Genomic DNA, 61,396 nt, shown 5'->3' on the forward strand with positions numbered 1-61,396 from the left:
ATGGCAAAATATAACAGTTTAGCTCCTGTATCTAGCCTCGATATTAAGGAGGGAGGCTCTTGATCTGGGTTTTGAGAATGAGATCTTTTGCTCAGTAGCTGGGAACCCCCACCAGTTAGATAGGTGTTCTTAAATAGGTTTATTTCAACACTGCTTTGGTTAGATGGGTAAGAAAAATGTCTTGATGTTAAAGGGGAAAGTGATGAAAGGGAAAAAGCATAATTTAAAGGCTATTTTTTAACTATAATTTTGTATGTTGGTGATACCTAGTCTGATTCCTTTTTCATAGCATATTAAACAAGCTTACTCCTGAGAAGTTTGACAAGCTATGCCTTGAGCTCCTCAATGTGGGTGTAGAGTCTAAACTCATCCTTAAAGGGGTCATACTGCTGGTAAGTTAAATGTTGGCTTAACTGAAAGGAGGAGGAAAATACTTTCAACCCAGGTTGGGTTTTGAGTGGTTTTCTGTTGTTTGCTTTTGTTTTTATACACTTCATTGTTATTTCTAAAACTGAGGTGTGAGTTAAGTGTATGTATATTTGAACACTGTTGTTGCTGTTGTTTTTAATTACTTTTGATGGTATCAAACTTAAGAGGTCAATTTGAAATGGTATATACTGTGCTTGGGTTAATTGGATTATCAGGCTCTTGGGGGCTGGGGGTTGCTTTGGTTTTCAAAATACCACATTTTGAAAAAGTTAGTTTTATGGTGATTCCATTTTTCCAAGGTAATTTCAACTCCTCAAAGGGGAGAGGGTTTTATTAGTACGAGATACATGTAATTAGACTTTTTTGGTACTCTGTAATACCTAACATTTAGTGCTTACATTTTTCCGGCCTGTGTACTGGGCACTTTACATACCTCATCTTAAGTTCACGTAAGAAGCCTTCCAAAAGAGATGTGCTTATTTCCAGGTTACCAGTGAGGCATTTGTATAGGGAATTTGTCAGAAGTTTGTTGTGCGATTCAAGATCCTTAAGACTACAAGGAAGTATTAAGTTATAAAGAAAGGTTTTTCCAAAAGTTGTCATATTTAATTTTTTTTTAAATGGCATATTTTCTGTAGATTGTGGACAAAGCCCTAGAAGAGCCAAAGTATAGCTCACTGTATGCTCAGCTATGTCTGCGATTGGCAGAAGATGCACCAAACTTTGATGGCCCAGCAGCAGAGGGTCAACCAGGACAGAAGCAAAGCACAGTAAGTGGGCGTGTGTGCTTGCTTATTTTAAGTTGATTTGGAAGGTTTTATTATCAAACCCTGACAAATGTCTCGTTTCTTATAGACATTCAGACGCCTCCTAATTTCCAAATTACAAGATGAATTTGAAAACCGAACCAGAAATGTTGATGGTAAGAATTTAATACTTAGTAGTACAGGAGAAGGCAACGGCACCCCACTCCAGTACTCTTGCCTGGAAAATCCCATGGATGGAGGAGCCTGGTAGGCTGCAGTCCATGGGGTCGCTAAGAGTCAGACACGACTGAGCGACTTCACTTTCACTTTTCACTTTCATGCAATGGAGAAGGAAATGGCAACCCACTCCAGTGTTCTTGCCTGGAGAATCCCAGGGACGGGGGAGCCTGACGGGCTGCCATCTATGGGGTCGCACAGAGTCGGACACGACTGAAGTGACTTAGCAGCAGCAGCAGTACTGTGTAGGGCTTCCCTGGTGGCTCAGATGGTAAAGAATCTGTCTGCAATGCAGAAGACCTGGGTTTGATTCCTGGATTGGGAAGATCCCCTGGAGAAGAGAATGGCAACCCACTCTAGTATTCTTGCCTGGAGAATCCCATGGACAGAGAGCCTGGTGGGCTATAGTCTGTGCAGTCACAAAGAGTAGGACATGATAGAGCAACTAATACACAGTACTGCGTATGTTCAACTTAATTCTGAATGTTGTTTTTATTCTTCTTTTTAGTCTATGATAAGCGTGAAAATCCCCTCCTCCCTGAGGAGGAGGAACAGAGAGCTATTGCCAAGATCAAGATGTTGGGGAACATCAAATTCATTGGAGAACTTGGAAAGCTTGATCTTATTCATGAATCTATCCTTCATAAGTGCATCAAAACAGTAAGTACTGATTGTGAATTTAAGCTTTCATTAATCATCACGTACATCATTTTTGGGAGATGAGTCAATTACAATTTTGCCATCTGAGACTTGGTGTGCTAGTTAAATATTTTAGATTGCTGGCAAAACTGCTATTTAAATGTTGTAAATATGGAAGTATGCAGTATATTTTGCAAGATAGGGATAGAACTGATTCCCTACTTAGGTTTAAATTGCTCAATTTGGAGAAATTTCTTGAACAGAACCAGGTAAGAATAGTATGCTAGACACTAGGAACTGTATGCGTTAGTGGAAACTTATGGAAAAGTGCTACATCTAAACCAAGAAGAATTTGTAAACAACATGGCATTTATTTCTTTTGGTAGCTTTTGGAAAAAAAGAAGAGAGTCCAACTCAAAGATATGGGAGAGGATTTGGAGTGCCTCTGTCAGATAATGAGGACAGTGGGGCCTAGATTAGACCATGAACGAGCCAAGGTATGTGCGTTGCTGACAGAAATAGTGTAAATAGCCTGTCATAATTGTATTAAAATCAAACAGCTTATTTGGTGATATAGAGGATTGCCTCTAGTCATTTACTTTGATAATATCTTGAAGTCTTAAGCAGTACACATTTTTATTTTTCTCTTTTAGTCCTTAATGGATCAGTACTTTGCCCGAATGTGCTCCTTGATGTTAAGTAAGGAATTGCCGGCGAGGATTCGTTTCCTGCTGCAGGTAAAACTGTTTTCTTTAGGTGTGTTGGCAAGCTGACTCTTGTTTACTGTATTGAAATAATATTTATTAAAAACTTTTTATATTAAAGGATACCGTAGAGTTGCGAGAACACCATTGGGTTCCTCGCAAAGCTTTTCTTGACAATGGACCAAAGACGATCAATCAAATCCGTCAAGATGCAGTAAAAGTAAGTTTTGCTTTACTTTTTAATCATTAAGTGAGTTTTATGTTTATAATGGCACAAAAACCCTATTAAAACATCTTTATTTGAGACTTGTCTTGTCTTAACCAGTAGGGCTTAATGTTTTTGCTGTCTGTATTCTCTTTTGAGAGCAAGTTGTTTATAGAGAATGCATCAGTGGGGACTTCCCTGGTGGTCCAGTGGCTAAGACTCTGGGCTCCCAATGCAAGGGGCCCAGGTTTGATTCCTGGTCAGGGAACCATATTCCACATGCCTAAACTAAGACCTGGTACACTCAAATAAATAAATAAAATTAAAAAAAAAAAAGAATGCATCAATGGCACTCTTATCCAGAGAAGTATTTCTGATTTTCCCGTTGTAAGAATTTTCACTTTATATAAAATAGTGTCTAGAAGTAAGTGTTTATTCACTTTATTTCTGAAGGATCTAGGAGTGTTTATTCCTGCTCCTATGGCTCAAGGGATGAGAAGTGACTTCTTTCTGGAGGGACCGTTTATGCCACCCAGGATGAAAATGGATAGGGACCCACTTGGAGGACTTGCTGATATGTTTGGACAAATGCCAGGTGATTTTGAACAAAAGATAGTTTGGTTGCATTAAATAATGAGTTTAACAGTTTTAATGGTAAAGAGTTCTTCGTGTCTATATTTTAAGGAAGCGGAATTGGTACTGGTCCAGGAGTTATCCAGGATAGATTTTCACCCACCATGGGGCGCCATCGTTCAAATCAGCTCTTCAATGGCCATGGGGGACACATCATGCCTCCCACACAGTCGCAGTTTGGGGAGATGGGAGGCAAGTTTATGAAAAGCCAGGTAAGAATACATTTAAGGATGTTTAGGCAACAAGTAATTAAATTTTGGAATACATATGATTAGTATTGTGTTTTTGTTTTTGTTTTTTTAGTGTAAATGTTTTAGGTTTAGAAAACCTAAAAACAATGTTTTTCTAAACCAAATTTATATCTGTGACAGTTATTTCAAACTGGGTGAAATGATTTTATTAAGATTAGTAAAGTATTAGTAAAATCACATCACTTTATTTGACAGTTAGGTTAGAATTTTATTCTTCTGTTTCATCTTTTACTTTCTCTGGGCAAATGCAGTTAAGCTTTCTTGTGGCTTGGCCTCATCACTTTGGTACTTGATTACCATAATTTGTGGACCCCTTTTTATCTAGACTTTTCTTTCTCTCTTTCTGAAATAGGGGCTAAGCCAGCTCTACCATAACCAGAGTCAGGGACTCTTATCCCAGCTGCAAGGACAGTCGAAGGATATGCCACCTCGGTTTTCTAAGAAAGGACAGCTTAATGCAGATGAGGTACATTTGCCTATGTTATTTATATACCATAGTTTGTCAATTCAGAAATCTCTTGCCCGATGATTATAAAAAAAAGACGCATTATTAAGAGGACTTAATGCTGGAATTCTTTATCTTTACCTTCTTTCTCTCTTTTCTGTACTACTTTTTCTTTCTTTGAATGTCCAGCGTCCTATGAGCGAAGATTATGAGATATGAGGGCAAGTCTTCAGTTAGAGTAAGGAAAACGGTTGTCAAGATTTTGGTTGTGACTTCCCTGCAAATAGAATGACTCAGGATAAAGTAAAACGTTTTTTAAGCTCTGATTAAATTTTCTGGTTTTTATTTTCATGTTTTATTGATGCTAATCCTTGGAAAGTTGTGGTATAAATACAAGATTTATAGCCATGTTGTATTTTTGTCTGGATCAGATCTTTAGTTTTCTTGCTATAAATTAAATATGACAGTAACATTTTTAGTCGTTTAACTTAGATTTCTGCCACAGGTTCCATCATGTGTGTATATGCTGAATTAACTTTAGAGCATTGCAATTAATGTTAGTTTGCTGCTTGTTAACTTGGATATCCATTTTGCTTTGTTTTTGATTCTAGATTAGCTTGAGGCCTGCTCAGTCTTTCCTAATGAATAAAAATCAAGTGCCAAAGCTTCAGCCCCAAATAACTATGATTCCTCCTAGTGCACAACCACCACGCACTCAAACGCCACCTCTGGGACAGGTATGGGATGTATGTAGTAGGACATTTTCAATCGTTCTGGTAGCTTTTGAAGATGTCTGAAGACTGCTTTTTAATGTTTGCTTTCAATTTCATAAGCACTTTTTTTTTTAACGATTAAAAAGTTATTAAACATTTATACTTAATCATTTTGCTGTTCTTTTAGACACCTCAGCTTGGTCTCAAAACTAATCCACCACTTATCCAGGAAAAGCCTGCCAAAACCAGTAAAAAGCCACCACCGTCAAAGGAAGAACTGCTTAAACTAACTGTGAGTTTCAGACAATCTCATCGTTTAGCTCATGGGGGTGTACTTGAGGCAGGAAAACTAAAGATACTTGGATTTCGTTCTTTTCAGGAAACTGTTGTAACTGAATACCTGAATAGTGGGAATGCAAATGAAGCTGTCAATGGTGTGAGAGAGATGAGAGCTCCTAAACACTTCCTTCCTGAGATGTTAAGCAAAGTAATCATCCTGTCACTGGATAGAAGTGATGAAGATAAAGAAAAAGCAAGTTCTTTGATCAGTTTACTCAAACAGGAAGGGATAGCCACAAGTGACAACTTCATGCAGGTAGAACACTTTCTGATTCTATAAGAACTCTTAAATTTGAATTGACTATGAACTGACTATGTACTACATTCCTTTCAGGCTTTCCTGAATGTATTGGACCAGTGCCCCAAACTGGAGGTTGACATCCCCTTGGTGAAATCATATTTAGCACAGTTTGCAGCTCGTGCTATCATTTCAGAGCTGGTGAGCATTTCGGAACTAGCTCAACCACTGGAAAGTGGCACCCATTTTCCTCTCTTCTTACTTTGTCTTCAGCAATTAGCTAAATTACAAGATCGAGAATGGTTAACAGAGCTTTTTCAACAGAGCAAGGTCAATATGCAGAAAATGCTCCCAGGTAAGAGAATGCTGGGGATTTTTGTTTTTAATACTAGATCTAAAAGTCCTTAGTACTTTGGGTGAATTTATTATATAGGTCAGTGTGATTATCTTGTCTGGATAACAATAAGCATTACCACAGATAGACTTCACCTTTATAAAAAAGTTATTATGATGTGACTATTTTCATTTGGTCCAAATACAAAGTTTCCTTTGCTCAGTTCTTTCATTATTTTACATAAATCTTGTGTGTTTGGAAAATTGTTTGTAAAGCAGTTTTAAGAGGCCAACTGAGTAAAATGAACTACCTGATGATGGGAATGGCTTTGTCTCTTCAGAAATTGATCAAAATAAGGACCGCATGCTGGAGATCTTGGAAGGAAAGGGACTGAGTTTCTTATTCCCACTTCTCAAACTGGAGAAGGAACTGTTAAAGCAAATAAAGTTGGATCCATCCCCTCAGACCATATATAAATGGATTAAAGATAACATCTCTCCCAAACTTCATGTAGATAAAGGATTTGTGAACATCTTAATGACTAGGTAAGATAACAAAGTTGTGCTTTTCTGCATCGAAAACAGTTAGCCTGTGTTTAGTTTACTAGAAAGAAAGTCTACAAGGCAAGGGATTGAGAATTATCTGTTTCTTGAATTAGAAATTTTTCATTTGGAGTTTGTAACAAGATCTTTTTCTGTACAGCTTCTTACAGTACATTTCTAGTGAAGTAAACCCACCCAGTGATGAAACAGATTCTTCCTCTGCTCCTTCCAAAGAACAGTTAGAGCAGGAAAAACAACTGCTTCTTTCCTTCAAGCCAGTAATGCAGAAATTCCTTCATGATCATGTTGATCTACAAGTTAGTGCCCTCTATGCTCTTCAGGTGCACTGCTACAACAGCAACTTCCCAAAAGGTGAGAGGACTAGCATCATAATTACGACAAATGGATGGGCAGTTGTTGCACTAAATAATGGGGTTACATTTTGTCTTCTAGGCATGTTACTCCGCTTTTTTGTTCACTTCTATGACATGGAAATTATTGAAGAAGAAGCTTTCTTGGCTTGGAAAGAAGATATAACCCAAGAGTTTCCAGGGAAAGGCAAGGCTTTGTTCCAGGTAAATCTTGGAGAAATTTGTTGTGCTTTTTCCATTTTAACTGGTATTACTTTCATGAAGTTTTTAAAGTGAGATATAAGCAAAATAGCCCTGGTAATATTGCATACCATGATTTTCTAACTTAAAATGAATTCTAGCCCTGAGGAAAATTTTTATAATGTCAGGGGATTCCACAGCATACATCAGTACATCAGTCACCTGGAAAGTAATTTTCAAAGGAAGTTTCAGGTCTGATTGTAGACATTCTGACTTAGGTCTGCGTGTGGTATACAACTCAGGAGATTCTCGTACTACTATTCCCAGGGGCCAGGCTTTGAGAAATGCTAGTCTGTAGTAGTCTTCAGGAGGATCACCGTCACAGTGTTTGTCCTTAGTCTTGTCCTTGGGGAATCTGGTCCTAAAGTTCTGGGTGGGACTAGAAATTACTCTTTTGGGATCTTCTTGTCCCCCTCCTCCCTCCCCAGCATTGCTAACATTTAAGTTTGGGATGAGCCACTGTCCCATATTAAAACAGTTCTGAAGTGTGATGGGAGTGGTGTCAAAGAATTGACACCCGCGTTAACTGCCCATAAACAGCTTGTGTCAATTGTTTATCACTCAGTTGTGTCTCTTTGTGACCCCATGGACTGTAGCCCACCAGATTCCTCCGGCCATGGAATTCTCCAGGTGGGATTACTGAAGTGGGTTGCCATTTTCTCCCCCAGGAGATCTTCTCTACCCAGGGATGAAATCTGCTTCTACATTGACGGGCAATTCTTTACCCCTGAGCCATCAGGGAAGCCCCAAAGAGCTTGTATGCTAGGTTCTGAACACTGCTTGCAATTATAAGATGTGTGGTACTGTCTAAAAACTTTTGTTCTTGGGGCAGTTGGTTGGTTGATTGGGAATACTGCTGTTCTGTATATCTTCTAAGTACTACTTATTTTGTTAAATTACAAATTACAGGTGAATCAGTGGCTAACCTGGCTAGAAACTGCTGAAGAAGAAGAATCAGAGGAAGAAGCCGACTAAAAGAACCAGCCAAAGCCTTAAATTGTGCAAAACATACTGTTGCTATGATGTAACTGCATTTGACCTAACCACTGCGAAAATTCATTCCGCTGTAATGTTTTCACAATATTTAAAAGCAGAAGCACGTCAGTTAGGATTTCCTTCTGCATAAGGTTTTTTTGTAGTGTAATGTCTTAATCATAGTCTACCATCAAATATTTTAGGAGTATCTTTAATGTTTAGATAGTATATTAGCAGCATGCAATAATTACATCATAAGTTCTCAAGCAGAGGCAGTCTATTGCAAGGACCTTCTTTGCTGCCAGTTATCATAGGCTGTTTTAAGTTAGAAAACTGAATAGCAACACTGAATACTGTAGAAATGCACTTTGCTCAGTAATACTTGAGTTGTTGCAATATTTGATTATCCATTTGGTTGTTACAGAAAAATTCTTAACTGTAATTGATGGTTGTTGCCGTAATAGTATATTGCCTGTATTTCTACCTCTAGTAATGGGCTTTATGTGCTAGATTTTAATATCCTTGAGCCTGGGCAAGTGCACAAGTCTTTTTAAAAGAAACATGGTTTACTTGCACAAAACTGATCAGTTTTGAGAGATCGTAAATGCCCTTGAAGTGGTCTTTGTGGGTGTGAAACAAATGGTGAGAATTTGAATTGGTCCCTCTTATTATAGTATTGAAATTAAGTCTACTTAATTTATCAAGTCATGTTCATGCCCTGATTTTATATACTTGTATCTATCAATAAACATTGTGATACTTGATAAAGTTGTGTGACATTTAAAGTATGTTCAGTTGCTCAGTCATGTCCAACTCTGCAACCCTGTGGACTGTAGCACGCCAGGCTTCCCTGTCCATTACCAACTTCCAGAGCTTGCTCAAACTCATGTCCATCAAGTCAGTAATGCCATCTAGCCATCTCATCCTCTGTCATCCCCTTCTCCTGCCTTCAATCTTTCCTCGCATCGTGGTCTTTTCCAAGGAGTCACTTATTTGCATCAGGTGGCCAAAGTATTGGGAGTTTCAGCTTCAGCATCAGTCCTTCCAATGAATATTCAGGACTGACCTCCTTTTTCTCCAACACCACAGTTCAAAAGCATCAATGCTTTAGCACTCAGCTTTCTTTATAGTCCAACTCTCACATCCATATGTGACTACTGGAAAAACCATAGCTTTGACTAAACTTTGAAGTAGTACATACAAATATATGAAGTGACAGCTTTTGTTTTGAGCTAGGACTTAGGAACTTTAAATATACATTAGGAAATTCAAGGTGGTCGTTGCTCCTTATTTCAGGTTACTGTAAGTAACCAATATATAGTTCCTGTAATCAAGAACAGTGCTGGGAAGTCTCCTGAATTGGGAGGGACATTACTAATGCATAGCAACAAAACTTGAACTCGGCTGACATCTTTTCATCGTCATACTGAAATGCATGGTGAATGCATTCTCACTGATTGTCCCTCCCAGGAAGTTCCTTGAAACCCCACAGTAACCATTAAAACTGTCTGCCTACTCTTAACTGAAGCTAGCTTTTTCCTGTATTCTAGCAGACTTCATTGAAGTTACAACATTTATAGTTTCTGGTAGATAATTTTTAAATATGAGATTAAAACTAGGCGTATCAAGAAGCTGACTTTACTAGGCTATAGATAAAAATGGCATTCCTGGCACCTCTATTCAACCCTCCCCAAGGGGGAAACTTAGCAAAGTATTCAGTTGGCTTCATTTACAACCAGAATTCTCCCAATTCAGCTAGAGAATTGGGCCAAAAGAAGGTCCAGAGTTAAATCTGGTGTGCATTAGTTTGTCAGAGGGTACTTTGATACCTCCCTACCCTGATGCTTACCTCTTAAAGAGTAATATTCCCATCTTGTGCGGGGGGGAAAAGAAAACAGCATTTTACAACCTGCCACACTATGGAATGACGGTATTTACATGTTTCTTGTATCAAGGACAGTGCTTTGGTATCAGTGTACAAATAGTTACATGTCCAAGATTCCACATCATACCCAACTTTGGTGTTCCTTTATGTATCAGCAAGATAGGTGGTCTTCGTTTTGTCAACTCCTTCACATTCTCTAACAGGCTGCACTTTAGTCCTACACCAGAACTTTGTTGAGATCACCAGTAACTTCAGAGCTGTTAACTAGTAGGTATTCATTATCCCATAAGCAGCATTTAACAATTTCTTGAGACTTCAGAACATCTCTTTTCCTTCTTGCTCTGATCTTTCTTAATCTCCAGTGGCAAGTGCCTGATGTCAAACCCAATGTCCAACTATCAAATCTTGTTGATTTTCCCTTCAAAACATTAGAAATTGAATAACTCCCCTCTTCCACTGTGGCTCTCATTTCTCACCTCGGTACCATGCCAGCCTTTGTTTTCACTCTCCTTTTAGTCTCTTCAGCAGTAGCCAGAGGATGAGGCATCTTCAAGAAAAATACCACTTAGCACAAAATCTACCAAAGTGACTTCCCACCTAGATTTTTAAATCAGTATTTAAAATTGTTCTACACGGCCCTAGGTCTGATTCAGTGTCCCCCACTCCTCCCTCTACCCACACTATTTCTCTGATCTAGTTTTCTGCCACTGACTCTTGCTCATTCTGTTCCCACGCCCTTGGCCTCGTTGAGGGTCCCGGGATGTGCCAAGCACCGGAGGCTTTCTGTTCCTGCTACCCTGTGGATAACTGGGTGATGGCTGTCTTCCCCTGCCAGGTCTTGGCTCAAATATCACTTTATAGGGTCCACACTGTCTATCTTAAGTATAATCTTGGGCATACTCTTCACCTCTTTCCTGCTGTAGGTATCTCCCATGTCTGCTGATGTTTTGTGATATGCTGCTTATTTGCAATTGACTATCTCCAGAATGTGAGGAGCATGACATTTTTGACTGTTCGGCTCACTGCCGTATCCCCAAAACTTGTTACTGCCTAGCACACATAGGGTTTCCTTTGTAGCTCAGTTGGTAAAGAATCTGCCTGCAGTGCAGGAGACCTGGGTTGGATCCCTGGGTCAGGAAGATCTGGAGAAGGAAATGGCAACTCACTCCAGCATTCTTGCCTGGAAAATCACACAGACAGAGGAGCCTGGTGGGGCTGCAGTCCATGGGGTCACAAAAAGTCGGGCATGCCTGAGCGACTGACCCTTAGCACACATAGGCATCTCAGTATTTGTTGAACAAAATCACCAATTATCCTACATTGGCAGGATTTGGACATAGAGGAATAGAAAGAACACAGGCTGGATGGTGTTCTAGATTGAGGGTTGGTTCCTATCACTAGCAATGTGGCTAGGCAAAATACTTGAGTCTTGACTTCTGTTGAAAATGAGACTAATGCTTAAGTATTGCCGTAAGATCTAAGTAAGGTGGTTACGTGGAAGTCGCTAGCAGAGGCCCTCACACAGCAGTCCTTCAGTGTACACGTGAATGACCTCAGCAGCTTTTCTACAACATGAGAACTGCTTCCCGCCTGAGCTTACAATCACCTGATCAGTCCAGTGGGCATTTCCAAGTCTTCCTGTTTGACATCAAAAGCATTCAATGATTGCTCGCTTTCCTATCGTTTTCCTCTCAGGCTTTTCCTTGGTCTCCTTTAAAGGTGCTCTTCTGTAGCCTGGTTCATGAGTGTTACTGTTCTGCTTTCCCCTCTGAACACTGCCAACTCACCCCAGTAGCTCCAGTTACCACCTATCTGCTGACACCTGTATCTTGAGTCCAAACGTCTTTCCAGAACATCAAACCAGCTTCTGGATATTTTATCTGAGTGTACCACAAGCACTTCAGACTCAACATGTCCATCACTAAACTTTCCCTCAAAGCAACACTTCCTCCTCTCCTGGCTCTCAATGATACCCCATCCAAGCCAAAAACCTGAGTCATTTTTAGCCCCCTCTTAGTTTCAACCAATCACCCCCCAGGTGCCCATCTTTCATTACAGCTCCTGCAGTCATTCACTTCCCATTTCTTCACTGTACCACCCTAGTCCAAGCACCAACATCTCATGGGTGAAGTGCTGCAATAGGCTTCTACATGGTCTCCCTGCCCTTCATCTTGCTCTCTCTCTAGTCCATTCTCCACATTATCCTCAGAGCAGCCTTTCTGTAAAAGTCTGATCCTTCCTCTGCCCTTCAGTAGCTCCTAGTTTTCCTCAGAATAAAACTCATATTTTCTAATAATCAAGGCTCCAAGTCCTCCTTTTGCCCGCTTTTGCATTCTCTTCATTTTCTTTCTCAGCCTTTGCACAGGCTGTTTCCTCTGCCTGGAACGTTGCTGTCACTGCTATACCCACCTCTTTGTGCCCCTTCATCTATCTTATTCATCCTTTAGGTATTAGCACAAAATCCCCACATTTGGGGAACCTGATATTTTCTGCCTAGGCTTTTAGGAGCTTGTGCCTGTCAGGGTTCTTGGTTGCAAAGAGAAACTTACTATGGACAAACTAAGAAGAAAAAGAATTGACTATAACTCAAGGGATCCACAGGAAGCACACTGCCTTATGATCCAGCAATCCCACTGCTGGGCATACACACTGAGGAAACCAGAAGGGAAAGAGACACATGTACCCCAATGTTCATCGCAGCACTGTTTATAATAGCCAGGACATGGAAGCAACCTAGATGTCCATCAGCAGATGAATGGATAAGAAAGCTGTGGTACATATACACAATGGAGCATTACTCAGCCATTAAAAAGAATACATTTGAATCAGTTCTAATGAGGTGGATGAAACTGGAGCCTATTATACAGAGTGAAGTAAGCCAGAAGGAAAAACATAAATACAGGATACTAACGCATATATATGGAATTTAGAAAGATGGTAACAATAACCCGGTGTACGAGACAGCAAAAGAGACACTGATGTATAGAACAGTCTTATGGACTCTGTGGGAGAGGGAGAGGGTGGGAAGATTTGGGAGAATGACATTGAAACATGTACAATACCATGTAAGAAACGAGTTGCCAGTCCAGGTTCGATGCACGATACTGGATGCTTGGGGCTAGTGCACTGGGACGACCCAGAGGGATGGTATGGGGAGGGAGGAGGGAGGAGAGTTCAGGATGGGGAACACATGTATACCTGTGGCGGATTCATTTCGATATTTGGCAAAACTAATACAATTATGTAAAGTTTAAAAATAAAATTAAATTAAAAAAAAAAAAAAACCGAATGGGGGACTTCCCTGGTAGTAGAGTGGATAAGAATCCACCTGTCAGTGCAGGGGACACAGGTTCGATCCCCGATTCTGGAAAATCCCACATGCTGCGGGACAACTAAGCCCGTGGGCCACAACTACCAAGTCTGCCCTCAAGAGCCTGCAAGTCGCCAACTACTGAAGCCCCTGGGCCTAGAGCCTGTGCTCCACAACAAAAGAAGTCACCACAATAAGAAGTCCTTGCACTGCAGCTAGAGAGCAGCCCCCACATGCTGCAACTACAGAAAGCCCACATGCGGCATGGAAGACCCAGGCTACCCAAAAATAAAACTTTAAAAATGAATAGACTAAGGGAAGGTAGGCAGTCCTGTATCAGAGAAATAGCCTGTCTAGGGCAGTGCTGTAAAACCAACCCTACAGACTTCAGAGCATCCCCTGCCTGTATCTGAATGAACTGCCTAGTGACACCATGTCTGGGTCAGAGGCCTGGGCAGAAGCCTGCAGTTGACTTAGGTCATATGTTCACCCCTTGCCACCTTGGTTTCCTTTAGTAGACCAAGGATCTGGCTTTTGCGTCAGGCAGACCCCAATTCCCAGCAATGCTGTGTGTGTGAGGGGGAAGGGAACTCTGGGAGAGATGTGGATGGACAGCTGGGGAAAAAAAGGTCATTGTCCATTGGGAGTCCTCTCTATCCCACTTCTCCACCTAGAACTTACTACACTGTATTGCGACCACCGCTTGCTGCCTTTCTTTCCACTCTCTACTCCAAGAGGAGGTGGGGAATGTCTCATTCGTTGCTCTATTCCCAGTGCCTAGCACAGTGCCGGGCAACATTCAGTTCAGTTCAGTCGCTCAGTCATGTCCGACTCTGCGACCCCATGAATCGCAGCACGCCAGGCCTCCCTGTCCATCAACTCCCCGAGTTCACTCAGACTTAGGTCCATCAAGTCAGTGATGCCATCCAGCCATCTCATCCTCTGTCGTCCCCTTCTCCTCTTGCCCCCAATCCCTCCCAGCATCAGAGTCTTTTCCAATGAGTCAACTCTTCACATGAGGTGGCCAAAGTATTGGAGTTTCAGCTTTAGCGTCATTCCTTCCAAAGAAATCCCAGGGCTGATCTCCTTCAGAATGGACTGGTTGGATCTCCTTGCAGTCTAAGGGACTCTCAAGAGTCTTCTCCAACACCACAGTTCAAAAGCATCAATTCTTCGGTGCTCAGCCTTCTTTACAGTCCAACTCTCACATCCATACATGACCACAGGAAAAACCATAGCCTTGACTAGACGGACCTTTGTTGGCAAAGTAATGTCTCTGCTTTTGAATATGCTATCTAGGTAACATTAGGGATCAATAAATAGGTATGGTGTGCAGCATGAATCTAGGTTTTGTGGAACCCAGATTTTATGCAGTTAAGGGTGGAGGAGAAGTTGTGGCTCTTACAGAATACAAAATTGGGTTCAGGGTCCATAGGAGTCCTATGTAAGGAATGGTCTTGAACTGTGAGCTTTGTTCTAGGCCAAACTTGGTAACTCTAAGTGAGAGACTAGAGTTTATACACTACATTATAATAATTTTCATACCTATTTGTACCCAGTAGGCAGAAACTAAAAACGGTGTTTATCAAAACTCCTTGTTGAAGGGACTTGACATTTTCTCATTGGTGACTGCCCTGGCCCTCCTGGGCTTCCCAGGTGGTGCTAGTGGTAAAGAACCCACCTGCCAATGCAGGAGACATAAGAGATGCGGGTTCAATCCCTGGGTTGGGAAGATCCCCTGGAGGAGGGCATGGCTACCACTCCAGTGTTTGCCTGGAGAATCCCAAGGACAGAGGAGCCCGGTGGGCTACAGTCCATGGGGTTGCAAAGAGTCGGACGTGACTGAAGCGACTTAGCACACATCGCACGGCCCTACCATTTCCCAGTGCTTCCAATCCAATCACAAAGCACCCAGTTCCCAACATCCCATTAACTTATTCATTTGTACATGCAAAAATAAGCGCCTCATTTGTGCCAGCCGGGCACCCGGGGCTGGAACATAGCATGAGTAAGATGCCATCTCTCCCCCCAAGGGAGCCCACAGTCCAGCAGGGGAGCTGACGGGAGCAGACCCTGTGGCCATGGGGCAGGCGCTGGACACACTGAGATGGGAGGATGGGACCTCCTGAGGGGCAAGGAGGAAACATCCAGAGAAGCTGAGACTTCAAGGAAGAATGGCTTTCCCAGCAAACATCTGAGGGAGGACTTTCAAAGGCACAAGTGGAGAATCCAACTCCACTTGTCTCCTGGCTCCACAGAGCTTCACTCTCCCTTCCACTTGACACCAGGACAGAGTCCACTTCCAAATGAGGGGATGTCTTTCATCTTCTGCTGGAGAACAGCAGCTGTTCAGCAGGGCCAGGAGGACAAGGAATCACAAAGCTCTTCACATTTATCCCAATCGATTTTGAGACTTCCAAGAAGCATCCTCCAAGGAAAACCAGAGCTCTTGCCAAGGGGACTTCTCAGCACGCAGCAGAGAGGAGCAAAAACAGGATGCTGAAGTCACATAGGCTGCCCAGACTTGCAGGCTGTCCTCCCAGCCTACATCACCTGGAGTTAGTCCAGAAGGATGGGGTAGAGCAAGGCCACCTATCAGGATGCTGTCTCTATCGCACCCTCTGCTGAGCTCCCAGGAGAAGACACTCCTTCTTGGCAGAAAGATATTGTATCCTTGTCCCCAAGGAAAGGCCAAGACCTGTTGGACATGCTCTTCAGTGGGAGAAGAGACAGTGAGAATTTTGGCCTCAACGCTAGACGGTGTAACAATGTGACTAATAAGCACTGAATCCTTGAGGGCTGTTCAGGTCTCCATGGGACATACAGAGTAATAGACCAGAGCCTGCATCCCAGCTTCCCCATTAATTAGTTCTGTGAGCTTAGGTCAATAGCTTTACCTCTCTGGGCTTCATTTTCCTTAAATGTGAAATAATCCTTGGTGTGTCCACCTCCTAGGGTGGTCGTGAGGAGACAGGCAATGAAAAACGGTGTTGTTCAGGTATGGGATTGCTCTCCAAGTCCACTCATCTCATAAATATTTATTGAGTCTCAGTTATGTGCCAGGCACTATTCCAGTGCTAGATATACCAGCAAATGAGGGAAAGTCTTCTTAGGAAGCAAACACTCTAGGTGATAGGAAAGAGAGAGAGCAAACACCTATATACTGTCAGTAGTGAAGAGTGCTTTACGTGAAGAAATAAAGACATAAGGAGGTACACACATGCTACTTGAAACAGGGAGGAAGTGACCTTTGAGCAAAGATCTAAATAAAGCGAGGCAGTGAACTATGCAGATATCTGCAGGAAGTGGGGAGGAAAGCCGCCAATGGCCCTGAGATGGGAACACTGGTGGAGTGCCTGCGGGTCAGTGAAGGGATCAGTGTGACGGAACAGACCAGGGGCCTGAGGCTGCAGAGGGGCAGGGGTGACCTGTAGAACTCGTAGGACATAATTATGGCTTTAGGTTTTTTTCTAAGTGGAGTGGACTGTCTTTGGAGGATTCCTATTATTATTTATCAATGATGTTAATAACATTAATACTATCCAGTGCTATGCTATGGCATATTATTATGATGATTCTAACTAATGGGGCTTCCCAGGTGATGCTAGTGGTAAAGAACCTGCCTGACAATTCAGGAGACATAAGAGACATGGGTTCAATCTCTGGGTGGGGAAGATCCCCTGGAGAAGGAAATGGTAAGCCACTCCAGTGTTCTTGCCTGGAGAATCCCATGGACAGAGGAGCCTGGCAGGCTATAGTCCACAGTGTTGCAAAGAGTCAGACGCGACTAAACGACTAACACACTTTCTAGCTAACATTTCTTGGGCATTTAGCCTATGCCAGGCTGGACTAGGTACCATTTCATCTTCCCGACATCCTTGGGGCAGGTACTGTGCCATTTCTATTTCACTGATGAGGAAACGGAGGCTCTGAGAAGTTAAACACCTTACTCAAGGACTTTCCTTTACTCAGCCCGTGGTTAGGAGCACCTTCTTCATGCTCTTTTGAAAGTTTGAAGTCACGGAGCTGTGATTTGGACCCTGCATCGCATCTCAAAGAGCCAACCCTCACCACCACATGCACGACTACATGTTGAGGGGACAGAGAAGGGGTAAGAAAGTAGAAGATCCATCCTGGCAGCAGTGAGCCCTTCCTCCCTGGGGGTGCGCAGAGCTGGTGTAGCACTTCTGAGGGCTGGGCCACAGGACAGAGGCGAGGAGCAGTCAGCCTCTAAATCCCCTGGTTATGGGGTTCAGTTGTGACCCCTCAAAAGATATGTTGATGTCCTCACTCTCGGTACCTGCCAGTGTGACCTCATTTGGAAATCAGGTCTTTGCAGATGTCATCAAGTTGTGTCAAAAAGCACAAAGAAATTTAACACAGATTTAACCATTATTCCTGGGGACATGATCACACAATCCAAAGAGTTAGGAAAAAAGGTAAACAAGCCATTTTAAGGATCATTTTAAAACTCCGTACTCTAAACAGAGTTGGGAAATACCCCACCTACTGGACAAAGGGGAAGGTGGAATATCCCCATGTGATGCTGACAGGCACTTGTAACTCAGGTGCCAGGAGTAATGCTGCTCCTGTAAGCCTTATGTTTCCCCCGGCAATGATGCGTGTATTACCAGAGCTGCAGGAGACAGTATCGTCCAAGGCCCTCCATGCAGCCTGAACTGGTTGCCCATCTTCCCATTGGGCCTCACCCCCTCCTCAGTTCAGCAGAAACCTGAAGCCCCCTGACATCCACCCTGGACCCCCCGCCTCTGAACTTCTCCATACATCTGCTCATCTACCCCAATTCAATGCTCGCCAAGCCCTCACTTCATACCCTCTAGGTCCTCGCCCCTGTTATCTGCAATCTCTCTCTGAACTTTCCTGCTACTTGTTCTGAGGGAAACTCAGCTGTCCCCGACGCCATCACTTCCCCTACTGTCCCCTCCTCTCAAGCCAATGGCCTCGGGGAGGCCAGTATCCACCTCGCTTCCCACGAGCTCTTTCCAACCACTTCTGCCCTTCTTTCTTCCAAACCCCAAGATCCTTTGAAGTTTGTACATAAGACATCACTAGCTCCCTGGCATGTTGACTTCACTGTTCTTCAAAATAGTAATAAAATAATCTCAAATCTTCTCCTCCTTCCCTAAGCTATATCTGAGTCTTTCCTCCCCTTCTCCATACCCCAGCCCTAGCTGGTGAAACTGCCTTGCCAGGTTTTTCAGCCCCAGTGGGAAAAAAAAAAAAACCACCGTGGGTGTTCCCCTGGTGAAGACATATTTAGACATATTTGTAATGATACACAACCTCGCTACTCCAAGTAGAGTCTTTGTTCTAGTATCACCTGGAGACTTACCCAGTCTCACTCCAGACCTACTGGATCAGAATCCCCATTGAAGTTTGATGAGCCTCGATACATAACCTAATAGAGCACCCCCCACCCCTTGCTGACCACCAACCTGTGGTGGCCTGGGACTCAGCTTCTAGTTCATTGAGAAGCAATTCTAGTCCTTCCAACTCTTCGTACCACTGAAACTATCGACTTGCCAACAATTGTCCCCATGTGACTCCCTTCCTTTTACTATGGATCAAAGGTCCCAGATCTTTCCAAAAGCCAAATCATCTCCCCATTCTTGGAATCCATTCCCTGGGGCCAAATAACTATAAGGCACTTGCAGTCCCCACCACAGGAAACAGGGCTCACTGGTCACAGCACGACTGTCCCTTGGAGTGCACTGTCAGCTCATACGACAAGTGAGAGCTTCAAAGTTGATTTGAGTAGGGGTTTTGGACAAGATCAGCCATTTGCAGTGTGCAACTCCAGCAGGAAGTGTCCCCGAATCAGTCTCCTTGGAATCAGAAGAGTGGAATACTGACTTCTGCAATTTCTGTGAACCATAAAAAAGAAAGATGCTTGCGACTCCAATGACGGGAAACTCAGACTAGACCAAAAAGAGGGTTGCAGGTGCTGCAGCAAGGTTTGAACATCCACTAAGCCAGCCCCAGCGTTGGTCCTTCCCTAAAGTGCTCATGGCCAAGGGATATGATGGTGCTGCCTTCTCCCACCTCCTTGCCTCGTTCCCATCGCTTCACTGCCACTGCGGGCTGGAAAGATAAGCAAGGAGCGTGTCTGCACCCAGCAGTGGGCTGCAGCAGGAAATGAAGTCTCCACTTCTTTCCAGCCACGGAAATTGGAGCACTAGTTCCCACTGGAGAAATCAAAGCAGCATTGTTTCAAAGAGCAAAACTGCCCAAGAGAGAACAAAGGTTTTGGCATTGAGCCCTTTCTGGAGAAGATGCTATCATGGACACTTCACCTCACTTAGAGGAACCCAGTCTGGGACTAAAAACCAACCCACAGTTTTGTTTATTATGCTCATGCTCAGAGGAGTCACCTTTTGGTATGTTCACTAGTGTCTGTGCCTTCACAATTGTCAAAATGAGAACAAAATCTGGTGAGCCAGATAAAGGTTTCTAAGAGGACTTCCCTGGTGGTACAGTGAATAAGAATCCATCTGCCAATGCAGGGGTTACGAGTTCAGTCCCTGTCTGGGAAGATTCCACTTGCCTTGGAACAACTAAGCCTGTGCAACACAGCTACAAAGCCCATGCTCTAGCGCCCAGGAGCTGCAACTACCGGAGCCTGGGCAATCTAGGGCCTGCACACTGCAACCACCGAACCTGTGTGCGGCAACAAGGAACACACTGGATTACTGTCCTACTAATACTTAGGAGATAGAATTGACAAGAAGGTAAATTCACAAATTTAGTCACCTTTGGATAAGAGGCATGAAAATCCAGCATAATGTCTTTTTACCTAATAAGTGTCCACTTCACTGCTTAGCTGTGGACTGCATTAAAAAAAATACAGATTTGCTCCCAGCAGTGTTGCCTTAGTGGCAATCTAGAATTGATCAACTATGTCAAGAAAAAATGCATTAAAAAGATATTTTTCAAAACTCAATATTTTTAAAATGAAAAATGTTACAAAACAGCTTTTGCTGTAGTAAACAGAATAAATAAAAGCAAAAGAGTAAATACATATATTTCATAAGCAAAACCTAAAAATCTGTATTGATGGAAAAGTTAGGTTTGAAATAGCAGACTTGATTTCCAATTACTTGACACAGAAAAACCTTAAGTTACTAATGCAGTTGACATAGACTAGACAACCTGTTTAAAATTTTCTGCAATGACCCTGGAATGTATAACTTTAAAGGGTCTCAAGAAAACAACAAAATTCTGTAAAGCAATTATCCTTCAATTAAAAAATAACTAAATTTTTTTAAAAAGGGTGAGCCTCAGACAACTTTATATTTTAGGTAGGTAAGGATACTGAAGCTGAAAAGTCAAGCATTTTGTCACATTAGTAGGGATGACAGTCAGGCTGGAGGCCTGGGAAGCCTTCCTATTGCCGGAGCTTGATGCAAAGTGAGTCTCTGATGACAAGCTGATTTGCTCCACCCAAATCAGTGGACACCCTGAGATCTAGATGAACTGGATTAGCCTGTAGCGTATACAATTTCCTGTGCTCCTGACATTATATGGCGAGCATCACAACTGACCTGCACTGCTCTAACATACCCAAACGACCAGAGCAGCAGAAACTACCTTTAGGAAAAAGTTGCTCTGCCCATGCTCCAAATTCTCATTTTAGGAGCTGACTCTAATCTCCTTTAAATAGTCTTTCCAGACTCTATTGGCTACCTACTCTCCCAGGGAATAAATTATTCATGCGTGGGATCAAAACAAGGGATACTTTAAAATCTCCAGGAAAGTCATATTTCCTGGAGATTAAAAATATTTTTCTCAACAGGAACTAGGAAGAAGCATGCAATTTTAAAAGGATGACCTTCGAAGGAGTAACTGACCCAGTCCCCCCTTGGACTGAACAAGCATCTGTGAGTTTGATGAATATTGTCAGACATTCAGAATTGATTCAGTGATAGCGAGGGCATTCCTGGGAATTCACCATAGGTTCATCACTGAATCTAACTTTATAATCCTCACAACAATCCTATGAGTTAGGTATAGACCTCTGCTATATTGGAATAATTGCCCAGTTAGGAAACTTCATGTTATAAACATAGTAACTCCAGTGGAGGAAGTGAGTTAGTTTCAGAGTCAGACTAACAGTGGTTTTTCTTACCTCAATTTAAGCGAATTTTATTTTAAAGTTTAATAGCTCAAATAACGGTTGTGGAACTTGGTCTGATTCTAACCGTTTTTTGTTTCTTTTGGGCGGGGGGGGGGGGGGGGGGGCCGGGGGGGCCACATCGCACAGCAGAACTTCCCTGACCAGGGATGGAAACTGTAACACCCTGCATTGAAAGGGTAGACTCTTAACCACTGGACCACAAGGCAAGTCTGGTTCAGTTCCGAAGTTGCATCAAAGTCAGTGTAAATAGCATTCTCTAATTGTGACAGATGCAGGTGAGGCTTTCAAAACATACAGGGAGAAGAAACGGCTTGTTAGACAGAAGGTGACTACAGGGAAGCAGCTTGCCCCAGGCCAGCGGCACAAACCGAGATTCCAGGGCTCCTGGACTGCAGGATCTCTGCTCTTCGGAACTATTCCCTGCTGCCTTCTGCTGACACCAAGTTCACTAAGAAAAAAGGTGTAACAGTCCCTCAGTCATGTCTGACTTTTTTGCAGCCTCATGGACTGTAGCCTGCCAGGCTCCTCTGCCCATGGAATACTGGAGTAGGTGGTCATTTCCTTCTCCAGGGGATCTTCCCCACACAGGGATGGAACTCTGGTCTCCTGCAATGCAGGCGAATCCTTTACCGTCTGAGCCATCAGTGAAGCCCAAGCCATTTCACCAATTCACCAAGTAAAATAGAAGATGAAGATTCCAGTTCAAGTAGGGGACTTGAGGGGTCTTGAATTCTTTCCATGGGTGTGCTGAATCTACAGCTACCTATGGAACGATTTTCTCTGGAAAAAAAAAAAAAAACACCCTAAAAACTAGCAGAACAACTCCTTTGTATTGGGTACATGAGAAAAAGACCACATTAAACTGGGTGGAAAAGGCTGAGACACAATTTCATTATAAACCCCCAACCCACAATGGGAAGGGAACTCCAACCCAGAGCTCATCCCTGAGCAGAGGGTTTGGACTCCACATTGTGCAACCCAACCTTTAAGACCTGCTCCTAAGGCAAGCCCCCAAATCATCTAGCTTTGAAAACCAACGGCTCATGCCCCAAAGACCCGTGGGGCCGTGGCATACTGAGAAGTGTCTCCTAAAGAGTTCGCATGCAGACTGCTTCACCCCAGGGTCCCGCAGAGAGCAGACTCTGAAAACTGCCCAGACTTGACGTGAGCAAGGCTCATTTGCTGATTTTAAAGCGTTGGACTGAGGGGCCCTGGCCTGCTGGGGTACTCTCAAGGGATGGTGGCTGGTGGATCCTTCAGCACTCCTTCTGCCTTGCTAAAGCCAGCAGGAACCCTCTTTTTCTTTTTATCTTAAAAAAAAAAAAAAAAATCCTTCTTTTAAAATCCTTTTTTTTTTCCCCTGTGAACGCCAGCCCTGAACCTCCCCCGCCGGCCTCGCTCCAGCTGGACGCCATCTTTGCTCCCTCGCTGCCCTCCAGAGCCAGCATCTCCTGGAGGGGAGCTGCTACCCTCGTCTGGTGCCCGGGTTTTTACATCTGGTTCGCTGGCCCCCAACATCTGGTGACCCAGTTTTTACAGCTGTAGCCCAGGGGACGCCTCCTTCATCGCCTGGTTCTGGGGGTGGGGTTAGTTCCTGGGGCCCAGGGGGCTGTAACAATCAGATAAGTAGTTATCTTTGGCACACATCCACCCGCCCTCATTCCCACCCCCAGCGTCACAGACAACAGATTGAAACTTACCCCCTCTTTCTGGTGAAAGATGCCTATTTTCTTGCCCAGGAGCTGTGGCCTGAGGGGCAGGCACACTTCAAGGGCCATTCTAGGGAAGCTAAGGCCTGACGCCATTTTTGCATTCTCTCTCCGCCTTACCCCAGCTCATCTGTATCTTAAATACCTTCCACTGAGACACTGACAGGTGTCAGCAGACCCTCCCCTGCTAGGATCTATTAAAAATGAAGCAGGCTTGGACAAGCACCCAGGTTTGAGAGACAGCCAAGAGCAAGGGCAAGATTAACGATAAAGTTCATCTGTTACCCTGTATCATTACAAAACATTTTTTTTCCTTGTGATAAGAACTTTTAAGATCTCCTCTTTCAAATATGCGTTACAGTATTATTAATTATAGTCTCCATGCTGTACATTAAATCCCATGACTTATTTATTTTATAACTGGAAGTTTGTACATTTTGACTTCCTTTACCCTTTTACCCACATTCCCCCACACCTGCCTCTGACAACCACCAATCTGTTCTCTGTGTCTATGAGCTTAGGTTTGTTTGGCTTTGTGTTTTAGATTCTACATATAAATGATCATAGGATATTTTTCTGACTTATTTCATTTAGCATAATGCCCTCAAGGTCCACCTGAGTCGTTGCAAATGGCAAGACTTTTTTTGTGTGTGGCTGAGTAGCATTTCATTTTGTGTGTGTGTGTGTGTGTGTGTGTGTATCACATCTTTATTCATTCATCTGCTGATGGACACTTAGATTGTTTTAATATCTTGGCTATTGTAAATAATGCTTCATATTTACAATATATAACATGTGTGTGTGCTAAGCTAGTTCAGTTGTATCTGACTCTTTGTGACCCTATGGACTGAACCCTGCCAGTCTCCTCTGTCTGTGGTATTCTCCAGGCAAGACTACTGGATTGGGTTGCCATGCCCTTCTCCAGGGGATCTTCGTGACCCAGGGACAAAAGTGTGCTCCTGAATTGCAGGCAGACTCTTTACCGCTGAACCATGGGGTGGGGAGGCGGGCAAAGCGCAGGAACCCTTATATATCATAGTGAAGACATACATCTTTTTGAATTACTGTTTCATTTTCTTCTCATAAATATGCAGAAGTGGAATTTCTGGATCTGTATGGCAGTTCTATTTTTAATTATTTGAGGAATATCCATATTGTTTCAATTTTTGTAACAACATCAGATGACAGATGTTAGTTAGATTAAATGTGGTGATCATTTTGCAATACAAATATCAAATCACCTAAAAATAACATCATGTTATATGTCAGTTACACCTCAAAAAAAAAAAAAAAAAATTAGGAAGAAGGCTGATCCAGACACACAGGCTCCAGGCAGTTCAGCTGCTCTGAGTCCCGGAGAGCAGCGGCAGAAGAGCAAAGGCAGCAGGTCAGTCAGGTTTCCTTTGTCAGAAGGGTCTTCCCCATCCTCAGGGGCACCCCCTGCTCCTTGGTCATTTCCGTCATCTCCAGGCTCCTAACTAAGACCAGAGGGAGCTGGACCTGAAGAAACCACACGGTGCTTTCTGACATGAACAAAGTGACTGCAGAGAATATTCCTGTTCTGCTGATCTGAGGGCTTCCTGATGGAAGAAAGAGCCATCTTAAGTGGAACTGACTTAGACGTGCAAAAGTGCTTTGTAACTGCACTCCAAAACACCATCCTAGCCAAAACCTGCAGTGGGCAGTGGAATATTAGGGAAATCACTCTCATTAGGTTAAATCTCTCCATAAACGGCTCTCCAAGGGAACTTCTACCAATAGACTTGAGTTATTGCTTGAAGTGAGTCATCATTTAGGAAGTGATTACCCAGTAGTTGGATTTGTCATTTGGGGATTAACTATGTCACCCCAAGTTACACGTGACATATTGGAAAAAGCAGGGAGTAGACAGAGGACCTGGAGTATAGTCTGAACCTCACCTTTGCTATTATAGATTCTGAATCTCAGGCTTGTCATGTTTCACAGGGGGTGGGGTGGGGTGGGGTTGATAGCCACCTTTCCTCCTTTAGTTATTCTAGTTCCTAGAGTTGCACATGCAGAGAACACCTTCCTTAACTCTCCACTGGGTGAGTTGCTTCAAGTTGCTTCAGGAAACCTTCCCTTGACTTTGTTCTCCCTTTGCTCCCATAACCTGTGCAAACATCACTCCATTTGAGAATAGGAAAGACATTTGATCTCTGTTCTCAATGCCTTTTATAATGCATTTCATACTTGCTAATTTTAGTTCTTTTTACAAACTGTTCAGTGCTACATAAAATGATGATCCTTAAGTCATTAATCACAAAAGGTACTGAAAATAAAAATACTAGCATCTTGGTCTTACATATTAAAACATCTTTTTCTTTTGAAGTATAGTTCATTTACAATACTGTGTTAGTTTCAGGAGTACAACAAAATGATTCATGTATATGAATATATGAATATGTATATAATTTTTTAGATTCTTTTCCACTGTAGTTACTACAAGATCTCAAATATAGTTCCCCATGCTATACAGCAAATCCTGGTTATATAGTAATGTGTATCTCTCTTAAATCTCATACTCCTAATTTATCCCTCCTCTCCTTTCCCCTTTGGTAACTGTTTTTTACGTCTATCAGTGTGTTTGTTTTGTAAACAAATTCCTATTACTTTTTAGATCCCACCTATAAGTGATAGTGTATATTTGTCTTTCTCTGATTTATTTCACTTAGTATGATAATCTCTAGGTCTGTCAACATTGCAGCAAGTGGCAATATTTTTTATGGCTGAGTAGTATTCCATTATATATGCATTATACATACATCTTCTTTATTCATTCATCTGTTGATGGACACTCAGGTTGCTTCCATGTCTTGGCTTCCATAGTTTTTTTGTTTTTAATTTTTTGGCTGGGCCACACTACATGTGGGACCTTAGTTCCCCAACCAGACACTGAACCCACCCCTACTACATGAGAAGCCCAGAGACTTAACCAGTGGCCTGCCAAGAAAGTCCCTGTAAATAGCTTCTTGCATCTTTAAAAACACTCCAGAAATCTACAAAGAATTACAAAACTTTTGAGTAAACAGCCTTGTTTAATTCAGGTTCTTCCAAATATTTGCAGTTTACTGATACTAAATTTTCATATACAAATGTACTGCTCCCCCCCTCCCCAAATGACACAAAATTTACACATAAAAATTGGTAAAAGAATTTTATTATGTGGCTTAGGTAGGTCTTTGCATTCTACTAACAGAAAAGCATTTTTCCACATCTTAGTCAACCTAACGATATATTTGTGGTTTTATCTACATGGCTGCAGTATTACCCTATCGAAGAAACCTTCCTTTCATTTGTACTTTGGTGCAATTATACAGTAGATACCTCTTTCTCCAGAAAATAAAAATATTCTTGATCTAAGCTTGAAATGGAAAAAGACAATAACACCAAGTTTCTCACACCACTTGGTAAAAGATTGTAATAGAAATCCAAACAGTGTACTGCTTAACATACAAAGATGACACGTGTGCCACTGATGTAGGCACTCAAAACTCTGTAGGAATGCTTCAGCACGTGGGTTTATTTTTCTGGGGTTTTCACATGTAATAGGTGGAATTGTACCATAATGAAGAATAGTCACCTTTTGCTCAAGAGACTCAAATATTAGACTCTAACACGGGAAATATCTCTTGCGGTCATAGTAATGTACGAATGGATAGGGAAAAAAATTGCCTTAGCAAAAATTTCACCACTGACCAAACACCTGAAATGTTTTTATCACAGCTTTCATATGTAAAAAAAAAGTTTCCTGCAGAGATGAAGCATATTCATGAAATAAAGCCTAGTCGCTATCATCTGAACCACGTTCTGAGCCCCTATCCGAGGCCTCGTTGTTGGATCCCTCGGGTTCAGATTCATTTCCGGAACCTGGGCCGGAGCCCTCATTGTCAGATGCTCTTTCGGAGTCGTGGTCCGACTCAGCACTTGGGGACGCGGGCCGGGAGTCCATCTCAGAGCCTGCGGAGCGGCTCCGCCCAGACTGCAGGGATTCGTTGTCCGACTGTTCGGAGCCTGAGGGCCTGCGCTTCCTGGCCGGCTGGTCGCTGTCCGAATCCTCATCGGAGTGGGATCTCCGGGACCGCCGGGGGCTGCCGGCCTCGCTGCCGGACTTGTTCTGGTTCTCGTCAGAGTCGCTCTCCGAGGAGGCACCCTTCTTCCGCCGCTCGCCCTCATCCGAGTCGCTGTTGCTGTGGCTGTTGCGGGGATGCCTGGCAAAGAGAAATGCTTGTTACAGGCCAGGTCTCCGGACGACAACACCTGACAATCGGGGGTTGCCCTTTTAAAAGAGAAGGGCAGAATATTCTGGACCTGATCGGTGTTTTTACTGTAATATTTCTTTGGTGTACGTTTTTGCAAATGAGATGTTGTTCATAATAAAAAGGGGAGTACGTAGGCAAAAAGAATAAGGCACATTAGCTCTAAGACAGAATAAAAACAGTGAAGGATGACTCTCACTGGTCATACCAGGCACCTTTCATCAGAATGAAGCATTTCTCAATTTCACCTGTAAAATTATGTAAGGAAGGACTACATTTATCTTTATAAGCAAATCCATAGCAGCAGAGGTAAAACCTAGGACCTGACTTGGCTGCAGAGACTCTGGACATGAACCCTCTCCCAAGGGTTGGCCGAGTGGGGCTCCCCTGTCCCATCTGTGTAGGAGTCGGCCAAGGAGCCAAGTCACCATTCCTATTCTGGGATTTGCTTCTGCTCTGATGCCCTCTGACAGGACTAGACTTACTCTGCATAGGAAGCTGTGCTAAGGGGGTTCTGCTGCTTGCTTGTTTACTTTTGCCCAAGTTTCTCCTCTACATATCAGATGTTAAAGGAAAGGGACTAATGCTCGGGATGGTGGTGGCAAGGTAATCTTGGCTTCCTACAGGAACAAACGTTCCCTTAACCACTGTGACAGCTGCTACCTCCCCCCAATCCCCCACTGCACTGCGCTCACCAGGAGGGACATGCTTCTCCTCTGGCATATTCCTTGGTTTGGGTTTCCATGACAAATATACCAAGAAAGGAATATTAAATCCTACAGGGTCAGTCTAAGAAGGGTGATGGAGGTGAAACAGACTACTCTCCCCAGCAATGAAAACATCCCTGCAGACTGAAGAGAGGCTCTTTGTGCTTACATCTGAAAGAAATCTAGACACATATCATGTAACTCAGGTCACTCTGAAAGGATGTGAAGCGTGGAGAAGAGGATGCTGGATATTCCTTCTGTATATACACCAAGTACCAGTGGGCCCCTTGAATCTAATTCACTCCGTTCCATCTGGCTAAAGAAGGAAACACTTCCTGAGGGTTTAACCATCATGCCTCTAATCAATGGACTAGGATAACATTGTGGGCAAGGACCAGTGGAAAAGCAATCCAAATCTGTGTCAACCACTGTCTTCAGAGAAAATGGGAACCAAACATCTTCACAGATGCTTTACCATACCAGGCTAGCCACCCCACCCCCAGCCGCAGACCCCTAGCCCCTTCAACATGCTAACCTCTCACTGCTGCTTCACCTCTAACCCACCAGGACTCCCTCTCTTGCTTTTATTTTAAAAACTTTTATTATTTATTGGTTTGGTTTTTTTTTTAGAAGTACAGGTGATTAGGACTCTTTATTCTTCTAAAAGACTTAAACAGCCTTTTACAAAATTTATCTCAGTAATTACCCTCACTACTTCAACTCCAGATTCATTGCTTGCTTGTCCCTGGCAAGCAATAAATGGAAAATATAAGTGATAACACTTTCCCCAGTATACTGTAGTTTTGGTTTATCTGTCATTCTCTACTGTTTCTAAAGCACAAATTCCTTTGGGCGGGGTCAATGTCTTTTTCCTCTGCATCTCCAGCACTTAGCACTCACTTCATAACATGGATGTTCAAATATCTGTTGGATGAATGAATGAAATGATGGCCATCAGTGAAATGATGGCTATCAGTGAAATGGCCATCAGAAGAACAAGGCGTAGTACGGTATTAAGAGTTCTAGTCTAGGAATCCAAATGTGGAGCTTCAGGGGCAAGTTCAGGACAAGTACAACAGAATACTGTTTGACCAAGTGGGCTGTAAGCTAAAGGACTGCAGGATAAGCCCTCCACAGGCAGGTAGTGCTAAGTCATCCCTGCCTGACAAAGGACGGAATGGTCAAGAAAGTGCCTTTCTTCCTGTGACCAAGATCCAGCTACTCCTACTACTTTAAGCCAGTCAATGGCAGTGTAGCCAAATGATACATTTTGTGTAGGAGGATGTCATATAGAAAATTTCAACTAATATCCATGAAGAAAGAAGGTTTCAAAATAGGTTTCCTCCTGTAAGGGACAAATATTTGGTAGACAAAATGACAAGATCAGAATAAGGTGTGTGATAAGGTGTCTTCCAGTTCTAAGATTCTAAGAAACTACAGAGATGACATTCTGTCACAGTGACCACTCTCGGTTATCTTTCATTAGGAGAACACACCAAGCAAAAAATTCCTACCCTTCATCAGCAATTTTCAGTTTATCTTCATCAGACGAATCATCACTTGATGATATTATGGCTTTGGATTTTATTTTTCCCTTCATTGAAGGAGGCAGACGTTCTGGCTTGGGCTAAAGAAAGAACACACATAATAGATTAGTGAGGACTCTTCCGTTAGGATGTCATGTTAAATTGGGTTTGCACTGCAATGATACAATCAAACGGCAACCAACAAACTTCAAAAACAAGCGTCTGTGCTTGAAGACACTGCAGGAGAAGGATGTATCTAGCAGACATCTTTCATGCCTACCAGGGACAGAAAAACGTGTTGGACACTTACAGCCTTCTTCTTCTCTGCTCTTGGTGGACGGCGCTTTTTCGGTTTGGGGCCATTTTCTGTTTCATCATCATCAGATCCTTCATCTCCCTTCGGAGGTCTATAGTGAACACCAAAAGAACGTGTGTCAAGATTCACTCATATGCCTATAAAGCCCAAGACTTCTTCGCCATTCAAATAGTACGAGTCATTCTCAACGCCCTCCTCTACGGGTGCTGACTGCAACCAGACTGTGGGGCCACAACGTGCAGCCGCTGCACAAGGCTCAGCAGTCTGCCACACAGATAAATCATGGATTTATGCAGTCTGCTGACCACATGAGTCACTGCTGAGCCCTCTTAATGAATGTAAGATAAGCTCAGATCTTGCCCTGGGTGAGTGACAGAGGATGTGAGAAAAGATCCAGGCTCCAGACTCAGCATCCTCCCCCTCCTCTTCCTTCCTTCCCAACTACTCATCCTAGGTCTGCTAATATTCAGCCACAGCTTCAATTCCACAGGTCAGTGTGTCTGATTGAATCCCACAAGCAGAGTCAGCCTCGGTTTGGGAAGAACAGGCCTAGGTAATCCTGGAGGTTCCTGGACAGGGAAGCACCGTGAGAGGAGTGGGAGAGTTCAAGGGCCCCTCCAGGTAAGAGGGGACAAGGCACCACTTGTCCTCACAGTGGATGGCATGGGAGGATGAAAAGCCCTTCTTTCAGCTAAATTCACATTTTACACATCCTGTAAAACTTGAATTGAGCGATGACTCTCACCATTTTACAGAGAGAAACTGAGGTTTGGGGCTTTTGTAAGGTTATTAAGATAGACAGTTGGCACGGACCCACTAACTCTTCTCATTCTAAATTGCATAGGTTTTCCAATTAAGTGTTGCAATTTTATAGACGTAAGAAAGGCAATTATGACTGACTCATAGCTCTCAGAAGGAAATTTGTAGTGTTTGGTAATTGGGGTCCATTTTAGGATTAAAGCAGGAAGCAGGAGCATGAAAGGTTTCTGTCTGGGTGCATCAAGAGATTACCAGGTGTTCCCAAATTCTAGCCCTAAGATTCAGAAGGTGAGAGGCGTTCCCCACTTTCATGAGGTGATTGAAAAGGTTTTCCCATGATGCTACCTTCTCCTCTTCTTCTTCTTTCTCTCGCCGCCCTCCTCTTCCTCGCCTTCCTGCTCACTACCACTGCCCTTCCTTCGCTTCTTCTTTTTGGAGACAGGCAGGTCCTCATCGGTGTCATCATTGACAAATTCATCGAACTCTCCTCCTTTCTTGGAACGCTGAAATCCAAAGAAGACCACAGTCAGTGCTTTCCTGGCTGGTAGAATATGGCTGTATGAAATAGGCCTCATGCCACCAGCCCTCCGAGTCACACTGAAGAGGTGCATGGTGAGGCCCATACTTTAAAACTGCTAATTGGGATGAATGTTTCTCATAGCAAAGACCATCAACTGCAAGGTTGCTACAAGATAAACTATACTAAAACTAACACTGAAGTGCATTTCTAAAGACTAGATACCATTTAAAGCATTCTCTGTGTTGAAGACTATCCTTTAGCAAAGGAGGAAGCCAAAGCATGACTAAATATTGAGTGCATTTAGTCAGTTAACTTCATTTCCAGCTGGAGTCACATCTTACCCGTCCACCACCACCACCTCTTTTCTTTTCTTTTGTTGCTTCAGTCTCTCCAGTAAACATAAGAATATTTTTGGTCTTTTCTACATACTGGGCCCGCTGTTCCAAAAGTTTCTTTTGCTCTTCTTTTTCTCTGAGACGTTTCTCTTCCTATGAGGAAAAAGGGTAGGGGAAAATCTCATCAAAATGTTCTTATGACCATAAAATCATGGCTATCATCAAAAGAACTTTTGATGAACATACAAAGTGTATGTATGCCCACCTTTAATTCTAGTATCACCACAAACACAAGAAATACCTGTTCTTTGAGAAGTTTCTGCCTTAGCAGTTCTTTCTCTTGTTCTTGTTTGGCCCGCAACTCCCTTTCTTCTTCGTCTTGTTTGCGTGCCCGAGCCACGTGGTATTGCGCCTGGCTCAGTAAGTCAGAGCATTGCCTAGAACGTTCCCAATTTCGAGAAATATGAATGTAGCTAGTATACTTTTTATTTAAAAACTCAGAGCATTTACATTATTTACACATATTTAAAAGTTTGAAGCAGGATCATAGAAGTCTTAATTAGCAAAATTAACTTAATTTCTCATAAGCCAATACTGTCAACTATTTTAAGTTTCCAAATCATAACTGTCTTCCCAAAGCACAGCTAAAAAGATTCCCAACAATATCTTCACATGTAACTCAGCATTGGGAATTGTGTCTTGATTCTGAATCAGAAAAGTCTTTTCCCATATAATTTTAGGACTTAAACTAAATTAACTTTGGCATATTCCCCGAAAGAACCCTCAAGAAAAAGCCTTAGCCCAGGGTGGAACATCCCAGAGAGGAGTGTGAAAGACTGATGCCTAGAAGGTCAGAATCCCTCACTGCTGTGTCACTCTCCCAGCCCATATGGATATCACTACCTCACCCAAAGTCACCCTCCATAAACAGTAACATTACCTGGCTTCTGTAGCAGCGAGGGCCAAATCAAATCTCATTTTATCTCCCACTTTACTCAAGTAACTGAAATATCTAAATGGAATGAGAAAATAAAATACGTAAAAAAAAAATTAATGGAACAGACCCTTTAGATTAAAAACAGATTAAAAATCTGTTTTCAAAAAAAGTTTCAGAGAAGGCTTACATACTGACTGAAATTAATGAACACTTAATACTTAAATGTATTCACAAAGGGCTGTCATCTCAATAGGAAAAACACATATACAACTCACTTAAAAAGAACTCTCAACAACATACCACGCAATACCAGCAAGTTCATGAAGATAAAGTTATATTTAACATTATCAGTAAATTCACAAACAACCAAAAATCAATTCCAGCAACTAATATTTACTAAACACCAAGTTTACTAAATATGTCAGCATGGAGGTTAGGAGGCTTAAGCCATGAAAGCACATATAATTTATTAGCCAAGGCAAGAAATACTTAAAACAAGAACTCAAATAAGATTGGATAAAACCTGAAGAGATGTAAGATTTTAACTTTAACATACACTGAGTTACCAACTAAATACTATAAAGTTACATAAATTGCTGCTAAGTCGCTTCAGTCATGTCCGACTCTGTGTGACCCCATAGACGGCAGCCCACCAGGCTTCCCCATCCCTGGGATTCTCCAGGCAAGAACACTGGAGTGGGTTGCCATTTCCTTCTCCAATGCATGAAAGTGAAAAGTCAAAGGGAAGTCGCTCAGTCATGTCCGACTCTTTGGGACCCCATGGACTGCAGCCTACCAGGCTCCTCTGTCCATGGGATTTGCCAGGCAAGAGTACTGGAGTGGGGTGTCACTGCCTTCTCCCCATACATAAATTGAGTTGAGCCAAATAAACTTATTCAGTCATTTAAGAGAAAAGGCCTTAATCTTAGCTCGAGGAAAACTCGTACCTCAAAGAAGACACTGGTATAACAGGTAAAAACAACATACTGCTACTGCTGCTAAGTCGCTTCAGTCATGTCGGACTCTGTGCGACCCCATAGACAGCAGCCCACCAGGCTCCCCCGTCCCTGGGATTCTCCAGGCAAGAACACTGGAGTGGGCTGCCGTTTCCTTCACCAATGCATGAAAGTGAAAAGTTAAAGTGAAATCGCTCAGTCGTGTCCGACTCTTAGTGACCCCATGGACTGCAGCCTACCAGGGTCCTCCATCAATGGGATTTTCCAGGCAAGAGTACTGGAGTGGGGTGTCACTGTCTTCTCCAAAACAACGTAAGTGGAGTCTAAAAGTTTCTAGTGTGTAAAATGCTGGGTCATATTACTCTCAGATTAATAAAAAATCTAGGGCAAGCCTGTAAAGCTAACCAGTTATAGGGGTCGGACTATAGGATCCAATTCTAGCAGGATCCTAGCTATGGTTTGAAGTCACCTAGTGGCAGCTGTCTGCTTTGGTTTAAAAGTTGCCAGAATGATTCTACTAGAGAATGATTCTCCTTTGAGACATATGGGTTTAAAGAAACAAACAATTTCAAAGGTTGTTTGGAAAACAGGTACAAAATCTTACCTGTGTGCAAGCTCCAGTTCCTTCACAGCATTAAGTACTTCCTTCAGATTACTCTTTTCATCTTTCAGGACAGAGGTAGCTAATCTTTGTAGGACCAAGGCCACATTAAACATAAGAACTGTATCACTGGGTGCCACGTGTCTAGCCTATAAATAAAAACAAAGCAAATTTTGCATATGTTATAAAGACATGAAAAGAATTTTAGTTAGAGTATTAGGCATGTAAGCATGTGTAAAACAGAGTAAAAAATACAAACCAGCACAGAATTGAGTTCTCTTTTTTTACCTTCAGCAGGGTTTGTTTGCATTCCTGTAACTTGCCACATTTGAAGAGGGCCCGGGCCAAATATAGCACAACTTCTGTGTTCTGGTGCTTATAAAACTTTCTGAGGCAGTTTTCATACTACAAAAAGAGAAAAAGTTAATTAAAGCACAACAACAATTATATACTATTATTTTATAAGAAAATTTCAAGCGATTTTAAAGCTATGTGAAAAGCTTTAAATTAGCTTTAAACCATCTTCTGGATGGTTAATTTCAAAGACTAAATTGAGACTGATTCTTGACATTCACCAGCATACATTTTCACAACATAAAAACCTGGTAAGAAAAATTACATACTCGAAATAGTCTTTCCATTTGAAATGTGGACCAACACTGACAGGTGAAACAGATGGAAGGTCTTTTTGTATCTTTAGCAATACAATCTAGACAAGACTTAATGATGATTTATCAGAAGTCATACACCTGGCTCCTATGGGGCTCTACCACCTTTCTTTAGGGCTGGTGGAACCTACTGGCAATCAATATGAGAAGCCTCACAGTTCTGGTTGTTAATCTCTTAGTAAAACTAATATAGCAATACTGGTATTAATTTTGCCACGAACAAGTCAGTTTCTGACCATGCAATATCAGGAGTGTCGTAGGCAAGTTCTTCTCGGTGAAGACGGTTAGATGGTTTTTCCCTGATATTCCTAGCAATTGATTTGCAGACCAAGAAGGCTGACCTCCAAAAATACAACCTCTGAGACTACCATATGCAATCAAGGTTCTGTAAGTCCTTGTGACAAGTTACCTTTCCAATACTACTACTACTACTCGTCCTTTTTAGAAAAAATGGTTAACTACTTCCCAGAGCCTGGACTGCTCATATCTTCTACCTTGGGTCAGAAACTTGTTTTTTTCTGGCCATAATAATTTCAATAAGAGCATTTTTCCTTTTTCACTAGGTATGCTAAAGATGCTCACTATGCTAAAGATGCTGGGCATGACTCTTTTACTTCAAGTAATCAACAAATATGAAAAGTATAATAAAAATCTCTAGCTATGAAAACTTATCCCCATGGAGGGAGTTTTTTCTTTTTAAATGTCTTTTAACCTTTCTGAAATGCAGTTCTCTCATCTGAGAAGGAAGAGGATAAAATGAGCAAATAATTGCTCAATCGTGCCCGACTCTTTGCGACCCCATGTACTATACAGGCCGTGGAATTCTCCAGGCCAGAATACTGGAGTGGGTAGCTGTTCCTTTCTCCAGGGGATCTTCCCAGCCCAGGGATCGAACCCAGGTCTCCTGCATTGCAGGAGGATTCTTTACCAGCTGAGCCACTAGGGAAGCCCAAATGAATAATAAATCCCACTATCTTCTGGCACTTACTGCTATGCTAGGCAAATTAGTGCCAAGTATTTTTCATTCTGGATCCGCATAAAATTCTATGAGATTAAGGTTACACGTATTTCTGTCTTATAGAGACATGCCCAAGACGTGCAATTAATGGTGGAGCCAGGACTCACATCTCTGTCTGGACATCAAAGACTGGTCTTAACCTTATAAAATTATAAACCTCTAAACAGACGAGGCCAGAATGGTTAAGAAAACTGCTCAACGATGACCACAAAATAAAAATATTTTGAAAAATAAAACATTACCATCTGAACAGCGCTGATATATTGCTTTTGTTCCACGTAGATGTGTGCTAGGTTCAGCCACACATCACTGATATCTGCTGTTGCTTCTCTTACTTGGGCAAATACATCACGAGCTTCACGGAAATATCCTTTGTGGGCCAAAACAGCTCCTAAAGTTATAAAAAGGTTCACAGAATTAGAACTTCCTATTTGTAGCCAGAAAAAAAACTAGAGAGAAAATCTGATCTATAAACATCCTTCCAAAAGCATTTATTTCACAATTATGGATATCCAAATCTTATAATTACCTATGCCATTAGCAGCGTATAGATTCTTTGCATCATTTCTGAGTACTTGTTTGTAGATAGCCAGAGCACGATCCTGATGACGCTTTTCCTATAAAAAGATTATTAAAAAAATTCAAATAAGAATCAAGTAAGAATCAACTTTGTTTTAAAGAAATGAAAAGAGATTACCTTTTCTCTATCTCGGGTGGGCTGATGCAAAGTCTGAAGCCAGACGTTGCCAAGGGCCAGCATAGAATAAGTGTCACTCTGAGTAGCTGGTTGTTTTAATATCCTCTCAAATTTCTTCTGGCCTGGACCCCATTCTTGTTTTGCTAAATGAAGATTACCAATCAAAGACCAAGCATCTGGATGGTCCTAAAAACACATATAAAAAGAAGCAAGATCTGTAATTTGGATTCTTTCCACAATAGGTGATTCCTGGAGAGGTTTATAGGCTACGTTTACAACAGTGTTTTTCAAACTGAGAGCTGAGATGGATTAATGACTTGTAAAATCAATTTAATGTTTAGTTATCAGCATAAGAAATGCAATAAAATGGAATACAGTAAAAATATCAATGTACTGTCTAGGACAATATGATTTTACAAATCATTATTAATTTATAAAACTTTGATCTCAAGTATAGGGATTACTAGTTAGAAAACCTGATCTCTTTGTTTGTATACACGTGTGTGTGTCCTAGGCTGTGACGTGAAATCTAATTCTTATTGTGGGCCACAATCCAAACATCTAGATGACTCTACACCCTTTGAAGTGAAGTGAAAATCGCTCAGTTCTATCTGATTCTGCAACCCCATGGGCTATACAGTCCGTGGAATTCTCCAGGCCAGAATACTGGAGTGGGTAGCTTTTCCCTTCTCCAGGGGATCTTCCCATCCCAGGAACTGAACACAGGTCTCCCTCATTGCAGGCGGATTCTTTACCAGCTGAGCCACAAGGGAAACCCAAGAATACTGGAGTGGGTAGCCTATCCCTTCTCCAGCGGATCTTCCCAACCCAGGAATCAAACCAGGATCTCCTGCATTGTAGGCTGATTCTTTACCAACTAAGCTCTCAGGGAAGCCCTTTAGTATCTTTAAAAAGTAAATGGGAAAAAAAAAAGGGGAGGGAGATGCCAACCTAGACAGCCATTAAAAGAAAAAACTGATTTACTGAAGGAAAATGGTGAAGTAATTCTTTTTTCAAACCCAAGAGTTATTATTACCAACCTGATTAATCTGAAGAGCCTCCTTAAACCAATCTGAAGCCTCATAAAAGTTTCCTTTATCTCTAGCCATTGCTCCTAGGCGCAGATAGCCTGAAAATGCACAAGTTTTTATGTTTAAAATATTAGCTATAAAGTAGGATCATAATTTTAAAGTTGTACTTTTAAAATAATTGCTTTCAATTAACACATCACAGGTGAAAAAATATCAAGCACTGATACAGCTAATTAAATATCTAATAAGTTAAAGTACAACTTCAATACCATCAAACCTTCCTGTTTGAAATCTCAGATTCTCCCTTCTACTCCATTCCTCAAGCTGGTACTCTGGATCAAGTCATTATCTCAAGCTAAGTTATTTTAAAAGCTTGTCATCGTTTTGTTTCCAGTTTCTCTCTGATATACAGCACTGTGCTTGGCATATCACACAATAGTGAAAACACAGACTACTAAGGGATTATTAGTTAGAAAACCTGACCTCTAACTGTGTCTCTTTACCTTAAGTAATTTTAAAAGTGAAAGTGTTAGTCACCCAGTCCTATCCAACTCTTTGTGACCCCATGGACTGTAGCTAGCCAGGCTCCTCTGTCCATGGGATTCTCCAGGCAAGAATACTGGGGTGGATTGCCTTTCTTTCTTCAGGGGATCTTCCCTACCTAGGGACTGAACCCAGGACTCCTGCATTGCAGGCATATTCTTTACCATCTGAGCCACTAGGGAGTGCCACACAAATGTCAAATTGTTATTTGTTCCAGAAAATGTCACTCTCTCAAGAAACCAACAATGGTTTATAATTGCCTATCAACTCAGTTCAGATTAAGCCTGGAATTCAACTAAAATCTTATTTATTTTAAATCACTTTTTTATTCATAATAGTATGACAGGGGTCAAGTTACTAGCCCTTGATTTGACCAGAGTCAAAACATCATAGCTTTAGGTTCTTTTAAGGGAAGTACAGCATATAAATGATTTTTAGTTAGAAACTTTCCAAATTTCACACTGTTCAGGTTGCAAAAACTCAAGGTAGGACATTTTTAGCAATAATTATTTACAGGAAAGGCCCTGTCCTTTATGACTATTAAAAACACTGTAAATCAAAACAGAACCCACCATAAAGATAAACCCATAACCAAATACGTCAAGGAGTTGTTAAAAGCCTAGTAGAGGTAGCTGACCCATTGAAGATGGACTAGTCTATAAAATATGGTCCCACTGGTTTTCAGTTGTTTCCTTCTGTTTCCAGGATAAATTTAAGTGAAGCTGCATTTTTTTTTTTAAGGCCACAAATTTGCTTTGAAGAAAAGGTATAACCTTTAGAACAGTTGTTTTGTTTTTTCAATAGTTTTTTTTTTTTTTGCTGCACTGTGTGGCTTACAGGATCTTAGTTCCCAGAACAGGGAGTTAATTTCCAGTGGAAGCAAGAAATCCTAACCACTGGACCACCAGGAAATTCCCTAAAACTGTTTATTATTAGTTCCAAGAAAGATTTTTTCCAGGCTAAATTTTTGCTGCTGTTGTGAGCATTTAATACATAAAAAATAAAGTTTAAAATTCTTACAGTCAACATAATTAGGATGTTCCCGTAAGATGTTTTTATATAGTTTTTCAGCTTCATGGAATTCACACATTGCTTCATACAGCCTGGCTAAATTGTATGACGTTGTAACAGAAATGGCGTTATAATAATGTTCATCATGCTCGGCTTCTGCCTTTGCACGATCCAAAGATGCCAAAAAGTATTTCTAGGAGAAAGAAAAGAAAATTACATTGTGAAAAGACTTGGTTGACACATCTAAAAAAGCATGCACTGAACTTGATAGTTCAAAAGAAGGAACTAGTCCTTCGTTCCTACCTTTGCCTCACCCAGATTTCCAAGTCTGAAATGAAGGGCACCCACATTATTCAGAATCTCTGGGGGGACATCAGCCTGCACTTTCTCCTGAAGGATGCGTGTTGCTGTTCCGTAGGCTGACAGGGCACCCTGTATTTTCATGGTGGACAGAATAAGGTGTAAGTGAAAAAGAGAGAAGCACTATACCAGGCTTACCAAAAACACATTAGGTAGATGAAAAATGTGATCAAATACCTGTATATCAGTCTGTTCTAAGATCTGTGCCAACTCAATCCAAGCTTCAACATCATCAGGATACTGTTCTGTGACCTTCTTCAAATGGCCCTGGGATAAAAAGAGATCATTAAGCTAAGGCATTCCAACTCTAGGCTATGAAAGTAAAATGTGGTAACTACTCTACCCTGTTTAATGTCAGTTGTTATTTCAACTGGAGCAAACTCAGCTATCAAAACCGAGTCCAATGTATTTCTATAAGCAATAACAAGAAATGAGCATCTAGGGATAGCTACCAGAAAATAACTAAGACTTTTAAAAGCGTACCTTGGCAATATCTCTTTTTTCTTGGTCTTCTGAAGCAGCATATAGAGAGCCAAGAATTTTCATAGTTTCATAATTATTAGGATAAGCTTTCAAAACTTTCTCGAAGCACTGAGATGCATTCTCTTTGTCACCTCGATAAATGTACATTTGTCCCAAACCAAAAAAAGGCAGCACAAAAGAGGATGAGGCAAACTGTGTAGCTTGATAGTAGTACTGGAAAGCTTGGTCATAATCTTCCTAAAAAATGAAAATAAAACAAGACCAATAATACATATAACAGTTTTTAAAAGACTTGGAAAACCATTAAAGAATTAAGATACTCCAGAGTGTAAAATTAACTTACCTGGACATGGAATGATCTAGCCAACTGATAGCAACTTTCTGCTTGCATGGCCTCCACTTCTGTATTATGGAATGCATGGAGAGCCAAGTGCTGGACTTTACTGTAATCCTGAACAAGGAAGACCCAAAAATCAATGGGTAAGCTCCAACAACTCTACTGGTCTCAGTCATAGGGTTCCTCAAATTTCACTTTAAAAATTTGTTAACTGAATTAACAATAACAGCACTGTACCCATATTTACAAATCACTCTCCTTATTCCCCTTGCTGATAAACTTAGGGAAGATGGGAACTAACATTTGTATAGTACTTAACATTTGCTCAGTATGTCTATTACTTCATTTAATCTCCACAATAATCCTTTGAAGCATCAGGCCTATTTTTGTGATGAGAAAACCCAAGAGAAGTTAAGTCCCTTATTAACAGTAATGGGAGCAGTTACAATTTAATAAGAACTATTATATCCAAGGGTTTCTCTTGTGGCTCAAATGGTAATCTGCTTGCAGTGTGGGAGACCCAGGTTTGATCCCTGGGTTGGGAAGATCCCTCGGAGAAGGAAATGGCAATCCACTCCAGTATCCTTGCCTAGAGAATTCCATGGACAGAGGAGCCTGGTGAGATACAGTCTATAGGGTTGAAAAAATCAGACACAACTAAGCGACTACACTTTCACTATATCCAAAGTACTCTGCTGCTGCTGCTAAGTCGCTTCAGTCGTGTCCGACTCTGTGAGACCCCATAGATGGCAGCCCACCAGGCTCTGCCGTCCCTGGGATTCTCCAGGCAGGAACACCGGAGTGGGTTGCCAGTTCCTTCTCCAGTGCATGAAAGTGAAAAGTAAAAGTGAAGTCACTCAGTCGCGTCTGACTCTTCGAGACCCCATGGACTGAAGCTTACCAGGCTCCTCTGTCCATGGGATTTTCCAGGCAAGAGTACTGGAGTGGATTGCCACTGCCTTCTCCAAAGTACTCTGCTAGGTATACTTATATTAGTTCTAAGCTTAATCAACCTTCCCTGGAAAGTATGTCATTATTACCATTTTATTGATGGGAAAACAGAAACTTAAGTATTAAGTTTGTTATCCAAAGTGAAAAGCTAGAACTCAGTTTACTTTCTTCCCCACTCCAAGGATATGTTCTGTCACATGAAGGTAACAAGTACCAGTGCCTGGACCTGCATTCAACTCTATTTGAATGCATGGGTCATGACCTTTCTACTAGATTTGACTTTCCTTTTGATTATTCTGCCAAGTGTCTCAGAGTTTATACATCAGGGGTAGAAACAACGTTTCAGTTTTAATAGGAAATGTGTTTTATTCATCTGACCAGAAATCTGGTCTGATGTAAAGTTTTTGACATTTTTAAAATATTATAAATAATAATGGGATTGCAGCTTTTAACACGGACTGTTTCCCATTAGGTAAGTATGTAATGTGGATATTACATTTAACAACCCTAACTACCACCCCTCAAATCCTATAAAGTAGGTATTATTACTGTTTTACAAGTGAAGCAATTAAGGTTTAGGGAAATCAGTATATTGGCCCAAAGCCAAAGAACTATATATAATGGTGATGCCAGAATCTGAACTAAGTGATTCAAACTCCACAGTTTTAATTACATGATACAGCCTTTAGCTAAATTTACATCTTGTTCACTGGAATGAGGGTTTGGAAATAGCCTGTGTACCTTCTAGAGTTGTTTTAATGACAAACTGAGAAAACATATGTAAACATGCTCTGTAAACCTTACAGACATATTCAGTGCAAGAGGACCTCATGACACCTGGCACAGCACTGATCATAGATCAGGTATTCAGTAACACTCAAATAGACTCCCTTGATTTACATATTTCACCTAGGTAATCTTTAAGGTTCTGAAATACGAATTGTGCTCAGTAGAAGCAAGTCTGTATCTTCAGCAGTGCAAGGGTGACTAGCATTGAAAATTAAAAATGCATTATTCTCATTTGGTTCAAGGAAGCTGTCCTAACATTTGTAAGCACTGACTACTAGATATGCACTCAAATATTTAGAATCATTAGTCCTCTGTTTTTTGTTGTTTTTTTCCCCAATAAAAACCAATATAACTTGCTGCTAAGTCACTTCAGTCGTGTCCGACTCTGTGCGACCCCATAGACAGCAGCCCATCAAGCTCCCCCGTCCCTGGGCTTCTCCAGGCAAGAACACTGGAGTGGGTTGCCATTTACTTCTCCAATGCATGAAAGTGAAAAGTGAAAGTGAAGTCGCTCAGTCGTGTCCGACTCTTTGCGACCTCATGGACTGCAGCCTTCCAGGCTCCTCCATCCATGGGATTCTCCAGGCAAAAGTACTGGAGTGGGGTGCCATTGCCTTCTTGTGCTAATGTTTTATCGTAAAACAGTAACACTTCATTTACTTTTAAAATACATTTCCATCTTCTCCCTAAGTAGTTGCCTTTTAGTACTGTAATAGTTATAGCATAAAGTTTAATTAATAATTCACTATGAAAGGGGAGTATGCTTCTATAGCCAGGGAGAATAAAGCACCATGGTTAACAGCTGTGTGACCTCGGGGTATTAACTCTGCTTCCATGATTCATCCACAAAATTAAGAAAATATTACCTACCTCAGAGGATTGTTTTGAATATTACATAAATTCATGGCATGCACTTTTAACAGTACTTGGCATTTAGTAAGGATAGAATGCATACCAATAGCAACAATAACAGCAATATAGCATCTATTACTAATAAGGATCGATGTAGTTTTGTGAACTTTTACTTAAATTGCTATTTAATTAAAAGTTCTTGGTATAATTTAGTACCTAGTTGCAAAATGATTAAACTCATGCTTACCAACTATATAAAAACTTTTCTAGTATTTGAGAAATCTAGAATGCCATTGTTCTACAGAATTAGTGGCAACTTTAAAAATGACATCATGATCAACATACAAAAATAAACAAGCAAAAAACTAAGACTATTTCATACAGCTGTGCCTCTCTTCTTTCAGCTACCTAGTGATCGTCTTCTAAAAACGTAGCTCAAGAGCGTTTTCCTTCTTGGTGGTAAACACTTTTCTTAACCACTTAATCATTTCCTCTTTCATTTCTCTGCCACAGCAGGGTAGAGACCTTTATTTTTACATTTACATTTGTTCACATGTCTGGGTTTTCTATGAAACTCAACTCCTTGAGTGTGAAAACTGTCTTACTGAACTTCACACCTCCATCACAATATTGGGTATGGTATACAGGGTCAATAATTATTAAATGATTGAATGAACAAACAGACATACCTAGATACTAATACAAACTCTAACTTGAAAAAAACTCTCTTGATTAAAATTTCTTTTGAAGTTAAAAAGATAAAGTGTCAACTACAGTGCAGAAAAGCAAAGATAAGGATTTAACATTAAACAACTTTAATAAATGATTTCTCCTACCTTTTTAAAGAAAAAGTGATTTGCTAAGTGGTTTAATACCATAGGGTTGCTAGGATCAATTGTATAGGCTCTGGAAAGAAGCTGGACACCATTTTTGATGGAATCAGCCTAAAAGAAACACAGTGATGGCAGGGATGAGTGAAACATTACTTAAATAGCACTTTTTCAAAGTTTCCTTTCTAGTCTGAAGAAATAAGATTATACAAATCTAAGTTCAGATACCAAAATATCGTTCTTTTTAACTTTCTCACCAGCAATAACAAGTTTCAAACTGTGATGGTGGGATTATAAATTGGCACAGCCACTAGGAAAACAGCATGAAGGTTTCTCAAAAAACTAAAAATAGAACTACCATACTACCCAACAATTCCACTCCTGGGTACACAGCTCAAAAACCAAAATATTAACTGGAAACACTACCTCAAAATACACGGCACCATTACTTATAATTGCCAGGATATATAACCTAAGTGTCCATCAACAGATGAATGGATAAAGATGTGATACACACACATATACATACAATGGAATACAACACAGCCATAAAAAAGAATAAAATTTTGCCATTTGTAACAACATGGATGGACTTGGAAGGCATTATGTTAAGTGAAATAAGTCACAGAACAAAAAATGCTGTATGAATCTAAAAAATACAACAAACTAGTGAATACAACGAAAAAGAAGCATACTCACAGATATAGAGAACAAACTACTGATTACCAGTTGGGGAGGGGAGGGACAATATAGGGGTTGGGAAGTGGGAGGCATAAACTATCAAGGTGTAAGAAAGGTTCAAGGATGTAATGTACAACATGAAGAATATAGCCAAGATTTTGTAATAACGCAAATGGAAAGTAATCTTTAAAAACTATAAAAATTAAAGGAAAAATAATAGAAATAAATTCAAATAGTGAGTTAAACTTTCAGAATTTAGCTTTCTTAACAGACTTAACTGCAGAAACACTGCCACTGGAAAGCATTTCCTGCCCTTTGAAATTGGTTGAATGTAATAAATATACCTGATATCACTGTCTTAAACCATTTACTGCTAATCCCCAAGGCAAATAATAGAAAAGACTCCATAAGATTGCATTTTTCAACAGCTCTGTTGAGATATAATTCAATATATAATTTAATACTATTCACCTGACAAAACGGTCAGAAACTAAACAGTTTTTTTAATCACACACCTCTTTATTATTGAGTTCTAGAACAGCCAGTCCCACCAATGCTCCTACGCACTTGGAATTGAGTTCCAGGGCTCTGCTGAATGCCAGACGAGCTTTCTCCAGTTTGTTAAGTTTCACAAAGCAATGGCCCATTCCTAAACGAACTTCCGCTACAAAAATAAAATCAAGTTATTTAGTCTGTCAAACTAAGGCATTCTTGGGTTCAAATTTTTTTAAATGCTTAAACACTATTTATAAGTTGCAAAATCCCAGAATTAACCTCAATATAATCCCACTATAAAATTTTTGGGTATATCACAATCTTGGCTTCACTGGAGGTCAGAAAAATAATGTTATTTTTCTTATCTTCCAATATGCCTGGCTATACTGTACCTTCAAGATCTAATTTTTAAAGAGCAATTTTTTAAACAGAGAGCTTCATTATAGGCTTAAATAAAGTGACTGGCTACATGCACATCTACAGAACTAAGCTTATAAATGCTTCCCAATTTCAAAGCCATGCCAAAAGTCAACCATGTTCTTATCAAAGGCCAACCTCTCCAGTGCTCATTAGATGTTACCCCTTCTCATCTAAGGTCACTGCACCAGCAACCCTCCCCTTTTTCCTGCATCATCAAAATTTCCCTCTCAACTAGATCATTCTCATCCATACACACTCCTATCCTTAAAAATCCTCTCTTGATTCCATTTCTCTTTCCAGTGTCTCTTCATTCCTACTTTCCTTAGAAAGTCAAGCTCATTAGACTCTATACTTGCTGCCTCCAATTTCTTTCCTTCCCTTTTCTCTCTGGACTCCACTCCGATGAGTATCTCACCTCTACCATTCCAATAGAACTGCTTTTATCAAGGTTACTAATGATTTGTACGTTGCCAGATCCAATGAGCAACTTTCATTCCCTATTTTACTTGGCCTAACAGAATTTGACACAGTCTGACACCCTGTCCTTCTGGAAACACTTAACATTTAATTTCAAAATTTGCTAAATGAATGTGATTTTGCAAAGGAAAAAAGTATAGGGCAAATACTAAGAACTACTTCTGTTCAGCCTTTGAATCAAATATCAATATTTTAAGTTGGATCATATACAGCTTAGACTTGAAGTTTTTCTCTTACCTGGACAACCTGGGTTAGTCCTCAAGGCTTTCTTATAGTAAGCTAGAGCGCCTCTGTAATCCTTCTTGTTAAACGAAATGCAAGCTTTACCTGTAATGATTTTTAAAAATAAACATGCACTTATTAAAGAACTCAAGTGTTATATACTCTCCACTAACTCACCTAGATCGAATATATCTCCCAGTAAAAAACGGTCAAAAATAGTAAAAACGATTTCATATTTAAACTTGCTTTCCATAAGGATGTATTAATCTATGTCTATAAATAGAACAGTCCTATATTTATGTGAAATGTTATAAAACAAAAATTAGCTTAGAGCTGTCCAAATAGGTTGTTTACTGATTCTCTAGAAGTAGATTACAAATTATGCTTAACTGGTATATATTTTATTTCTGTAATTTCAACAGAAATGATGATCTACTGCAATAAGTTTTTTCATTTTTGTTTTTTTGGCCACACTGGGTGGCCCTGAACGCAGGTCCTTAGCCATGAAAGCATGAAGTCCCAACCAATGGACCACCAGGGAACTCCCTATAAGAGTTTCTTTGTTTTTTAAAATGTTATTTATTTTTAGCTGCACTGGGTCTTTGTTACTGCATGCAGGCTCTCTTCTAGTTGCAGTGAATGGGAGCTCCTTTATATGGTGCATGGGCTTCTCACTGTGGTGGAGTCTCTTGTTGTGGAGCACAGGCTCTAAAGCACTCGGGCTCAGTAGTTGAGGTACATGGGCTTAGTTGCTCCATGGCATGTGGAATCTTCCAGGACCAGGGATTGAACCCATGCTGCCTGCACTGGCAGGTGGATTCTTAACCACTGGACCACCAGGAAAGTCTCCTCCCCACCCCACAAGGGTTTTATTTTTACTAAGGTAAAGCTCTTCTACTTTGCTGCCCAGCCCAGTTACTAAGGAGCTATCAACAAAGAGATGTATTTTAGGCACATGCTGAAAAATAAAGATTCCTAAGATGGTTGCTGAAAATGACTTACCAAGCAGTGCTGGAATATTATTTGGAGACTGGTTGAGTACAAAATGAAACTGTGCATCAGCTTGATCCATTTTGTCACCTTCAAGAAGGCAGAAGCAGGCTCTTCCCAACAAATGGTTCTGAAAAAGTAACGTACCATTTTACACTTGACTCTACCCAGGACTAACCATGATAAGACAAATGTGTAATATGAAAATCAAAACCATACAGGAGAGCAGTCAAGCATCACACAAATTCCTCTATCACTATAGTGTGTTTAAACCATCAGTAATCACAAATTGAGAAATCTGAATCACAAATTGAGAAATTATCCCAAAATGCAAGCTGTCTGTGCCAGGAAAAATGACAAAAAGAAAAGTTCAAACTCCTTAAAATACATAAAATACATTTGAAATTCACCTGAGGATGTTAGAGTTATCAACTCAACATGTTTATAAATTTCTATGCTAAATCTGCCCATATTAATTCAACAGTATAAGAAATTTCTATTTTAATAAGGAACGCTTCTCCCTTTTTTACTGTTCTTATCAACCATATAAAAAAAAGTTTTTTCAGAAACTCTGTTGCCTATTACACACATTTTACTTTCATGTGGCAATTTTTTCCTCTTTCATAAATTCAAAGAAATCTGACTTAATTTACCTGATCATACATAATAATTTTATCTGCCATTGTATACAATAGGGTTGCCTGTGTAATAAGATCCTTCTTGTTGTCCTTATTCTTTTCCTTACGAGCCTGTTGAACATAATAGGCCGCCAATGTATCCAAGCAAGTCATCTGGTCTTTTTCATGGTCTCTGTAATCCAAATTGCCATCTATACGTGCTGCTTCCAACAACTTGACAAACTCTTCTGTTTTCCCTTGCTTGTAGTATTCCAGCTATAAGGCAAATAATTAAGTTAGAGTTATTGTATGTCCATACAAAACACTGTACACAAATGTTTACGGAGGTTTTATGTGTAATAGGGCCCAACTGGAAACAACCAAACTGTTGATGAAAAGGTGAATGGGCAATCCATGGTCTATCTGTACAATGGCTACTGCTCAGCAGTAAAAAGGAGCTACTGGATATATGCAACTACGTGAATACATCTCAAACTAATCTTCTGCGACAAAAAGCTGATCAGGGGTTGCCTGGGCACTATTTTGCTTTCATATGGCATTTTTTTCCACTTTCATAAATTCAAAGAAATCTGACTTAATTTACCTGATCATACATAATAATATTAATAAGTGCCTGGACACTATGGGAGGGTGGGGAAGGGAGAGTTGGGGGGAAAGTTTCAGGGGTGATGGATATATGTATTATTTTAAATATGATGATCATTTCACAGGTGTATATATGTGCTAAAACTTCTCAAATGTCTGTGTTGTATTCAGTAGCTCAGTCATGTCTGCAGTTTACTACAGTGAATTATATCTAACCAAGTTGCTTAAAAAATTAAAATCATTACAAATGTTTCCATCTCCTTACTCAGTAATAATTAACTGATTTCAAAGTAAATCAGAGCCAAAGAGAGAAAGAAATAGTGAGAGGTATAAAGAATTCCAAACAAAAAACTTGGGTTCTAGTTCTAGATCCACCAAAAATTATCTATGACTTTGCGCCTGTTGAATAACTTCTGTGGATATTTGTTTCATTTGTTAATATTATAAGGAATATCCATCATTAGCCCCTTACTTTGGGCCACAAACAATGCCAGGAGTTTCATAGACATTATCTCTAATCTGTACAACTATCTTTTAATTCAGTGTTAACAACCCCCTATTTTAGATAAGGAAATAGGCTCAGAAGATAGATCATTTGTTGAAGGTCACGGAATTAGTTAGCAGCTGAGTTGGAGTTTAAACAAAGGCCTTTCTAATCCCAAAGCCTACATTCTTTCTTGTTTTAACAACCTGTAGCCCACAATGATTCATAAATTTATCTTACTACAGGTGTCATGCTAACCCTGCAAGACTCCAATTTTCATATAAGTGCTGTGAAAGGAGGCATTTGTACTAAAAAAAAAACTTAAGTTCCCTTCTGGTTTTAAAAAAATGAGTGACAAGCATTAATGGCCTGTTCTCTAAAGACTGAGAAAATTTAGCACTTAAGTCAGGAAGGCACTGCTTGTCACTGATAGTACCTCTCTGTAAATCCATGCCTAAGAAACTCAAGAGTTAGGCTTGAGCACTGGACACAAACCTAATTCCAGATCTATTTCTCTGACTATTCAAGATAACATTAGATGCCTTGTTTATATCCTTACATGAAAAGTGACCTGTGGCAAACTTGCTTAGGAATAATGATTAAAGTATTCACTGTATTTCACTACTATAATCATTTCCTATAATGTTCCCACAAAAAAGAAACATAATCATGCAGCTAGTACTGAGGAGGGTAGAGGGTGCTGGATTGTTTACATCGTGGCACCTTGTTTTTTCTCAGTTTATCCACAAATCATAAGCCAGTCCTCACTGAATAACCACTAAATAATCAAATGTTCAATACTGAGTACTATTTGGCTTAAGTGAATTTTGCTTTTACCAACATATTCTAATTTACCAGAGGCCAGCAGACCACTTAGGAAACTGGACTATAATATAATTAACTTCCACATACACGGTACTGTCATTCACCCAAGCTGGCTATTACTGTATCTGAAAACAGAAACCACATATTTTTTTCCAGTCGACATATAAAAAGTATTTGTTACACAAATACTCACCGCCAAAGCAATCCATATGTGCAGTTGTGTGTGTTCCTGTTTCAGAATACTAATAACTTCATCTCCCTCCGGTAACTGATCAAAATCAAGTTCAATGACCTAAAATACAAAATGTAGGTTTTAACTCTTATTTTTCTTTTTTTTTTTTGGCCATGCCACCACAGCATGTGGGATCTTATATCCCAACCAGGGACTGAACTTGTGCCCTCTGCAGTGGAAACGCAGGGTCTTAACCACGGGGTGCCAGGGAAGTTCTGTTTCTCTTTTTGAAATTCATGTGTCTCCTCGGACTGCTCTTTTCCCAGAGATCAATGAGGCTGGTTATACGTAGAATTTTTTTTTTTTTTTAAACATAGGATTTGTGTTCACTTTCTGTAAGGCTAAAACAAGTATATGTTAAGAAATGTTTAAGGAGCATATGCCAAATACATTATATGGAATAGTAAAGTAAAAGCATAGCAAAAAAAATCCTGCTAGCTGTCTTCAAATCCCTAGAATTATAAAAAGCTTTGAAAAAAATGAAACGGAACTCTGCTTAATGCATAATGCAGGTAAAGTGTAGATAAGCACCCCAGACACTCTGGTGTCATTGGTCTGACAAGAAGCACAATCCTAGAAGCAAGGCAACCGTGAGTTGCCACTGCACACATTCTTCATGGAGGCAGCATTTGTGTCATACACATTCCTGACTGTGGCACAAAAATAACAGTAGAAAAATTTTCTAGAATTAGATCGTGGTGGTGGTTACACTGCTTTGTGACTATTACTAAAACCACTGTATTTTATGGTAAGTGAAACACATCTCAATATTGTACCTCAATCAAACAAACAAATAAGAATATGAGATAGCCAATAAGACAACAGCAATTCTGAGAGCTTTACTCAGACAAGCTATTGGCCATCCATAAAAGAGGAGACAAGGGAGAGGGGGGCAATTCTATCAGCACACAGCAGCGGCTTGGGGTCTCTATTTCGCTGAAAGAGCCTTGTGCAGCGACACTCGAGTTTCTAAGGGAGGAAGGGCGACATCCTACATATTCCCGGGGAGAGATACTTAGTTTGAGCAGCAGAGAGAACACAGTGACATCAGTGTCCACCTCTGTGGTCTGTGAGGTGCCTAACATTTGATCAAGCACACTCACACTCCCGCGCCTCTGAACTAGGAAGAGCAGAGTACTGTCAAATACGAGCAGGTTGGGGGGGAACTTTCAAGAACTCCTTCTCGGGGTGGCCTCAAGGTTTCGGGGACCTGATGCTCCCAGCCTGGGAGGGTGCCGGGGCTGGGGAAGGAAGTGGTCGGAGCTTCGGTAGGGGAGTTCGATCTGGGAGAGACAGTGTTCTTACTTCGGAAGCGAAGTCGGGAGAAAGGGGGAGGGGGAGATCGTCCAAGTTCACGGCCCCCACCCTCCCCCATGCTCGACACTTACCTCGTCAGTGTCCCGAAGGGGAATCTCAATAGAGCCCCGCGACATGGTGAAATCAGAAGGAGAGCGGGCGTCGGGCCCCGCCTGTCCACAGCCGGTACTCCTGGCTTACAGCTCGTCCGGAGACGAGCGGCGGCTCGGGCTCCAGTTGTGACTGCAGCCCCGCAGCGCCGCCGGAGCTTCGGCTTCTCCTTCCCGTCAGCCGCTCAAACAACGAACAGCAGACGGCGACCGGCGACTTCCGGCAGCCCCGCCCCCTGCCCCGGAAACTCTCCCCGCGGGAGGGCCTGTCCGTTGGGAACGCTCCTCCTGTGGTTTAGGTTCCCCGATTTTAAAGGCGGGTTCGGAAGATTCGTAGCCCCACCTCGCCGAGGGCCTGAGGCTATTGAACCTGAAGCCGCCCAGGAGCGGGGGTAAATAGGTGGAGGGCGTATCCGCCCCGCCCACCTTGGGGACGAATGAGGCTCGGATTCGGGGCCTGGCCGCTGACTGACGTGTGTGAAGTGAAGTGAAGTGAAGTGAAAAGTCGCTCCGTAGTGTCCGACTCTGCCAGGCTTCTCTGTTCATGGGATTCTCCAGGCAAGAATACTGGAGTGGGTTGCCATTTCCTTCTCCAGGGGATCTTCCTGACCCAGGGATCGAACCCAAGTCTCTTGCATTGCAGGCAGACTCTTTACTGACTGAGCTACAAGGGAAGCCCTTGTCGCCCGTGACTGGCATGGGAATTCTGGCCAATTATAGCCATCCTTTCCTGAGCCCGATTCCGCCCCCGAGCCCCGGATTTATCCTCTTCCAGGTTGGCCTGGCCAGTCTCATTTTCTACTCTAGATTACCATGAATGAGACAGTCGGTTCATTCCTTAACGCAAATTGGTGGTTCAGTTAGCAGCTACTTTTCGTTCGTCGTATCTGTGCTACCTTTGTGACGAGCTTAAATAGAAACGTTGCAGTGAATTCCGTAATCATTGTGCTAGTTCATGTATTTTGTGTGGGTTTTGTTTGGGGTTTTGGGGGGTGGGGGGTCTTTGAAGCATATGAGAATCTGCTAGATTTGTGATTTTTAATAAAATTGTTGAAGAATTGGATTAAATTTGTAATCAACGTTTTGATTATAGAATTTTACTAAGGACATTTTAATTAGTGTTTACATTAAATTATAGAATGTAATTAGATTAGCTTGTAATCACTGTTTTGAGTGAACAAGAAAAGAAACTGATTAAATAGATTTGTAACACCGTCAATTTTACCTAGTGCCTCTTATGTGTATGGGCTTCATCTCCACAACCTCCATTCTAGACCAAACCAATAGCCTCACTTTCCTGGAATAAATTCCTGTTTTATCCAGTATGTCATCCACTCTTGATCCCAAACTCCAATCCAGCTTCAGCATGTTACACATCTATCTTTAAAAAAAAAATACTAGTTTGATATTTGCATTTCCTCCCACCTCCCTCAAAACCTTTAAGTGGAAACTTCATTAAATTTATGTTTTGATTAGTCGTCCAATATAGACATAATACTGGGTATGTAGGTAATTTAAATTTTTCCGCTGCTGCTAAGTCGCTTCAGTCGTGTCCGACTCCGTGTGACCCCATAGATGGCAGCCAACCAGGCTCCCCCGTCCCTGGGATTCTCCAGGCAAGAACACTGGAGTGGGTTGCCATTTCCTTCTCCAATGCATAAAAGTGAAAAATGAAAGTGAAGTCGCTCAGTCATGTCCGACTCAGCGACCCTATTGACTGCGGCCTACCAGGCTCCTCCGTCCATGGGATTTTCCAGGCAAGAGTACTGGAGTGGTGTGCCATTGCCTTCTCCGTAAATTTTTCTAGTAACCACATTAAATAAATAAAAAGAAGTAGATGAATTTAGTTTAATAATACTGTTTTACCCAATATATAAAAAATATAGCTTCAATGTATAATCAATATAAAATTGAGATAGTTCACATTATTTTTCATAGTAAGTCTTGTAAATGCAGTATGTATTTTACACTTATATACTTAATTCAGTTGCTTAATTTTAATTGGAACTATTGGACCTGTACTTAAATTTCATAAAATTTGGCATTGAAAAGAAAATAGATCCAGGGAATTCCATGGCAGTCCAGTGGTTAAGACTTGATGTTTTCTTTGCTGGGGCCCCGATTCAATCTCTGGTCAGAGAACTAAGATCCTGCAAGCCCCACAGCACAGCCAAAAAAAAAAAATGATCCACATACTTGAATTTTCCAAACAAATTTATAAGTTTTCCAGTAACTGAATGAATTATCAGTTTAAAGTTAAAATTTTAAGTTAATTAAAAATAAACAAAATTTAAAGTTCAGTTCCTTAGTTGCATTAGCCATTCCTTAGTTTCAAGTGTTCAATAGGCGCATACGGTTAGTGGATTCTGCATTGTATTTTCAGGAAATACTGTTTAATACATTTTATGGTTTATAAAGTGAGCATTAGACAAAAGTAAACTTAGTGATGAATGTTATTATTCTTGCCCAAACCCTCCTGGCCTTAAAGACCCTAGCAACACATTTGAGTTGGTGTTTCAGTTACTGGCAATCAACAGCATCCTAACTGACAGTGCAGAACACTATCATTGAATAACATGAGAGCCTGATTTAGAGTGGAATTTGAAGGAAGTGATATTTAGGTTGCCACTGGGAAGAAGAGTAAAATTTGGCTAGGTAAAGGCTCACGTGGAGTGTATGCGAGACAGAAGGGACAGTATTCTGGGGAAGAGCTTTGTGAACCTGAAAGTCATATTGCTGGAATTCCAGTATGCTGGAATGTAAAAAGTGATGGGGAGAGTAGCATAAGTTGAGGCTTGAAGACATAAGAAATAGCCCAGTCATGCCCATGTAAAGCAAAACTGGTGCCTTGCCCTGTTTCCATGTAAGTATAGATGTCACAGTTAGAAAAAAACAAAACAGCTGCACTCTGAGGTAACCAAACAAAATCTGTGTCACACTCTCTGTAGGTCTCCAAAGTGAATGAAACCTTCAATGTTTCCCATGTTATTGATTCCCTAACAAAAACAACTCAATTAATGACGTTTGCGTGGCTGACTTTTGCAAGTCTGAAAATACGCAAGAATTTGGGGGAATATCGAAGTCGTATGAGAAAACTGCTCTTCAGTCATGAATCAGCTGACTGTAAACCTTATAACCTTGGGTGCGGGGAAGAGTGTTTGATGAACCAGTCCTACTAAAGCCTTAACTCACTTGTAAAGTTTTGCAAGTATTTTTCTAAGGAAATCCTTTTTCTAATGCATGTGTCCATGAGACTTCTTTTGACATAAAGTAGGTTAAGGAGTTTGGATTTTATCTTAGGTGCAATGTAACTGAAAGTTTGAAGTGATGTATATGTATCATTGAATAGGTGTCTATGAAAGAGAATTGTTTTGTGGTTTTAAAGATTGTCTTGGCTACCTTGTGGAGAATGGATTAGATAGTGCTTGAGAGGATGTGGGTAGAATACATAGAAAACTACTGTCCGAGTAACATGATAAATAGCTAGGAATAGGTTTAAGGTGATGGAGGTGGCGTTAGTGGTAAAGAACCCACCTGCCAATGCAGGAGACATAAGAGACGCTAGTAGGGAAGATGCCCTGGAGAAAGGCGTGGCAACCCACTCCAGTGTTCTTGCCTGGAGAATCCTGTGGATATAGGAGCCTGGTGGGCTGTCATCCTTAGAGTTGCAAAGAGCTGGACATGACTGAAGTGACTTAGCAGGCAAACAGGCAGGTGGTGGTAGATATATATAAATATAATCTCTTCACTTTTCTCCATTTCCACATGTGTATGTGTGTGTCTGTGTGTGTGTGTAATCTTGTGGTTCAGCTGGTAAAGAATCTGCCAGAAGTATAGGAGATCTGGGTTTGATCCCTGGGTTGGGAAGATCCCCTGGAGAAGGGAAAGGCCACCCACTCCAGTGTTCCGGCCTGGAGAATTCCATGGACTGTATAGTCCATGGGGTCGCAAAGAGTTGGACACGACTGAGTGACTTTCACTTTCACTTCTTTTGCTAATGAACTGGATACAAGGGTCATTGAAAAAGTAGTGTCAGGAAGCACTTCCAGGTTTCTGGCATGGACAACTGAGTGAATGAGGTGCCATTTTCCAAGATACATATGATTAGTGGAGGAGCACATTTGGGCAAGTGCAGATCCCTAGTAGGGTTTCAGGTATGTTGCCTGCCCTGTCTCTGACATCTCTGAGACAGATATCAGACAGGCTATTGAATATACAGGTCTGGAGCTTAGAAGAGAGTTTCTAAGAACTGGAGAAATAAGTCTGAAAGCTCCTAGCATATAGATGAAATTTAAAATTATGGGACAGGTTGAGATAAACTCAAGTGAGAATGTAGAGTGACAAGGGAGGGCCCAGCCCAAGCTATGAGGAACTGTAGCATATGCAGTAGGCAGGTAGGGGAAGAAGTTCTGTAAGGAATTAGAAGACTAGAAGGAGGGAAAATCATGAGGCAACCATTGGGACTTGATACAGAGAGTGACAGGCAGCCTTTTGTTTTCCCCTAACCATAGCAGACATGGGTGAAATTCAACTTTTTTTAAAAGATGTATTTATTTATATATTGGCTGTGGTGAGTCTTCATTGCTGTGTGCAGGGCTTCTCACTGTGGTGGCTTCTCTAGTTGTGGAGCCGGCTCTGGGCCCGAGGGCTTCAGTAGTTGTGGCTCACGGGCTTTGGAGCCCTGGCTTAGTAATTGTGTCGCTTGAGATTAGTTGCTCTGTGCCATGGGGGCGGGGTGGGGGGGCGGTCTTCCCAGATCGGGGATTGAGCCCGAGTCCCCTGTACTGGCAGGAGGATTCATAACCACTGAACCACCAGGGAAGCCTAAAATTAGACGTTTTTAAGCTGCAGATCTAGTTTGGTAGTGAGTACAGAGATTTTGCTTCAGCTGACATGAGTGTGCAAAGTCCGTTCACAAATGCTGTGCTCCACATTGGGCTTGAGTGGCCCAGATCAAGGTAAAGTAGTTAGTGTATTTGGTCAGTGTAGGTTTTGTTGAGTACGTATTCCAAATAGATTGCTAAGATTCTTCAGCTTTCTGATGTTGATTCTTTCTGTGGTTGGTTGTAGTGTTGGTAAACATGTATATTTAACCATTCTGAAGAGTGAGCTGTTTTACATGTTGATCAAATATAGTACTAATTGAAATATTTGATCTTTTGGTAAAGAATATTTGAGATCTCAAATTAGATATCTTTTATTTATTTATATTTTCTATTATGGGAGTATGATTGTTTTACAACATTGTATTAGTCTCTGCTGTACAACAAAGTGAATCAGCTGTATGTATACATACATCCCTTCCCTCTTGACTCTCCCTTCCACCCTGCCCCCTAAATAGCAGGACACAAAGGGGTATATATTTTAAGTAGTTTGTATATATTATTAAGAAAGAATAGGAATTGCATTCATTTGCTAGGGCTGCCACAAGAAAGTACCACAGGCCTGGTGACTTAAACAACAGAAATTTATTTTCTCATAATTCTGGAGGCTCAAAGTCCAAGATCAAGGTGTCTGCAGGGCTGGTTTCTTCTGAGGATTCTTCTCTCTTTGGGTTGTATGTGGTGTCTTCTCCCTCTGTCTCCACCTGGCCGTCCCTTGGGTGTGTGTGCCCTAATTTTTTCTTCTTTTAAGGAGGCCAGTCATAATTGGATTAGGACTAACCCTAGTGACCTCATTTTAACTTAATTACCTCTTTCAAGATCTAATTCCAAATAAGTCAAATTCTGTGGCACTGGGGGTTAGGATTACAACATCTGAATTACAGGAAGACACAATGCAGGCCTTAACAGAGCATATCATAGGATATGTCTTTGCAGGTGAATTTTTATTTTTTAAAGATTATTTTTTATGAGGACCATTTTTAAAGTCTTCATTGAATTTGTTACAATATTGTTTCTGTTTTATGTTTTGGTATTTTTGGCCATGAGGCATGTGGGATCTCATTTCCCTGACCAGGGATTGAACCCATGCCCCTTGCTTTGGAAGGTCAAGTCTTCACCACTGGACCATGAGGGAAGTTCCCAGGAGAATTTTTAAATTGTGCTTTTCCTTGTCATTTTTAAAAATAAGGCTTGTTTCTGTAGTAGTGGGACACCTGATCATTAGTAAAACTTTTTAGGCTTATAGTTTGTCATTACATTTTTCTGGGCAGTTGTTTTATGATCTATGTCACAGTTTCCTTTAGGTTTTTTTTTCCCCCTTATTATTCCCCCACCTCTAGGTTTTTAATAAACTTTCATCTCTAAAACATGAGCCTATTTTCAGGAATTTAAAACTATATAAAATGCTCCTTTAGATAAGAACTGGGAATGTAAAGATCAACAGAACTATTAATAATTTCATTGTCAGTAAAAAAGAAAAACTATGATAGAAATCTTAGTTCTGGCAAACTAAAATAACCAGAAAATCCTTCTGCTAGACATGTTTAATATGCTGCTAGATAACCTAGATATACTGAATTAAAAAAAAAAAAAAGCAATGAGAACATTATAGTATGGCATGTCCTTGTAAATGCACAGCTGAGAGATCTACTGATCTGAATGACAGAAATTAAAGCCCATACTAAGACTACCCAGATAGTGGTGGGTAAAAGTAGGATTGTTTCCCATTACTTCAAGGCATTGAGTTTTAATGCTCACAGAGAGAGAGAATTAGAGGTTTGGGGCTTATGCTAGAATCCTTAAGAGGCTATTCTCTAAGTAAAAGAGGGTAGGGAAAAAAATCCCACCAATACAGATAACAGTCTGGTCTCAGGGTATAAAATTTGCAGTTGGTAGTGGGAGAGGGGTGGGAGAATCTCCCTCAAGAAGTTGCAACCACAGAGTCTATATATCAGGTAGATTGAGTATCTGACATTTTCCTCTTGGTCTGGGAATTCTCAAGGCAAGACATTAGCATAGGAATTATCCGTAAGTGTGTGGTATCCCTGGCATGACTGGGCAAGTTACTTAATATTTTTGATTGATTGGCCCTTACTTCCCCTGCTGCTGCTAAGTTGCTTCAGTCATGTCCGACTCTGTGTGACCCCATAGACGGCAGCCCACCAGGCTCCCCTGTCCCTGGGATTCTCCAGGCAAGAACACTGGAGTACTTCCCCTACTAGAAATTAAATAGTAGTAACTAAGAGGTACTGAATGTTTGCTTGTTCCATTACTTGAAATGCCAAACCTCCTTTAATCTTCAGAACAGCTTTATGACATGGGTACAGTAATCTGTCAAAGGTATGGAGGCCAAGGTGGGTGGTCATATCTCTCTCCTGGGATCAGTGTTGAAATAAGATGAGGTATAAAGTGATGGGCCAACATGCATGTGACTCTACTTTGGAAACCACAACCATATGCTCTATCCCTTGGGGTTTTCTACTTCAGATCTTCTCTTCTTATTGTCCCCAAAGGTAAGAAGCACAAGGTCCCTTCTTATTTTAAGGATGTTATAGATTCTTGTTGAAAGAAGAAAAGAAGATGGACTTTGAAATGGGTAGGATTTGAATAGGCAGAATGTGGGAACCATTTCAAGCAAAATCTTAATGGCAAGAATAACACTCTTTAACGGCCAGTGACAAGTGAGTACATCCCAGCATTGTTGTTCTTTAGTTGCTAAATCGTGTCTGACCCCATGGACTGTAGCCTTTCAGGCTCCTCGGTTCCTTGGATTTCCCAGGCAAGAAGACTGGAGTGGGTTGCTGTTTCCTTCTGCAGGGGATCTTCATGACCCAGGAACTGAATTTGAGTCTCCTGCATTGGCAGGCAGATTCATTACTGCTGAGCTACAAGGGACGCCCACATCCCAGCATTAAAACTTACCAGTTCTTTGACATTCATTATGTGTATGTTGACAAATATTCAATTAAAAGTCACATTAAGAAGAAAAAAGAGGATTTTATTTGGGCCAAACTGAGGATTAGAACCCAGGAGACAGACTCTCAGAAGCTCTGAGACCTGTTAGAAGTTGAAGGCAAGGTCATATACATTCTTGAGACAAAGGATCGTACATCAAAATGATAGACTGATATATAACATTCACCAAAAATACATAGTCCAGGTAAACATGTACAAATTGAGCAGTAAGTTCCTACGACTGCCTACAGACTTGGGAAGGAATGTGAATCTTTTGGGAAGTTATGTTGCTAGCATCAGAAGAAAGAAGAAAAAAAATTGATGTTTAAGTTCGAGTAGGAATTTCCATCTTTGAGGAGCTCTGGTTAACTTGTAATGCAGATAGACCCACACTGCACATTAGGGAGGAAGGGAAGAGGCCCAAATGGAACAGAAAGGCAGAATTTTGTTTAAATGTTCTTGCCTGCCTTAAAATATACATTTTATTTCATGTCCCATCTCCTCCAAGAAGCCTTCCTTTCTAGCATCATTCAAGAAACTCTCTCCTTTCTATTTGTCTTAATGACTCCAAAAATAGCTTGGCATTGAACTATATTCAGTTTTGTTGTTCAGTCGCTAAGTCCTGTCCAACTCTTTGTGACCCCACGGACTGCAGCATGCCAGGCCTCCCTGTCCTTCACTGTCTCCCGGAGTTTGCTTAAACTCATGTCCATTGAGTCAGTGATGCCATCCATCCATCTCATCCTCTGTTGCCCCATTCTCCTCCTTTCTTTTTGGAAAAAAGTATGTATCACAGTATACTAATTTATTTTTTTCCATTAGAAAAATTGAAGTATAGTTGATTTACAATGTTTTGCTAATTTATACACACACATATATATATTCTTTTTTTAATATTCTTTTCCATTAAGGTTTATCACAGGATATTGAATATAGTGCCCTGTGTTATGCAGTAGGACTTGTGTTTATCCATCCTATATATAATAGCTTGCATCTGCTAATCCCAACTTCCCCTCCATCCGCCCCCCAATCCTCTCCCCCTTGGCAACCACAAGTCTGTTCTCCATGTCAGTATATCACAGTATATATTTTTTTTTTTTTAGGTAAACAATCTCAAACTTCTACTGTGTTCATAATAAAACTGTGAAGCTCAGAACGGGATCATTTGCCTCTTTCTCTTCTTATCTCCTCCCAGCTCAAAATGCTTGTACCTCTTTTTAGCCAACATTCTCTTGTAGTTGGGCTTCGTGCGTTCGAGCTGCAGCACAATCTTCTTTGTAGTTTTAGCCTTTTTCCGGAAAATCGGCTTAGTCTCGCCGCTGTAGTCACTCTGCTTCCTGGCATAATGCCGCTTTTCCTAGGCAGGCAGAGAATCCTTGCCCTTCCTGGCGTGTGTCACTTCATGCGGTTGGTGCTTGCCACACTTCTTATAGAAAGTCTGGTGGGTTTTAGAAACATTCACCATGTTTGTGAGAGCAGTGTCAGCATGGAAAGAGGCTAAAATACCAATTTTGTTTGAGTGGCAGGTGAGATCTTAATTACCCAACCAGGGAGCAAACCAGTCATCCCTCTGCATTGGAAGCACAGTCTTAACCCCGGGACCCCCAGGGAAGTCCCTAAAATACCTATTTTGAATGCAGTCTTTTCTCCCCTCCAACTCTTCCTTTCCTCAAGGTCAGAATACTTTTTGAATACTCCCCTCTCCCAGCTTAAGGAGCCTAGACGTTCTCAGTACATAAATAGATTTTAAACTGCTTGGTAAAAGCCACAGTTGGATGCACAGTAAAGGATATTCCTTTCAAAAGCAAATGTGCCCAAGGAATTTGGGTGCTATTGCTTTGTGTAGATGAAGCTTTCTGCCTGACTGTTTAAACAAAATTCTCAAGATAGTCTCAGAACTTTGAAAAGTGAATACTTATCTTTGCATTCATTCCTAAAAATCGTGAGAAACATTTCAAATTCAAGAAAAAATGGATTATTTTGATGGAATTATCCTAGGTTCTGTATATTAAAAGATCCCCTCTGTTTATAAAATGAGTTTCAGTTCAGTTCAGTTGCTCAGTCGTGTCCGACTCTTTGCGACCCCATGAATCGCAGCACGCCAGGCCTCCCTGTCCATCACCAACTCCCGGAGTTCACCCAGACTCACGTCCATCGAGTCAGAACTGTTTAAAAATTACTTTAACCTGATTCTTTGTCCAGGTTTATGTATATGACAAACACATCACTGAATTCTGGGACTTGTTCAGGCAGAGAAAAAGTTAATGTGCACTCCACTGAGAATTCTTGTTACTTACCCTCGAGGTGACTTCCCGTCTAGAGAAGCATCACAGTTTAAGAAATTCTTTTCCAACTATTCTGCTGACTTACCCCCTTTATGAGTGTGGAAAATCAGCTCAACTGTGTAGTTCATGATTGGTCAAATTACTGGTTTACATGGTGTAACCAAAGTAAGTCAATTGATCAGTGCTTTTTGGCTGAGGGCATGCTTGCCAAGCC

At 41.1% G+C, this 61,396-nt stretch overlaps 2 protein-coding genes, 1 non-coding gene and 1 pseudogene across 3 annotated transcripts in view; 2 read left to right on the forward strand and 2 right to left on the reverse strand.

Moving 5' to 3' along the window:
• Positions 1-8,809, forward strand: part of EIF4G2 (eukaryotic translation initiation factor 4 gamma 2) — a 10,361-nt gene extending 1,552 nt beyond the window's left edge. The window contains 18 exon segments of the mRNA NM_001099859.1: positions 290-392; positions 1,068-1,199; positions 1,285-1,351; positions 1,921-2,072; positions 2,438-2,548; positions 2,705-2,788; positions 2,877-2,975; positions 3,414-3,555; positions 3,645-3,805; positions 4,197-4,310; positions 4,901-5,026; positions 5,190-5,294; positions 5,382-5,597; positions 5,676-5,934; positions 6,254-6,458; positions 6,616-6,827; positions 6,909-7,030; positions 7,976-8,809. Coding sequence (NP_001093329.1) covers positions 290-392; positions 1,068-1,199; positions 1,285-1,351; positions 1,921-2,072; positions 2,438-2,548; positions 2,705-2,788; positions 2,877-2,975; positions 3,414-3,555; positions 3,645-3,805; positions 4,197-4,310; positions 4,901-5,026; positions 5,190-5,294; positions 5,382-5,597; positions 5,676-5,934; positions 6,254-6,458; positions 6,616-6,827; positions 6,909-7,030; positions 7,976-8,041 — 2,476 coding nt within the window. The 3' untranslated portion in view covers positions 8,042-8,809.
• LOC112441677 (small nucleolar RNA SNORD97) lies at positions 4,363-4,514 on the forward strand. Its single transcript, XR_003029542.1, has one exon. It is a non-coding gene; the product is annotated as a small nucleolar RNA SNORD97 (small nucleolar RNA).
• Positions 8,810-26,258: 17,449 nt separating the features above from the next.
• CTR9 (CTR9 homolog, Paf1/RNA polymerase II complex component) lies at positions 26,259-51,253 on the reverse strand. The gene is given in 25 exon segments (NM_001205397.1): positions 26,259-27,329; positions 29,599-29,711; positions 29,921-30,017; positions 31,031-31,188; positions 31,547-31,693; positions 31,842-31,977; positions 32,481-32,552; positions 34,038-34,183; positions 34,323-34,439; positions 35,963-36,111; positions 36,250-36,337; positions 36,418-36,603; positions 37,458-37,546; positions 39,012-39,195; positions 39,306-39,434; positions 39,540-39,629; positions 39,846-40,082; positions 40,189-40,296; positions 43,611-43,718; positions 44,801-44,949; positions 45,915-46,004; positions 46,902-47,019; positions 47,543-47,782; positions 49,615-49,713; positions 51,042-51,253. Coding segments are annotated over 25 exon segments (3,522 nt in total). The 5' UTR covers positions 51,087-51,253; the 3' UTR covers positions 26,259-26,902.
• Positions 51,254-60,047: 8,794 nt separating this feature from the next.
• LOC112441569 (large ribosomal subunit protein eL42-like) lies at positions 60,048-60,589 on the reverse strand (annotated as a pseudogene).
• Between the last annotated feature and the right edge of the window lie 807 nt (positions 60,590-61,396).

This window comes from Bos taurus, chromosome 15, assembly GCF_002263795.3.
Source record: "Bos taurus isolate L1 Dominette 01449 registration number 42190680 breed Hereford chromosome 15, ARS-UCD2.0, whole genome shotgun sequence".
Lineage (NCBI taxonomy): Eukaryota > Metazoa > Chordata > Mammalia > Artiodactyla > Bovidae > Bos > Bos taurus.